This window comes from Mauremys mutica, chromosome 3, assembly GCF_020497125.1.
Source record: "Mauremys mutica isolate MM-2020 ecotype Southern chromosome 3, ASM2049712v1, whole genome shotgun sequence".
In the NCBI taxonomy this organism is placed as follows: domain Eukaryota; kingdom Metazoa; phylum Chordata; order Testudines; family Geoemydidae; genus Mauremys; species Mauremys mutica.
This window is the reverse complement of record NC_059074.1, coordinates 87,782,130-87,854,218: the sequence shown is the minus strand read 5'-3', so window position 1 is coordinate 87,854,218 and position 72,089 is coordinate 87,782,130. Positions and strand designations below refer to the sequence as shown.

Below are 72,089 nucleotides of genomic sequence, written 5' to 3'. Positions count from 1 at the left end.
ACCAAATCAGGAAGAGCAGGTGGCTGAAGCATTTCTAGAACAAAGTGGATGGGAACCTGGGAGGCAGTGACCATGAGATGGTTGAGTTCAGGATCCTGACAGAAGGAAGAAAGGAGAGCAGCAGAATACGGACCCTGAACTTCAGAAAAGCAGAAAAATCACCAGGGAGGAGTATAAAAATATTGCTCAGGCATGCAGGAGTGAAATCAGGAAGGCCAAATGACACTTGGAGTTGCAGCTACCAAGGGATGTTAAGAGTAACAAGGGTTTCTACAGGTGTTAGCAACAAGAAGAAAGTCAAGGAAAGTGTGGGCCCCTTACTGAATAAGGGAGTAACCTAGTGACAGAGGATGTGGAAAAAGCTAATGTACCCAATGCTTTTTTTGCCTCTGTCTTCACAAACAAGGTCAGCTCCCAGACTACTGCACTGGACAGCACAGCATGGGGAGGAGGTGACCAGCCCTCTGTGGTGAAAGAAATGGTTCAGGACTATTTAGAAAAGCTGGATGAGCACAAATCCATGGGGCCGAATGTGCTGCATCTGAGGGTGCTAAAAGAGTTGGCGGATGTGATTGCAGAGCCATTGGCCATTTTTTTTTAAAACTCATGGCTATCAGGGAGGTCCCAGATGACTGGAAAAAGACTAATGAAGTGCCCATCTTTAAAAAAGGGGAAAAGGAGGATCCGGGGAACTACAGGCCAGTCAGCCTCCCCTCAGTCCCTGGAAAAATCATGGAGCAGGTCCTCAAGGAATCAATTCTGAAGCACTTAGAGGACAGGAAAGTGATCAGGAACAGTCAGCATGGATTCACCAAGGGCAAGTCATGCCTGACTAACCTAATTGCCTTCTATGACTAGATAACTGGGTTTGTGTATGAGGGGAAAGCAGTGGATGTGTGATTCCTTGACTTTAGTAAAGCTTTTGATACCGTCTCCCACAGTATTCTTGCCGGCAAGTTAAAGAAGTATGGGCTGGATGAATGGACTATAAGATGGATAGAAAGCTAGCTAGATCGTCGGGCTCAATGGGTAGTGATTAATGGCTCCATGTCTAGTTGGCAGCCAGTATCAAGCAGAGTGCCCCAAGGGTCGGTCCTGGGGCTAGTTTTGTTCACTATTTTCATTAATGATCTGGAGGATGGCGTGGACTGCACCTTCAGCAAGTTTGCAGATGACACTAAACTGGGAGGAGTGGTAGATACGCTGGAGGGTAGGGATAGGTTACAGAGTGACCTAGACAAATTGGAGGATTGGGCCAAAATAATTCTGATGAGGTTCAACAAGGACAAGTGCAGAGTCCTGCACTTAGGACGGAAGAATCTCATTCACAGTTACAGACTAGGGACTGAATGGCTAGGCAGCAGTTCTGCAGAAAAGGACCTAGGGGTTACAGTGAACATGAAGCTGGATATGAGACAATAGTGTGCCCTTGTTGCCAACAAGGCTAATGGCATTTTGGGGTGAATCGGCCTAAAGCCGGCCCTGGTACCAGATAACAGAACAAGGAGTAATGGTCTCCAGTTGCAGTGGGGAGGTTTAAGTTGGCTATTAGGAAAAACTTTTTCACTAGGAGGATGGTGAAGCACTGGAATGGGTTACCTAGGGAGGTGGTGGAATTTCCTTCCTTCCTTCCAAAGCCCTGGCTGAAATGATTTAGTTGGGGATTGGTCCTGCTTTGAGCAGCGAGTTGGACTAAATGACCTCCTGAGTCCCTTCCAACCCTGATATTCTATGAATTGTTAAGGAGGAGTACAAAAGAATAGCACAAGCAGGTAAGGACAAAATCAAAATGGTTAAGGCACAAAATGAGTTGCACCTAGAAAGGGACATAAAGAATCTCTCTTTGCCTTTTAAGTACATAAAGAGCAAGAAAAAGATGAAGGAAGGTGTAGGACGCTACTTAGTAGGGAAGGAGAGCTAATAACTAATGACATCAAGAAGTCTAAGGTGTTTAATGCCTATTTGCTTCAGTTTTCACTAACAGAGTTAATGGTAATCAGACACTCAACACAATTAATATTAACAACAAGGGGGAAGGAATGCAAGCCAAAATAGGGAAAGAACAGGTTAAAGAAATATTAAGATAATTTTGATGTATTCAGATTGAAATTCATCCTAGGGTATTTAAGGAACTAATTGAAGCAATCTCAGAACAGTTAGCACAAACACCTGTCAGGGATGGTCTAGGTTTACTTGGTCCTGCCTCAGTGCAGGGAGCTCAATTTGATGACTTCTCATCCTTTCCAGCCCTACATTTTTATGATTCTGTGTTATGGGGAGAAAAACTCCTTCCTCACCTTTCTAGGTGAACAGTTTGTGTCCTAAAGTACAAAGTTTTATTTCGTTCATTATTGTTTAAGATTGATGAAACTGTCAGTGTTGTTAATGTGCATACAGATAACCAGTATTATTGTTAAACTAAGGGCCAGATTTTCAAAGTATCCTCAGTCATGTTGAGCCTCTTGATGTCTTGGAAGTAGTCCAACTTTGAAAATAAGTGCTTTGCATCAATAGATCCAGGGGATATACTCAAAGATCATTGTGTCACTTTGCTGAAGTTGGGAAGTGTGTCTTGATGACTGTTCCAAAAAGCAAGCATATCCAGTTTCACATTGTCAGGGTAGGCATATTCATATAAGTAGTAAATTCCCCTTTCAGATTTGAAATTTCATCTTTAGTGGCAAATGGTTGAAACACTCTGGCATAATGGTTGTAGTCTGCTGCAAAAATTCACCTTTAGGACAGGAGAGGGATAGCTCAGTGGTTTGAGCCTGCTAAACCCAGGGTTGAGAGTTCAGTCCTTGAGGGGGCCACTTAGGGATCTGGGGCAAAATCAGTACTTGGTCCTGATAGTGAAGGCAGGGGGCTGGACTTGATAACCTTTCTGGGTCCCTTCCAGTTCTATGAGATCAGTATATCTCCATATATTTGATTTTATTTGAGGAACAGGTGCAATACCTGGATGATATTCCAAAAAGAATCTTTGGCACCAAACACTTCAGGGTTTAGATTACGGACTACGGTCATCTCCCATTTTTCACTGAGCATTGTGTTGAAGGTTTTGGAATGCTTTTTTGGTTCTCTTGATTTCTGGGGTTCAAAGAATTTCCAGAAACAGCTGGGCTTTCTTGTCATGTTTCTCCTGCAGCTTTTGTGCTCAATTCATCTGAGATTTTGGCTTTCAGGAAACATCTGTATTGGGAAATGTGTTGGCAGTAGTTGGAGAAACTCCAGTGTTTTCTGTTTGTCATATAGTGATTCCAAGTTTCCAACAATGAACATTACTTTGATGTGCAGAATCTGGTGGTCATTTTGGTTATTTGCCATTCTCTTCAGAGTTTCTGTTTTAGAACCAACAAGCTCCGGATGATCTAAAAGACACATTAGCACAGTCCACACGTTATCTACCCCTGTTGTGCCACACCGGTGGATGAGCTTGTACTTCACATGTAAATAGTCAGCAGTCAGCTCTGCACTCTTCATGCACAAAGCCTTCAACTTGTTTGCATGCTTGAAAATGGCCCTGAATCCAATGATGCAAGATTTCACATCATCCATTTCTTCTGCTGGCAACACAATGTTAGTCAGATGACCAGGACAGGTAGTACATAGCAGCCCTGGTTTCTGACTGAGTTTAATCTCCTGTGCAAACTTAGCTATGTAGGCAACAGAATCTGTGTTAGTTGTGGCCACATTTTCCCAAGTTAGTTGATACATCTCAAACATATCAGTCATTACTGTGTTGACAAAACAGCTGTCAGCAGAGGGAATGAATGTCCCATCAGCACAAAACAATGCGAGTTTATTCACTTTGAAATAAAAAAATGAAAACAAAAGGCCAAGAATTGGACGGTCCAAAGCATCAGGAGACTTGTCAGACTAGACACCACATTTCCATCAATTCATTCTATCGGTTTAGATACTAAAGCATTGCCATTTTCTTCCAGATGCTTACGAGTGAGGTGGTCTGCATTAGGAAGGGTTTTTACTGCTGGATAGTATTGTCGCACAAAGTCACCAATACACCCCTCCGCAATTAACAGTGGTTGTCTGGCAAAACAAAGAGCACCCACAAATTCATTGACACAATCGTGCTGTGTCCTCTCTTTTGCTAAAGCCTTGGTGCAAGTTCCTAACTGTTTATCCCAAAGCTCACTTTGCTCTTTCAGATTCTTGTGTTGCTTGCTTTCGACATGCTCTTTGATTCTGTCAGTGCGAGCCCTGACCTCAATGCTGCAGTACTTGCAGGGCAATGCATCCTCTTCATTCCCATCTTTATTTTTCTTGAAAATTTCTAAGCGCTGATTATTTTTGTTGGCATTCAGACATAGATTTCTTTTTACCTTTTTACCTTATCTTTATCTGTGGAGGATTGATTGTTTAAATTCAGTGACGCACTAAATAGACTCAAAGAAATAGGCAGGCAGCATCTCCTTGTGAGCCAATCATAGCGTGATATTAATGTTGTTTCATTTTCCAATCTCCACCATGTGTGCATTCTTTGTTTTACAATGCAGAACTGCTTCAGTCTCAGAGCTGCCGGACACAACAATAGCATAAAGCATTAATGTTTAACAAAAATAAGTACCCGAAAAAAAATTGAGTGGACTGATAAACAAGTGTTAATCGGTTTTTAAAAAAAAACTTCTTTAATTAAAAAAAAACTGGTAATTTATCAGTGAAAATATGTAAAAACTGGAATGCTATAAATACTATAATACTTTAATGACCACATAATAGAATTAATACACACCAAAACTAACTTAGACCAGGTAGAATTTACAGGCACAAACCCCAGTGCTTTTTTGCACAGGTTTTAAAATCTGTGTTCACAATTGTTAGTGCTTGAAAAGAGTGATAGGTTATTTGAATCTGCACCAAAGGGCCATATCTAGTTTAGTTTTTTGGAGTCACACTTTATATTAACTTTATATTTATAAATGGTTGTAAAGGGTTAATAAATGGTTAAGAGCTGTTACAAGCATGTTACAAACGTGTTACAGATGGCTATAAGCACATCAATAAAAGGTGGTGGTGATGGTTATAAGCCATAATTATAAGTAACCTGTTGAACTGTATAACAAATTATTACAACTGATTAACCATTTATTTAAAAAAAATCAGCCATTCATTCATCCTTTATAAACAGAACCAATATAAATTGTGACTATTTTTGGTCATATCATAATTCAAGTGTTTGCCTTGACTTGACTTGAATTAACACAATTGTAAATGCAAATGTAGACATTCCACTAACGTTTCTTTCAAGACACACACATTTGTTACTGGTTCTGGCTTAAACACAATCAGAAACAAACATCTGTAGACAGTCTACGTTTGCATTTACAAGTGTGTTAGTTCGAGTTAACTGGCAATCACATTGAGTTACAATACAGCCAAAAACTCTTGTCTAGTTAGGGCTAGGGATGTCACTACTGATGACCTCTGGGGTACAATCCAGACCTGTGAGTGGCTGTGTCACCACCTGCCTTTCAACTTGGAGTGTCTCATAATGCTTTGCTACTGTAGGTGCCAACCTGGGCCCCTCACAAAAAGCACGGCTGTCACACCCTGAGTGTCTGTATCTAGCTGCAGCCTGCCAACACACTCCGGTCACATTCTAGTTTCTACCAGCCTGGGTTACCACTTACAGGGTGACCCTAACACACTCCCTGTCCCAAATTTTCCACAAAAACATGTGTTCTGTACTTGTCAACCACTCTCCTGGACAGTTCAGAGATTTTAGGTCCATTGCCCCTCTAAGGGGATCAATATGCAAGAGTTTACTACTTTAAATGGAGTTACTCATGTTGGAGCGCACTTCTAAGCCTTTCCCTGTCAAGGCAATAGTGCCCCTTTGCAAGTTCCTCCTGCTACCCACCTGGTTTGATATCAAAATTCTCGAGTCCTCAGTGAGTATTTTAAATAATAAATGAAAGTAAAACCATAAGCCCTTGAGCTCTGTTGGTCAGGCAGAGTCACTGAGAGACAAACACACACACACATCCTTAGCTAGATTGCCTGCCTGCTTCCCAAAGAACTGGTAACAATGTACAATATATACAGATTATCAATTGACCAAGCAATACAGAGAAACAGGTTATCAAATCAGAAACTGTTACTGGGTAAGATAAGAAACTGGTGCTAGGCAGAGTAGTACTAGTAACCTTTCCCTGAATCACAATCACAACAGGACCTGGGGAGCCATGCTCCTCCAGCCAGGAGTCCCTTCTACATATGTGCAGATAGGCAAAGGTAACCCGATGGACACCTTGATTGACAGCGCCTAGGCTGCACTTGCTATACTGGCCCTATGCTGTTAGCACAGCCTACAACCCACACAATTCAGTTTAAACACAGCTCTGGATTAGTTTTGATTAGAGAATAAAACAAGTGTATTTAACCTCAGAGAGAGAGAGCTTTTAAGTGAGTACCAATATAAGCCATTAAAGTCAGAAATGGTTACAGGAGAAATAAAGATAAAATGTTTCTTTGTACTAAAACTTAACAAACTAGCTTTGGTTCAAGGTGAAAGCCCTTATCACATTCCCAGTAACATTACTGACAAATTTTCATGTTAGGGTCTGCTCCCAAAGTCCAGAGGCTCTTTCTTTTGTTTTCTGAGTTGAAGGCGAGAGGGAGGTGGATAGGGAGAGAGAACTTGGGATGTGTTTGCCCCTCACTTTTATAGTTCAGTCACCCTTTGAAATGCATTTTCCTGAGGATTACCCCTAGATAAAGTTCATTCTTGCTGTGAGGACAGAGTTGTTTGCTAAGATGTTTGCTGATTGTTCCTGCCACCCTTCCTTGCCAAAGAATGGCCACTTGACAAGTGATTGCCTATCAGTTTTGCTGACACCTGGCTAGAGATGTCAGCTTGTCCTTTGCCTTTGACAAACAGGTTTACCCACTCCCCAGACTTACCTGGTAAACACACCTCAGTCATGATTTCTGTTCATGTTCATAACTTTATGTATAGTGTTGTTACACACATTTCACCATGATATTATTAACCAATGAGTTATTAGTTTTCAAATGATATTTCACAAGGCATATTTTGTACTAAATAATAAATGAAAGTAAAACCATAAGTCCCCTTGAGCTCTGTTGGTCAGGCAGAGTCACTGAGAGCCTGACAGTGGCAAGTCAACCACTGCCGCTCCCCCGTCAACTCCGCTTCTGCCTCTTGTGAGCTGGAGTTCCGGAGTCGACGGGGAGTGCGTTCAGGGATCGATTTATCCATGTCTAGATGAGACGCGATAAATCAATCCCTGATAGATCGATCTCTACCTGCCGATCTGGTGGGTAGTGAAGACCTGCCCTAAGTGCTGCATGTTAAGCAGTGCTCGAGTCTAAAGGGTAACTAGTAAACTGTGGTGTAGTGTTGCTTTGGGGACAGCGTCTCTGGTGATTCTGTGAGTGTCCAGTGGATAAAGGGCTGAACACCACAGGATGCTCTGAGCCTATGTACACTGAGAGAGGAGTATCGAGCTTGTGGGGTGTTAGGGAGCTGACCAGGGCTTGCACACACAAGGCTTCTTCCCAATAAGGACAGGTGGTAGCAAGGCACCTCACAACCCTGGGTACACCTGGAAAGCATCACAATGAAGTTACAGGTATGGGTATCTAAAATTGGAGAACCCAAAAATCATTTAGTGAGAGAGAGAGAGAGAGAGAGAATGAAAATCTTCCCCTGTATTTTAAAAAGAAGCCCTTCTCCTTCCCCCATCACACCAACACTGCTCTTTGGATGATAGGGGGAGGGCTAGCTCAGTGGTTTGAGCATTGGCCTACTAAACCCAGGGTTGTAAATTCAATCCTTGAGGAGGCCATCTGGGGATTAGTCCCGCTTTGAGCAGGGGGTTGGACTACATGACCTCCTGAGGTCCCTTCCAACCCTGATAGTCTATGATGCAGTACTCCAAGAAGGCCACTATGCCAAGGCAACCCTAGCAGAACAAATCAGATAATACAGGAGCAGAGAAAGGGATAAATTAAAGCTGGCTGCTAATGTGACTAATGGGGAGATCTCTCTTTAAGAGGTCTATTGAGAAGTTGGGATGGGGTAGGAATGAGTTGTCTGGGTCATTGTTGCTAGACAGATGCACAATTAGTGCTCCATATCCAGAAGTTTTTATAATTGGGTGTGGTAGTTTTGGGCAAATAGGTTTCCTGTAACTGGACTCAGACTCTACTGAGGGCAAGTAGTCAGAGCAGCTGCTTTACAAAAGGACATGTGGGTTGGGAGAAGCTGAGGTACAGGAACAGAAACCAGGTGGTTTCCCCCTAACTCTGAAGCATTTTGCAGCAGGTTAGTAATATTATTATTCTTTCAACAGGGGTGCCCTAGCAGTGTTAATTATAGAAAGGGAAAATTGGGAGGGAAAATTATTTTATTTAATTTTAATCATATACTTTGAATATTGTTTGATTTTAGCCAAACTGTTTTAGTTAAATTGTTTCAACCAGTATGGTTCACCAACTCTTTTCTTATTTAAATCTGATGATGGGGAAAAAGTCATTTATATTTTGCTGTTAGGGAAATACTACCTAGATGGAGTTACTATAAGGTGGGTGCATAACTGGTTGGAAAACTGTTCCCAGAGAGTAATCAGTGGTTCACAGTCAAGCTGGAAGGGCACATTGAATGGGGTCCCGCAGGGATCAGTTCTGGGTCCAGTTCTGTTCAAAATCTTCATTAATAATTTACATAATAGCATAGAAAGTACACTTATGAAGTTTGCAGATGATACCAAGCTGGGAGGGGTTGCAAGTGTTTTGGAGGATAGGATTAAAATTCAAAATGATCTGGACAAACTGGAGAAATGGTCTGAAGTAAAAAGGATGAAATTCAATAGGGACAAATGCAAAGTACTCCACTTAGGAAGGAACAATCCATTGCACATATACAAAATGGGAAACAACTGCGTAGGACCACAAGCAATGTGGGATCTAGGGGTCATAGTGACCATGAGTCAACAGTGTAATGCTGTTGTATTAGCAGGAGTGTTGTAAGCAAGACATGAGAAGTAATTCTTCTGCTCTACTCCGCATTGATTAGGCCTCAACTGGAGTATTGTGTCCAGTTCAGGGCGACACATTTCAGGAAGGATGTGGACAAATTGGAAAGAGTCCAGAGAAGAGCGACAAAAATGATTAAAGGTCTAGAAAACATGACCTATGAGGGAAGATTGAAAAAATTGGGTTTTTGTAACAACCTTTTATGTATTTGAAAACTGCTATCATGTCCCCTCTCAGTCTTCTCTTTTCCAGATTAAAATGTTTAATCTGGTAAAGAGAAGACTGAGAGGGGACATGATAGCAGTTTTCAAATACATAAAAGGTTGTTACAAGGAGGAGGGAGAAATTTTTTTTTCTTAACCTCTGAGAATAGGACAAGAAGCAATGGGCTTAAATTGCAGCAAGGGGGGGTTAGGTTGGACAATAGGAAAAGCTTCCTAACTGTCAGGGTGGTTAAGCACTGGGATAAATTGCCTAGGGAGGTTGTGGATTCTCTATCACTGGAGATTTTTAAGAGCAGGTTAGACAAACACCTGTCAGGAATGGTCTAGCTAATATTTAGTCCTGCCATGAGTGCAGGGGACTGGACTAGATCACCTTTCAAGGTCCCTTCCAGTCTTACGATTCTATCATTTTCAGACTTGTATTTTTCTTGTAATGGGTTTTTTTATTTATATACTTAATCTGAGTGGTTTAATTAGTTGACTAGCTAACTGAGTGATTTCAGCAGAGGAGGAAAAAAAGTCTGTAAGGAATCCAGTTGGAGATTTCTGCAAGCAAGGGGAGGGAAGATATTGTTGCAGCCTTGCTATTGTAGACATTAGGTTATGATGTTTCTTCATCAATATAAGGTTTTATAAAGTTGGTACTTAAGAATTAAGTTAATTCTTTTTGTTTTGGACTTGATTGTGGGGAGACTAACCCTGTGCAATCCTTGTTGAAAATGCTCAGTGCTTGTATGCTGGGTCTCCATGTGCTTTTCTATGGGAGTAGTTTTTAGGCACTAGCAGAAGGGCAATGAAGTAAACTCGAGCCCACTGAAAGGTTACACAACTGTTCACGTAAGTATGTTACTTAACAACACCTTTGATTTCCTACTGTGACATTCACCTTGTCTGTGATACTATTGTCAAGATCATTTCCACCACTAATTGTGTTGTGGAGACTGAAATAGTTACAGAAATTGAAGAACGTGCCCATGTAGTTTCAAATTCAATTATTGCATAAAACAGTACTTAAAGTATGTTCAACTGTTAAGTTAGGGATGGAGGGAGTCTAAAATAACTAGGCTTGGCAGTATTAAAAAATTTTTATTGTTAAATGTTGGTAAATATCAATTTCACTGTATACACACAAACCCATACAAAAAATATTTTCACCAATAATAATTAGGCATGAAAATATTAGATATTTATTGATAAATGGGTAAATGTTGACTTCACTATTGACACACAAACCAACTAAAAATGTTTCCATAAATAATAATTGAAATTTACAGCTAGGTGACACAAGAAAAATGCTGCCTGAAAGCTTGTTAGAATTTGATGTAAGCATATTTATATATTTTGACATGTGATCTTGACAATTTGTTTAATTGTTGTAATAATTGTTTAACAATTATAAAGCTTTAACTTTTTAAATCTCAGTGCCTATTATCATTAAAAAATTGTCTGATCGCCTCCCATGATTTCCCACAACTGTGGAAATTTAAATCAATCAATAAAAAATGTTTTAAACCCATCATTTTGAGCAACAGTGAAAGTGGAAATTGATAAAAATTAGAAAAATACTTGAAATAAACATTGGTATTTAGAATCATAGAAAATCAAGGTTGGAAGGAACCTCAGGAGGTCATCTAGTCCAACTCCCTGCTCAAAGCAGGACCAATCCCCAGACAAATTTTTATCCCAGTTCCCTAAATGGCCTCTGTCAAGGATTGAACTCACAACCCTGGATTTAGCAGGCCAATGCTCAAGCCACTGAGCTATTCCTCCCTGCCCCCCTGAACTGGAAGGGACCCTGAAAGCTCATTGAGTCCAGCCCCCTGCCTTCACTAGCAGGACCAAGTACTGATTTTGCCCCAGATGCCTAAGTAGCTCCCTTGAGGATTGAACTCACAACCCTGGGTTTAGGGGGCTAATGCTCCTCCCACTGAGCCCAGCTGATAATACATTTGGAGAAATGATACTCTCAGCTCCAGGAGTAGGATATCTGCTAGTGCACAAACCCTATAGTGCACTATGAGACATGCATCTTGCACCAAAAACTTCTTGTCCCCTTCACCAACTGCTCTATGTCATTATCTCCCTCCATTGTGGCAGATGCCACTGCATATGCTGGGCCAGAGGGTACTCCCATGTGGACAGATGCAGGTAGATGCATCAGGTAAAAACCATACTTTTTTTTTAATTGTTAAATCATAGAGGTATCAAAATTAAAAGAGGAAAATTACAAGGCATTTAACAGAACTATGGGGCAAGCCAGTGGTACGGCAGGAGACAACACTATGAACACGTGGGTGGGCAGTGAGAAGGAGGCTGGGGAGGGGCCGGTGACAGGCTCAATCTCAGGTGGGCGCCTTGCTGGGGGGGTTGCGCCAGTGGTTTAGGAGTCATCTTCACTATTGGCACTGTCTCTGTCGTCCTCTCCTTCCTTTGCCTCCTCCTTGTCACCCTTGATTTCCAGTGATACTATAAAAAATTAAAAATCGAATTCTATCAAGCCTAAAAATAACCACAGTTACTGGTGCAGAGTGAGGGTGGGGGCCAGACCTCAAATTTAGAGTATTATAAGAGAGTTACCATGCTGGCTTTGTCTGCATGTGACACATCCACAAACAGCCCCTAAACTTTGGATCTGGCTCCCTAGATGGGAAAGTTTCCCCTCTCAGGAAGTAACTCTGAAAAGAGCTTCAGGGTGTGGATGTGCTTCCTGCCTGGCAGAGAAGGTGGAAATGGGTTTTGAATCAGCAGCAGCAGTGAGGAGCAGGCTCTGTACCCAATTTTAATATATGCTCTGTCACTTACTGCGTTCATGCCAGTGTGGTCATTCCAAGGATTCTGCCTGCTGTGTTAGTCCACCAATATAGAGACCAAAAGGCCATACAACAGTATTTTGTGGCTATGAAAGACCATAGTCCAGGCCTGTCAGCAATTACAGTTTATATTGATAAACAATGGCTAATACAAAAGATTTATAAGACCTCTCTAAAATTAGTCACCAAATAACATCATGCAACTAAAACCAAACACACCATTAAACAGTATTTGAACAGGACAATCCTAATTTGGGAACTAAGGTGGGCACATAGCTAATAAACCCATCGTAGTGTTTACTCGACCAGCTAACACTTGTTTCTGACTGCCTTGTCTAAACTAGGATTTTGATTGAATCACAGCCCCCAGAAGGACGACTGGGAGGCCCTCAAACCAAGGAGAAGAAGTGTGTGAGTCCAAGAAGGGCTCCATGATGCTGGTGGCGTGGTGAAGCCTGTCTGAATCACAGCACAGTCCCATGAAGAACGGTTGTGGAATCCCTTAACCAAAAGGAAGGAGTTGTGAATCCAGGGACCACTGCAGGAGGAGACCTGTGGGAAAGACTCTTCAGAGAGGTTAGGGGCTGCAGTGGGACTGGCAGAGCTCCCTGGCACAGAGGGAATTGGGATCCTGAAGCTGCCTGATGTCCTGGTAAAGCCCCCCACTTCCACCCAAGACTCCTCCACTTTCCTGCACCTTCCCGCTGAATCCCACTGCCCTTCTACACACCACCACAGGCCCCTGCACTCCAGCCAGAACCACTTCCCTCAGGGCTTGTCTTCAGTACCATGCTAATTCGGCGCTGCTGCCAATGTATCATGCCTGGTGATGATGGGAGAGCGCTCTCCTGTTGACATAATACTTCAACATGATTGCTCCACCGCAACAAGAAGCAGAAGCTATTTCAGCGGGAGAGTGTCTCCTGCTGACACAGCGTGGTTTAGACACTGCTTTAAGTCAATGTAAGTTACGCCACTCAGGGGGATGGTTTTTTTCACACCCCTGAGCAACGTAACTTACATAGGCTTAAGCGGAAGTGTAGATAAGTTCCTAGTGTAACCTCACTAGAGATGGGTGGGAGGGGACAGTTTTTCCACCTTGTGAAACTTTCTGTGATTTTTTTTTGAAAATTTTCCCATTCTGAACCAAGATGAAACTGAGACCTTCTGAAGTTTTTCACAAAAAATCAGAAAGAGACCCACTCACCCCACAGTAGCCAATAGCTTGGTAGTTAGGGCACTCACCTGGCATATGGAAAACCATATGGCAGCTTCAAGTACCTGCTTGGAATTGGGCACACCTGTGACACATTCCAAGTGAGCATCTTGACCACCAGGCAGTTTTGGGGTTCATGTCTCTATGATTTAGACCAGAAGTTCCATCCTGGACCTGAGAATCCTCTCCTGACAACGTTTAATCAAAACCATGTGTTCCCACAAAAAGTTGTGGTTTTTAACAAATTGGCATTTGCTGATGAAACATTTTGTTGATAAATTCCTGACCAGCTCTAAACCTCATATCCTCTAACTTTCTTACTCAGACTCCCTCAGTCAAACTCCCTTCTCTTTTAATTTCCCACCCAGGCAGATCTCCAGCAGCCAGATTCAAAACTTATTTTACTATGAATCCATAAATACCTAATCCTATTACATTCTAAAATAAATGTGTGCAAAAAGGAGAAAAAATTGTGTGTGGTACTTCAAACATTATGTTTTGTTATTTTTAAGGAAGTGGTATGCAAACCAATACAGTTTGGGAATCTGCCCTGTTTTATAGAATCCCCAGTTTTGCGGTACCTTCAGTATTGCAGCCATCCTGCTTAGAGCGCTGTCTACAGATTTGATACCAGATGGTGGGGCTGTTGATATGTTGTTGTAGATTCCTTACAGCGTAACTAGGGTATTAGTTTCAGGTTGCTTTTGTTGCAGGCAGAGAAACATTAGTTGCTGTTAGCTGTTGTTGTGATCTAGTTACTATGCGTGGTTCTGCTCATTACCTCTGGTCTCACTTCTGCCTGTACATTTTTTGTGGGAAGAGGGTTGATTCAGTTTTTATTGTTTCTATGTAATTTTCCATCATTGTATATTCTTTGATTTTCTCATGTTGGTGAGGTCTATAGTTGGTTTTCTTCATTCTTTTCCTTTGCCAGAAACGGAGATATTTTCCAAATGTCCTATTGTCTCAGACTTTGCAGTGGTGATTCTGTGGCATGTTTGCTTATTTATGAATTTTCCATCCTCTCTTTTTTCTTTCCCATCATGTAATGTTCTTTCCTGAATCTTTATTGGTTCCCCAATATAACAGAGAAGTGTGCAGTTATTATTATTATTTTATTATACCTGCTTCCTCTTCTCTATAAACACCTTATCTTTAGTTGCATTGCCGATTTACTAGATCTAGTGATAAGACCTAGTACTTGAATCTTCAAACCTCTTTGCAAACAATGAATTTTTACAAAATCTCTGTGAGTTAGGTAAGTTTCCCAATGGGCAAAGTGAGGCATAAAGTTTAAAAGCCTGATCCAATACTCATTAAAGCAAATCTCTTGATTTTTTCTATCAAATTCAGTATTTTAACAGTGACACTCTTTTTCTAACTTGTTCTTCATGGCACCACTGTGACTCTCATTCGCAGTTAAAAGCAGTCCACAGAAAAAGATCCTAAAGAAAATGGTTTTGGCCAAGATATTAAATTCCAGATACTGAAAGACAATGCACAATGTGGGACAAAATATTAACAACTGATACATTTACACTGAGGTTCTTTCTTTACATTTTTGAAAATTATTTTTAACGCCTCAACATGAGGCTCAATAATTTCTGCCAGTCTCACTCCCTGAAAGCAAATAAGTCAGTTACAGCATAGCATGTTGTGATCTTGAAATGGAAGTAAGACACTTCAATGACACAGACCGCTAAAGAGAGAGTCTGAAGACCTAAAAAAAAACCACTTGATTTGAACATCTTAGGAAACAGATCATGATAGGCATTAACCTTTACGGAAAAGTCTTCTGCAAATTAATAGGGATGAAAACAATACAGTTCGATAGAAATTACCCTAACAACCCACAGATTATAATAGAGAATATAATTCTCTCTGTATGTGTTTTTGAACCATATTATAGAATTCTATAGTAGAGATGTAATTCTCTATTAAAATCAAAAGGATGGTTTAAAATCCTATAGAAAGGATATAATTCTCTGCTCAATTCTATAAGTCTTTTCCATACGTGAAATTCTCCCTCCCTATGCACAGCTCAAGTAAATGGGTTTTGGTCAAGTGTTATTTGGAGAAGGGAAGCAGAGTGGTGAGTGGCTGCTTCTGCATTCCATGTTTGGAAATAGCCTCTGTTGCCACTGGGAACTCTTTCAGTCGTATGTGAGTTTTGTCTGGTGGAGCTGCATAATCACAGGTCCATACAGATGAAGCCCTCAAAGAACACAGCTGTGCACAGTGTGCAGGTCTATTTATCTCTCCCCACACACACACACAAAAACACCTCACTCTGCATGGACTTTCCTTTTTGTGTGGGGTCAGGGCTAGATTAGATCAGACTGATCCTGCTGAATTTCAGATTCTGAGTCCACACATAGGTGATCACCTGTCCCTTATTTAAAGGGATGTCCCTTGACCATTTTAAATATTAAATTAAAGCTTATGGTGATTGCATTGTATATCTGAGAGAAAAATACATGATACGCTAAGGGAAATGGTGTTCTCCTAAAATGTCCCTTCAAATAAAGCCTTGTATTATATTTTTCATGTGGATTTCCCTTATTTCCATCCAACAACAGTGGCCACTCTATCCACAGAGAAGTTGGGAAGGGACAGGATTTGGGTATGTGTGAGGATTCTGGAAGGATCCTTAAATCAAGTGTGACGGGGCGGTTGCCCCTCACTGGCAGAAAAGAAGTTAAAAGCAGCCCTAGGGAGGCTGTGCAGGAGGCAGCCAATCAGGGCCAAGCAAGCCCATATAAAAAGGGAGCTGCGGGGCAGAGGAAGTCAGTTCACTGCTGGGAGCCCTGGGAGGAAGAACCATGTCTCTGGAGGGCTGAGTGAACTGCCAGCACCCTGGATGGAGCAGTGCTGCTAGCAGGAACCTGGGGAGTGGGAGATAGCTCTTGGATGGCTGCTGGAGTTCGCAGGCTGAGGCCTTGAGGCACGGGCAAAGAGGATCCTGGGGCCATGAGGAAGTGACCAGACAATTCACTGCAGTAGCCACTAAGGGGAGTGGCTGCACAGCAGACTGCAGCTCCCCAGGAAGGGCTGGAGGGCTCTGTCAGTGAAGAGGATGCTGCAGTCCTTGGAGAGACATGGGTCCTAGAGCAGGAGTGACAGTGGTGAAGCACCACCCAAAGAGGGCGCACTAACACACAGAGCTAATTCCCAAGACAGCCAACAAGAGGTGCCAGAATGGTGAGTGAACCCTCTCACATCAAGATATAAGTCAACAATCTATTAAGTCATGTCTAGACCAGGAAAAAAGGGAATGTTTAAAAATGTGTTAGCTAACACAATCCAACTAATGTGCATCTGACTACTAAGTTGATAGATTTTAAAGATGCTAAATCCTGTTAGTCGGTTGAGGTCAACCCTAGACTCCTCCTAGGGTTAATCATGAGTGGCTAACATATTTTTAAAGGTGTTAAACCCTACCTGCATTGATGTTTTAACTTGATCTATTTTCCTAGTTTAGACAGGGACATAGTTATGCTACATTTAGAAGTTAAATCCACCCATACAGGCTATATACAATTTTCAATATACCTAACTTAACTGATCACTTTTGAAATAGTTTGACTCTGTCTTTTTCTGGACTATTCACTGTGAACAATCAGTTCAAAATAAAACAGAAGAGTAATAAATAAACTACAACAAAGCGGATCTCACTTTGAAGATTGGAACTTTATTAACACGAGGAAGTGCATCAGTTCAGGACATAAGGTTAAATGCACACTGGAAAGAAGTCTGTGAAGAAGATTGTCTGTTTGCGTAAATCAGCAGAGATCCATCGAAGTAAGTGGATCTGCAACAATTTACACCCGTTGAGATTTGGCTCAATATCTGCTGCAGACTTTTGCACTGGAGATGAGGGATAGAGAGAGGTGATGTGGAGAAGAAATGTTTGCACAAAAATTTTCAGTGCAATCTTTACATTTACATGTTGAAGAGAAACATCTTGGAGAAAAATAAGAACTTTATCACTGGTAAAATGTGCATATAATTTGATATGGTATCTATTGGAGAACACTGCACGCTTAGTAAAGAAGGTGTGTATTTTTGAGACACAATACCTGCTCAGACATTTTTCGTTTATCTTTATGGTGATTCATTAGAATAATATGGGATTTCCGAGGGAAGTGAGATTTGCAGTAGAAATAACTTTTTCTTACTGGGTTGCAACCTCTCCAATGGAAGTGACAGAAAAAGCTTCTGTATTTATATTTAGCCTATCTTCCTGCTGCACACTGAAGAACAAGTATCTGGAAAATAGTTGCATGCCAAGCTTAACACAGAAGGAGAAGCACTACTTTGTATGCTATTGTACCCTTCAACTGACGAAGCCACTGCTGGAGGTACAATGGCTGTACAGTGGAGATGCTGGAGGAGTTCAGTGGAGCAAAGCATGCCTAACTAACATAAGGCAGTGGTGACGGAAGTATCAAAAATGGCTTGGGCCCTATGGCTGCAACCAGAACTCCAGCCCTCTCCATAAAACAATTCAATTACCAAAGCTACATTCTAACGAGGACTGATACGGCTTTCTGCTCATGTCATGTTATCAGGAGAGTGCAGGCAGGAGGGCGATATACAATAATTAGAAAAGTAATGATTGATTAATCAATAGATCCTCATGACCTGCCTGTGCATATAACCAAGAATGGGAAAGGGCAATGGAGATGGTGAAGATGAATGATTGTCATTCTGGCCTGGATTATAGTTGACTCTCTGTGAAAGTTACCTAGTGCCACAGTGAACAAGGGAGAGCATCCCTGGGCTTCATGAACATGCTGGATGATGCAACCAAAAGACAGCCATATGGGAAAGTGGAGCCATGTATTAATATTTGTCACTGTATGATTCTTTGTAAAGGCCATAGGCCGCATCCTCACCTGCTGCAAATTGATGTGAACATTGTTTTGTTCCTTGTAACCATATTACAACTATTATAAAACCTCCATAACAATGATGGCCATCAACTGTTTTTTACCTGCAGTGTTGAGAGGGCCTGTAAGAGCCATAACTCGGCAAAAGAGGCAGTGGTGATGCTGATTCAATAGCATCCCAGTGCTGTATATTTCTGATTATGAATATAGGAACCTAAGTAGTATTAGTAACAAAGCGAGGCCTTCTGGTCCAAAATGTCTGCCTAATAGTCTAGACATATTTTAGTCTATTCACTGCTAAAATGAACACTGTTAATGTTGAGCATCACCACACTAATTTTTAGGTGCCTTGGAAATCACTGGGATTCACAAAGCCTGAGTTAGTTGCCTAGGCTCCCTATACAATGAATGGGGAGAGATACACAAATGGCAACATGCAAGGTGGCTCCCTGCCTAAACTAGGCAATGGGATGTGCCCAGGTGAGGGGTTTGTCATAAGCCCTAATCCTCTCAGGGAGTTCAGTGCCTAAGACCCAGCTGTAGGGAGGAACCTTCTCTGCTAGTGATTCACAGCTGCAAACCCTCTCTTGGCATTAGGCGCCTATGACATTTTAGTAAGGAAGTGGTTAGGGGTGGAAGGAGGAGGACAATGACCTCATTTACAACTTTTAGCCCAGTGATTAGGGTACTCACCTGGGATGTGAGACCCCCCCCCAGTTCAAGTCTCCCCTTCACCTAAGGGGGAAATGGGATTTGAACAGGGAGCTGTCACATCTCAAGTACATGCCCTAGCTACTGAGCTTTGGACTATTGTGAGGTTGGGTTCGCTGTGTCTGCTGTTGAAGCTATTCCATTCTGAAAGAATCATTTGGGTGAGAGAGCAAGAGCATGAGCATAAGAATGGTGCTGCAGCCTGGTGGTTGGAGTATTTACCCAGTATGTGGGAGATCCAGTATCCACTCCCCTTGCTCCAATGAGGGGGACTTGAACCAGGGGTCTCCCACATGCCAGGTGAATACCATAACCGTTTGATTAAAAGTTACAAGAGAGCACCTGCTAGCTTGCTTTAAAAGGCCCAATCCAGTAGGCAAACTCTGAGCATGCTTTCCAGATTGGGCTGCCTCCTCCCCAGGCGAGTTAGGTGGAGAAATACCGATCTTTCCCTGGTTTGTGCATTGCTCTTGGAGCTTAGGTGTCCAGATGCCTACCTGAGGCTGCAGTGTGCAGAGGAAGAAACATGGGCACCTAGGGAATTTTTCTGCAAAAATTTAGATGCTGAGTCAGTTTAGGCACCTACAGGTTCACTGGTAGCTGAGCAGGGCTCTTGTGAATCCCAGAGGGGCCTGATGCTGGGATTTAGGTGACTAATACGGCAGTTAAGTGCCTGAGTCCTTTTGGGATTCTAGCCCTATGTTGTTTAGTTGCCTCTTCTCTGAAATAGAGATTGTAATACTTACACCAAGTGCATTGTGAAGATTTAATTACGTAACAGTCTATAAGGAGTTAGTAGTAGTTTGCAGACAATATTAAAGTTTATGAAGGGCTCAGTGACCAAACTGCTCTTTAAGGTCTTCAAACTGTTTAATTAGGGAATATATATGGTACAAAATGAGAGGGAGTTATAGATTATCCAGTAATGCGGATGAGCCACATTCTACTCTCATATTAGTGTAAAAGCAGAGTAACTCCACTAAAAACTATGGATCAAATTCTCGGATGATATAAATAGGCAAACTCTAATGACTTCCATTGAACTGCACCCATTTAGATCAGCTGAGGATCTGGTTCAAAAGAGTTCCTGGATCTGACTCATTACTCCCTTGTCAAAGATATTAGATAGATCACTATACTTCTTTCCTTCAGAGAATGAAATGCCATCCTCCATGAGCCTCCATAAGCACAGAGATTAAAAAAATGAAACCTATGCTTAAGGCTTCAACAACTCCTTAAGATAGTGTACAGCGCTTAAAATTCTAACAGCTAGTCTCAAGAATCCTCCTTATATTTGTGACCAATAATTAAGCATTTAAACTACACATACAGACCATCCATTGTGAGAATAGTACAACAGAGTGTTTTGTGGAAAGATTTCCAGATATAGGTGGCTGGAATCTTCCCCGCTCTCTGCAAAAACAGCAGAGTAAGACTTCAGAGATTTCAGTAACTATTAAGTTTCCCTCGGTGGTGGTCTTTAGAATGTCAGAACTCCCTGACCTGGCTGAAAGCTGAGATCGTTGAGGCTGGACACACAAAGGGATGGTTCTTCCATGCAAGAGACAAAAGACTGGTGTCCTCCCTCTGGCTTTTTCACTCAGAAACTGAAGCAGTTCATATTTCATGAAGTATGTCCTATTGGATTAAAACCATTCCTCTTTGGAGCCACATGAACAACAGACTGAGGTTTACATGCCCAAAGAGTTCTGAGAGGGCTTTTATTTTCTTTAATTCCAGCCGTGCACATATAGAGGTCAGTGAGGCCACCTCTACTTGAAGAAATGGCTTAGTTCCAAAGCGGGCATAGTTCAAGAAGTTACATTATTGCAAGAGGCCCATAAGAAGCCTGCTTGTTGTCAGAAACTGCCACTGCATACATTTCAGCCTGTTTTTATATCTTTCTGTCTGTAATTCCCAGAAAGGGATGGTAATTAGCCATAACAATAACACCCAGCAAATGATGTCTTCCACAGAGGAAAACAATCTGGACAAAGTCCTGATAACATCCATGTCAGGTCATTCTCAAGGCCTCTAGCTCCACTCCAGTACAGTACAGAAATTCCCTAGCATGGATCTTTTATTTAGGCATCCATTTTGTGAAGCAATATTGATTTTTTTTTGAGGTTTCTCTCTAACACAGAGTTCCAGAGCTTAAAATAAAAATCCTCATGGAAGCACATCAAAATACCATGGGTTTTTAAAAAATGTTGTTATTGAAACATAAAATATAAGAATGCCCTGGAAGAGAAGGGATGTTGTCATTTTAAATCACATTTTCTAAAATCACATTTATGCAGGGCTTTCAGCATATTCAGCCATGCTTAAGAATGGCTTAAACTTGGATATGGCTGAACCAGTTTCTAACTCAGTTTAGCTGGGCAGTATGGAGAGAGACAACATATATAACTAGTTAAATAACATGTCTCTTTAATTTGTGTATTCTGCTACAGAATAAAAGTGACAAGGTGGGGAGATAATAGCTTTTACTGAACCAATTTCTGCTGGTGAGGGAGATAAGCTTACACATTTCTTCTTCAGCTCTATGTAAGCTCGAAAATTTGTCTCTCTCATCAGCAGAAGTTGGTCCAGTAAAAGCTATTACATCCCCCACTTTGTCTCTCTAATATCCTGGGACCGACACAGCTACAACAACACTGCATACAGAATAGAAGTGACTCTTGAAATTGCAAGCAGCCTTGCAAGCATCTACCCTGCTTGCTTGTAACATACCTCCACATGCAGTAGTTCCTGCAGTAGCGCACAAGCATTGCCAACTCTGTTGCAGTAACACTTGCTCAGAGCAAGGCTCATCTCCATTGTATCCTCAGATCATTCTGTGCCAATGCACAGAAAGTGAGGTAATTGCAGCAGCCCTGTTGAAAGGGATCTTCCCAGCACACTACCACAAATGCTCCTGCAACCCTTCAACAATTATTCTGTGCAATTTGCAACATCTCGTTTACCGATTATTTTCTGTCTTTGAGTAAGTCCAGCCTGTAATTTCATGGGATAGGTATCCACAATGCAGAGAGAGTGCTATATGTGGACATGCCAAAAAGAATTAAACTAGCCAGCAAGACTAGTGTGGATGCACTTCCCACTACAGGTCACAGTGGTTCAAATAATGATGAAATTCTCTGCTGTAGAGAATGCACTGAAGTCAATGTGAATTATTAGTATTGTGGAGTGGGAGAGTCAGGTCCTTGGGATAACATACATTATTAACCCTGCAACAACAGTTTGGCTCTATCTATGCTGGTAGGCCAAACTTGGTTAGAACCTTGTTTGGACACAACCATGTTTGAAGCATGCTTAAGTATAATTGTTAAATGTAGCTGCCAGCACTATATAGACAGGCCTAAGTTGTAAATGTCAAACTTCAATAGTTAGTGAACATTATGGAGCTTTCTTTTTAATGTGCATTAACGATCACTGGCAGAAATAGTTGCCACAGTCAACAGTCTGTTAATGGATGTGTGCTGACAACTCTGGCAGACTGACAGTTGACAAACAGGAACTTGGAGGCCAAGGTAAAATAGTGAGTGAACACCAGACCTGGAAAAATTATAGAGTTCCAATGATTGGGGAGAAAAAATGAAATTAGTCAAAACCCAACTGTATGTGATGACAGAGTGCTTTTCTCACTGCCCTCTGGTGACATGGAATCTCGTTCTAGGGGAAACCAGAATATTTAATCGTCATAGGCATACTAACCCTAAATTATATTGAACTTTTAATTCTGCCTGTTATGAAGAATAAGTAATTGGTATTTTGGGGACACAATGCTCCCGCTTGGTATTCACTATTGAAGACAAACTGCATTCAGGAATTTTCAGAGGTGAGGTGAGGATTGTGAATGAAAACACTGTACTGCGACCTCTATCATATTTAATGACATGTATTAAAGCTTAAGCTTCTTGTCATTTCCGTCACTAGCCATATAAGAAACCCTGTATTATGGATGAGGTTTTAGGCATCTGCATTTACAAATTAATACTATCCAAACACAGTAGAATTGTAAATGTCAACTTCAAAACATTATATTTTTATGAGAAAACCCTTTAGGTGAGCAAGCTCATGTTTTGGGAGTGGAAAGCACAGGGGGGAGCTGAAATAGAGTATTACATTATCAGATGTCAGTCTGGAACCTTTCTCAAGCACTAAATTAACATGAAAATCTCTTGCTGATTTGATATTTCTAACTGGTATACCTCATAAATTGAACCTTCTCCTACAGGGTTAGTTTGGGTACTCTGTCCACTGTCTAGCAGTGATAGAAATGCTAAAGCTGGAGCTCTGAGAATATAGTATTTTTATTTCCCAGTTTGAGAATACAGTTATAGAGCTGGATCATAGGACTGTACCTTTAAGGGTGATATTTCTTATAGAATCACAGAAGTGTAGGACTGATAGGGGCCTTGAGAGGTCATCTAGTCCAGTCTCCTGCACTCCAGGCAGGACTAAATATTATCTAGACCATCCCTGAGAGGTGTTTGTCTAACCTGCTCTTAAAAATTTCCAATGATAGAGATTTCATAACCTCCCTGGACAATTTATTCCAGTGCTTAACCACCCTGACAGTTAGGAAGTCTTTCCTAATGTCCAACCTAAACCACCCTTGCTGCATTTTAAGCCCAATGCTTTTTGTCCTATCCTCAGAAGTTAAGGAGAACAATTTTTCTCCTCTCCTTGTAACAACCTTTTATGTACTGTACTTGAAAACTGACCTGTCACCCCTCAGTCTTCTCTTCTTCACACTAAACAAACCCAATTTTTTCAATCTTCCCTCAGAGGTCATATTTTTTAGACCTTTAATCATTTTTGTTGCTCTTATCTGGACTTTCTGCTATTTGTCCACATCTTTCCTGAAATGTGGCACTCAGAACTGGACACAACTCCAGTTGAGGCCTAATCAGTACAGAGTACAGAAGAAGAATTATTTCTTATGTCTTGCTTACAACGCTCCTACTAGTACATCCCAGAATGTTCTTTTATATTTTTTTTTTGCAACAGTGTTACACTGTTGACTCATAATTGCTTGTGATCCACTATGACCTCCAGATCCTTTCTGTGGTCCTTCCTAGACAATCATTTATGTGATTAATTTCAACAAGAGTGTTGTGAAACTTAAAATGACAATGGTATTGCCAGTGTTAGGCCTAAAACTTCCGGAAGCTTTAGAGAGCAAGCTTTGCAAAATTAAGCTGCAACTTGTGGTCAAAAGACACTGGCAACCGGACAACATTTTATGCTGACTCCTATATGGTAAAATAGGTCATGCACAGGGGTATGGCTTATTAAGACCACCTTTGAAACTTGTGGTTAAGAGACGCTGCAGCCAAAGAACTGATTTCTATGTGGTTTTGATGGACTAGGCCTTCAGGCATAGGTCATCAAAATAAACTTACCCACAATCAAGACAATAGCCCAGTTAGAGGTAAGTGATGTCCTTGTAACTTTAAAAAAATGAAGAACATTTGGCTATTAGTAAAACCACAGTCGAGATAATGGGCTATATGGACGTAAGTTATCTCCTTGTGCATAACTTATAAAACTAAAACAACAATTGGCTACAAGAAAATAAGTAAGCATAAATTATATAGCTAAAGCGAAGATTTGGCCTAACCTGATTGGCTGACCTGCTTCAAAGCATGGCGGGCAGATGAGATTAAATGTGTAGAGCCCCAGGTGTATGTGTGTGTCTTGGTCTAAGAGGTTATTCTCTTTGATCGGTCTGACCCCCACCCCCTGAACTGAGGAAACCTGAATCACAACGACTATCTGTAGCTAGCCAGTGCAAAGAGCGGTCGACTGAAAGGTAACATATTCTCAGTAGGGTAAGGTTCTAAAGTAAAATAGTCTGGTTGCATGTAAAATAAGGTAACCGAGTAAAGAAGTCTGGGTTGCTCGAGCTGATTTGATTTCAAGTTGTACTGACACTATAGTATTAAGAATGGTAGTGTCGGGATAATTTGATCTCAGATTATATTAATGCTGCAGTATTAAAAATAGTAGTAAAAGTTTAATACTAGTATTAAGTTGTTTAGAAATAGTAGAAAGTTGTTAATCAATTTATAGTATCTTTGTACATGTGGTTATTAAGGGCAGGAATAGAACTTGTAAGGTTAATAGTTAATGAGTAATGTACTCGTGCCTGTCATCAGTAAAAACTGCCAATGTTCAGGACATACTTTTATAGTAATAAGTAGCTAATGCATAACATTACCTGTACTTGTGCTTGTTTGCAATATAATTTGTCATTTATATTGATTCTTATTCAATGCTGGTCTTTAATTTTTCTTTTCCTATTCTGTCTGTGTTGCATTTATAGTCATAAGTCATTAAAAGCCTGTCTTGAGGAACAATCAGTAGTTTTAATTTCTTTATACAGACACCACTTAACCTCATTACATCTGTGTTGGGTGGTGGGAAGTAGTGATCATCCAGAGCCCCATCTGGGCCCTGATGTGTGTCCCCTTCTTCCTATATCGCTGCAATTTCCTATTTTGTATGTGTGCAACTGATTGTTCTTTCCTAAGTGGAGTACTTTGCATTTGTCTTTATTGACTTTCATCCTACTTACTTCAGACCATTTCTCCAGTTTGTCCAGATCATTTTGAATTTTAATCCTATCCTCCAAAGCACTTGCAACCCCTCCCAGCTTATTATCATTCATAAACTTTATAAGGGTATTCTTTATGCATTATCTAAAACATTGATGAAAATTTTGAACAGAACTGATCCCTGTGAGACCCCACTCGTTATGCCTTTCCAGCTTGACTGTGAACTGCTGATAAGTACTCCCTGGTAACGGTTTTCCAACCAGTTTTGCACCCACCTTATAGTTGCTCCATCTAGGTTGTATTTCCCTAGTTTGTTTATGAGAAGGTCATGCGAGACTGTATCAAAAGCCTTACTAAAGTCAAGATATACCACATCTACCGCTCCCCCCCCCCATCCACAAGGCTTTACCCTGTCAAAGAAAGCTATTAGGTTGGTTTGACATGGTTTGTTCTTGACAAATCCATGCTGACACTTATCACATTATCTTCTAGGTGTTTGCAAATCGATTGCTATTTATGTGCTCCATTATCTTTCCGGGTACTGAAGTTAAGCTGACTGGTCTATAATTCCCCGGGTTGTCCTTATTTCCCTTTTTATGGATTGGGACTATATCTTTCCTTTTCCAGTTCTCTGGAATCTCTCCTGTCGTCCATGACTTTTTGATGATAATCACTAATGAGTCAAATATCTCCTCAGTCAGCTACTTGATATGCCTATTAAAATAGGTATGTGAATTTAGTGCTTGTGAAAGGAAGCTGCTATGCTCTGTCTATCTACAGAATATATATAAAAGAGATAGGGCAGCATGGCGCAATTGCTGAACTCTAATTTGAAGAGACTGGGCCCAATTCTTAGGTGTTTTTTGCTGCTCCAGCATTGGAAAAAAATGGGATCACCAGCTTCTAAAGGATTTCCCCATCTAGTTGTGCAAGGGGACCCCTAGGCAGTATAGATCCCACATAGCAGCACTGCACCTCTCCTCTTGCCCCTAGAGAAGGGAGCATTCTTAGGAGAAAGGGATAATGGCTTGAGTGTCCACACCCCAGTGATCTGCAAGCGTTTGTCTCCTGGGGAAAAGTACAAAAGATAAAAAGCCAAAAAAAGGGGGTGGGGAGGTGGAGAGAAATCACAAGCTCCCCATCTCTCCCCAAGAAGCCAGTACAGAGAAATAATCACAGTTATGTTAACCACTTACAATGATATAACAATTTATTTTAAATCAGAAATATTTATTATAACTCAAAGTTAATTTATCTCACAAATTACTAACCATAGAAGTAAAAATTTTTGATGTATGGCAGTTCTCAGCTTAAGGAAGGCTAGAGGAGACCATTAGGCTAAATACACGGTCAATAATTAGAAACTGCATTATATAGCCAGTTCTGTACAAATTTCCCCACAGTTGCCACAACTGGTTCTTCTTCACTGGTGCCAGCAAGAGCCTGTGTTGGTGTACACACGACTGCAGGCAGCCGCCAACATTTTAATTATGCGCCTTATGAAAAACCTATTGAAGACAATGGAAAGACTCCCCCACTGATTTCAGAGGGCTCTGGATCAGGCCCTAAATTGGCTATTTCTTCTCAGGAGGCTTTTTGTACCATGCTGCTTAAAGCCGTGGTAGAACCAGAGCACTGCCTACACTAGTGGGTCCACTATTGCTATTGTAAGTGGAGTGGAGCTGGATGTAGCAATGCTTGGAAATTTCAGCCTAGTGTAAACAAGGTCCAAGAATGAACCCAGAGATTATCAAGGGCTTCTTAGCCCTGGTCTACACTACGAAGTTAGGTCGAATTTACCTGAATTAGGTCGATTTTATAAGCAATGCGTCTACACAACCAACCCCGTTCCGTCGACCTAAAGGGCTCTTAAAATTGACTGCTGTACTCCTTCCTGGTGAGGGAAGTAGCACTAAAATCGACCTTGCTGGGTTGAAATTGGGGTAGTGCAGATGCAATTTGACAGTATTGGCCTCTGGGAGCTATCCCAGAGTGCTCCAGTGTGTCCGCCCTGAACAACACTTTCAACTCCGAGGCACTAGGAAGGTACACAGGAAAAGCCCCAGGAACTTTTGAATTTCATTTCCTGTTTGGTCAGCATGGCCAACTCAGCAGCACAGGTGACCATGTAGTCCCAGAATCGCAAGCGAGCTCCAGCATGGACCAAACGGAAGACATGGGCTCTGATTGCTGTATGAGGAGAAGAATCTCTGCAGGCCAAACTCCAATCAAAAAGAAGAAATGCTATATATATATATAATATATATATATATATGCCAAAATCTCACAGGGCATGATGGACAGAGGCTACAACAGGGACACACAGCAGTGCTGTGTGAAAGTCAAGGAGCTCAGGCAAGTCTACCAAAAGACAAAGGAGGCAAACGGTCACTCTGGGTCAGAGCCCCATACGTGTTGCTTCTATGATCAGCTGCATGGCATTCTAGGGGGGGACCATACCACTACCCCACCACTGTCCGTGGACACCTTCAAGGGGGGAGTCTCACGCAACAGGGAGGAGAATTTTGTGGATAAGAAAGAGAAGGAGGAGGAGAAGCAGGCAAGCGGAGAATCCATTCTCCCTGCCAGCCAGGATCTTTTCATCACCCTGGAGCCAATACCCTCCCAAAGCGGGTTCCCAGATCCTGAAGCCAGAGAAGGCACCTCTGGTGAGTGCACATTCGTAACTACACTACAGGGGTTAAAAGCAATTGTGTTTAATGTTTGATTTGCCCTGAAGACTTGGGATGCATTTGCGGCCAGTACAGCTACTGGAAAAGTCTGTTAACATGTCTGGGGATGGAGTGAGAATCCTCCAGGGACATCTCCATGAAGCTCTCCCCGAGGTACTCTGAAAGCCTTTGCAGAAGGTTTCTGGGGAGAGCTGCCTTATTTCGTCCCCCACGGTAGGACACTTTACCACGTCAAGCCAGTAGCAAGTAGTCTGGAATCATTGCAGCACAAAGCATGGCAGCGAATGGTCCTGGGTTTTGGTTGCATTCAGCCAACATTTGGTCTGTATCTTTCTGTGTTAGCCTCAGGAGAGTGATATCATTCATGGTCACCTAGTTGAAATAGGGGAATTTTTGTAAGGGAACAGTAAAATGACCCTGTTCATGCTGGGCTGTTTGCGCTTGGCTAAAAAGGATCATCCCTGAGAATAGCCACACGGTTGGAGAGGGATGAAGGGATCATCCCAGAGAATAGCCACGTAGTGGGATGGGGGGAGGGGTGTACTGCAGGTCCACCTGAAAACCGCAGCCTGTCCTTTTAAATGGCAAACCCAACCAACATTGCTTGCTATGGAAAAGGTGGGTGCTGCAGTTTGAAACCATTCCCACATGTTATGAAGGCCTTAGAAGCCAACCCCACATACCCTTTGGCTTACCATGGCTGCCTGGAAACTGAATTCTGTTGCCCAGCCATCTGTGATGTGTCACTATACCAGGAGGAGTTCAATATAAAAGGCAAAATGCAACCTTGTACCTAAAGCACATGTGCTGTCTGCTGTGAATTGCTTGATTCACTGTGAAAGAGTCTCCCTTTTGTTCTCAGAAATGTATCTTCTTAAATTCTACTCTCCCTTTTTATCCCCCCACAGGTGCAAATGTTTCCATGCTCCCCCTATCATCTCCATCCCTGAGGTTATCACAGATTAGAAGGCAAAAAAACCACACTCGCGATGACATGTTTTCTGAGCTCATGCAGTCCTCCCGCACTGATAGGGCACAGCTGAATGCATGGAGGCAAACAATGACAGAGAGCAGGAAAGCAGGCAGTGAGTGTGGTGAGAAGAGGCAGGAGGTGATGCTGAGGCTAATGGGGGAGCAAATGGACATGCTTAGGCATCTGGTGGAGCTGCAGGAAAGGCAGCAAGAGCACAGACCGCCACTGCATCCACTGTATAACCACCTGCCCTCCTCCCCAAGTTCCATATCCTCCTCACCCAGATGCCCAAGAACACAGGGAGGGAGGCTCTGGGCACCCAGCCACTCCACTCCAGAGGATGGCCCAAGCAACAGAAGGCTGCCATTCAACAGTTTTGATTTGTAGTGTGGCTACAATAAGCAATGTGGCCTTGTCCTTCCCTCCTCCCGAACCCCACCTGGGCTACCTTGTCAGTTATCTCACTTTTTTTTAATTAATAAAGAAAGAGTGCATACTTTCAAAACAATAATGACTTTATTTCCTTTGCCAGCTGTGATCAAAGAGGGGAGGGTGGTTGACTTACAAGGAATTGAAATCAACAAAGGGGGCGGGTTTGCATCAAGGAGAAACGCACACAACTCCCACACGGTAGCCTGGGCAGTCATGAAACTGGTTTTCAAAGCCTCTCTGATGCGCAGTGCACCTAGCTTTGCTCTTCTAATTGCCCTGGTGCCTGGCTGCTCAAAATCAGCTGCCAGGCAATTTGCCTCAACCTCTCATCCCACCATAAATGTCTCCCCCTTACTCTCACAGATATTATAGAGCAGACAGCAAGCAGCAATAACAATGGGAATGTTGGTTGCACTGAGGTCTAACCTAGTCAGCCATCAGCGCCAGCGAGCTTTTAAATGTCAAAAGGCACATTCTACCACCATTCTGCACTTGCTCAGCCTATAGTTGAACTGTTCCTTACTACTGTCCAGGCTGCCTGTATATGGCTTCATGAGCCATGGGAGAAAGGGGTAGGCTGGGTCTCCAAGGATAATTATTGGCATTTCAACATCCCCAACAGTAGTTTTCTGGTCTGGGAAGTAAGTCCCTTCTTGCAGCTGTTCAAACAGCCCGGAGTTCCTAAAGATGTGAGCGTCATGCACCTTTCTCAGCCATTCCACGTTGATGTCGGTGAAACATCTCTTGTGATCCACCAGTGCTTGCAGCACCATTGAGAAGTACCCCTTGCGGTTTACATATTGGTTGGCAAGGTGGTCCAGTGCCAAGATAGGGATATGTGTTCCATCTATCGCCCCACCACAGTTAGGGAACCCCATTGCAGCAAAGCCATCCACTATGACCTGCACATTTCCCAGAGTCACTACCCTTGATAGCAGAAGGTTAGTGATTGCCTTGGCTATTTGGATCACAGCAGCCCCCACAGTAGATTTGCCCACTCCAAATTGATTCCTGACTGACCAGTAGCAGTCAGGTATTGCAAGCTTCCACAGGGCTATCACCACTCACTTCTCAACTGTCAGGGCAGCTCTCATCTTGTTATTCCTGTGCTTCAGGGTGGGGGAAAGCAAATCACAAAGTTTCAGGAAAGTGGCCTTACTCATGCGAAAGTTTTGCAGCCACTGGGAATCATCCCATAACTGCAACATTATGTGGTCCCACCAGTCTTTGCTTGTTTGCCAGGCCCAGAATCGGCGTTCCACTGTATCAACCTGCCCCACTGCTGCCATGATGTCCCAATTGCCACATCCCAGGGTTTCAGGAACGTCTGTGTCCATGTCCTCCTCACAATCATCCTCGTGCTGGCAACTTCCAGCCAGGTTCTGCACATACTGCAGTATAATGTGAAAGGTGTTTACAATGCTCACAACAGCAGCGGTGAGCTGAGCGGCTCCATGCTTGCTGTGCTATGGTGTCTGCACGGGTAACCCAGGAAAAAAGGTGCAAAATGATTGTCTGCCTTTGCTTTCATGCAGGGAGGGGAGACTGACATGTATCCAAAACCACCTGCAACAATGTTTTTGCCCCATCAGGCTTAACCCAGTAATCCAATGGGCAGCGGAGACTGTGGGATAGCTACCCACAGTGCACCGCTCTGTGAGTCGATGCTAGCCATGATATTGAGGACACGTGCTGCTGACTTAATGCACTTAGTGGGGACATACACTACTGACTGTATAAAATCGCTTTCTAAAGAGCTACGTCTATAAAATCAATCTAATTTTGTACTATAGACATACCCTTAGAAATACGTTTTGGGGCACTATTCAGTATTGAATTTCTATCATCAAATGAGCACGTATCTATTCAGAATCAGGGGCCATATTCTCACCTAGTGTAAAATGGTGTAATTTTATTAATTCCAAGCTGCATTGTTGCCTAGTTATTACCCTCACATGCACACAGCCTAATCTCTGGAGCAACGCTACCAGTGATTCCCCCTGGCTTTACCTTCCCCTGAAAGTCAGTAGTGTGGGGGAAGAGGGGTGGTGGAAAAAGTACAGTGCCAGACTTTTCTTTTTCCTCTTGGGACTCCTCATGTGACTGGAGGGGACAATGGGCAAACCACTTTTGTTCCCAGTTAACTCAGTTTCTGCCGCCACTCCAGCCTGGGACGCTGGGCGTGGGGACAGATAGTATGCAGTCCTCCACTCCTTGAGTGTGGTCTTGAGCATTTGGGCAATACAATGTAGTGCATTGCAAAGTAAATTGCACACAACATCCAGTTGCTTTTGAAAGTCTGTTGTCCTATTGACATTTTTCTAATATAGCTTCTCCCTGTAACTGCCATAAAACTGCACTTCAAGATTCCCCCTGCTTTAAATGTTAACTGTGATTGAACATCCAAGTCAAAAATCCCTGTAGAGAAGTAAGACAGCATAGCTTGACCAATATCAGTCAGAGTATTCTGCATATCTGGTTAGTGAATCCTGTGAGGAGGCAGAATGGTGCATTAAACTTCCTTGGACTGAGCCAGTGTTTGCTGACAAAGAGTATTTCATTCATTGTAAATAAACTGGCATCTTACCATCAGGGGAAAAACATGAAGACGGGCATTTGAGCAGAATGTTCCTCTCCATATGTATGTTGGTTAAGTTTAGTCTATGGCTTGCTTGAAAAAAATAATCTCCTTTGAGAAATCGTCTGTGAAAAGCTAGCTTACATGAGCAATGTTTTAATTCTGAAATATGTATAAATACTCACCCTGCAGAATAACTCAGTCAAAAACAGATTAATCTGTTCAAAATCAAAATACAGATTAGCTATTTATGCATTTAAAACGTGTAAATCATAGTTATGTGGCACATCCTTGCAAATGAGAAGAATATCAGGCTATGACATACGTACCCAACTACATAAGATTAAATACTTTACCTGAGTTTTCTCTTACCAAACATAGTAGTGAAATGGTTAATAATTTTAGCATTTACATTGTCACAACCAGACTTCATTGCTAGCATCCCGCTGAGATGAATGAAGACAGCTTACTTCTAGTGTTATTGTTTCCATATGTTTGGCTCCAGCCTTAACCCAGCATTCCATTATTTACATTCTAAAGGTTATCTTCACAACCAGAAGGGATAGAAACTTTATGTAAATACATCTATAGCTAAAGAGAAGGAGAAAGAAAGAGGGGCAGGTTAACCCAAAATATATAATCCATGAATGCTTGAATTAATGTAAGAACAACTGTATTAAATGGGATTTTGTTTATACAAAACTCTGAATATCTGAATGTCCCAAATGCCCCTCACAGCATCTGACTATTCAGATTTAACTTGTACTGGATATGTAGGAAACAATAATGTAATCATTAGTTGTGGAATGCTCTGTTTTATTAATTTCCAGCATCATAGAATAATGACTGAAGCATCCTGTAACAATAACATTTGTCCGTTGTTTGCAGAGAAGATGTGACCAATTATACCGAATGTAAAAGACAAAGCTGTTAACAGTGTAGGTCTAAAGAGAACACATACAGAGAATGAAAGCACATTGGTCAGTTTCATCTTCACCACATGGGTCTGGCCAGAGTCTGTGTTTAGTTTCCTTTTTTCAATAGTAATGAACTACTGACGTTTCTGGTCAGAGGGCACATGAACTAGAAAGGCCTCCGAGCTTCTTTGGAAACAGGCTGGAGGTGGACATACCTTCTACAATCATTTTTATTTAAACTCACTGAAAATTATCCTCCTTTGCTAAGTTGCAAGGCTCAAAACAGGAATAAATTGTTTCCCTTTACCCTAGAGACTAGAAAGAGTGACAAACAAAGAATCTCTGGCAACAGATTTACTTCCTCCTTTTTTAAAGCGTTTTGCAGAAGCCGATAGCCTCTTCCAACACATGCAGTATCATCACTGATATCCAGACACAACATAGCATGGACTTTTCTACAGTATCCAGAAACAACTCAATATCTTTCCTCTCCGGACTGTGAGATTTTTGGTTTTGAAATTGTTTTATGCAGTTACCATGCTACAGTCTCTCTTTTACCAACATCTTTTTAATTGCCTAGGTCTCTGTCTCCATCTTGTCACTTCCCTCCTCTCAAGTATTGTTGATGGACATTGTTTATGGGGCCCAGAAATTCTACAAGGTTTATCTTGCAAAATATCCTGGAAATTCTCCTCTTGGATGGGAGTGTTAATGGGCTGTTGGGGAGTAGAGGGATGCTTCCTACTAATCATATTGATACCTGGGAATCTCCAGGGAATGGAACCTCCACTTCTTTGGATGGACTGCCCCTCACTCCTGGTAACATGAGCCAATACTGTCAGTGAATAGGCTACCCGCTCCCATGAAAAACTTGTCTCAGTGAAATGCAAGGTTGATTTAGACAATGGATCCAAATCTACAGACACAGCCGGGCCCTATTCTGGTTAAAACATTCCTGCAATGTTTTCTGGTTGTGCTCCAGTGCTATGAGCTATATTGCGGCATGTCACAGGTTCCTTCTCCTGTAAAGAAGAAAGCCTCCATAAACTCTTATCCTAATTCTCTCCACAAATGCATACACCAGTTCTGGAGAAAAATGGAATTTTTTATTTAAAAAAATGTCAAAAAATGTTTTACACCTTTTTTCAAAAAATGTGTTGATGAAAAAATTGTCAAAACTGACCCTGTCCTTCAAAAAGTCCCTATTTTGACAAATGGGCATTTTCCAGAGAAAAAAATGTTTTGTCAAAAAATTCCTGACCAACTCTAGTGGACTGTAGAGCTGGCCAGGCATGCTGGGGAGCAGAGCATCGTCAGTCATTCTCCCACAAACAGGGAATGATCATAGAATCATAGAATCATAGAATTCAAGATCAGAAGGGACCATTATGATCATCTAGTCTGACCTCCTGCAAGATGCAGGCCACATTAGCCGATCTACCCACTCTTTTAGCAAGCGACCCCTGCCCCATGCTTCGGAGGAAGGCGAAAAACCTCCAGGGACACTGCCAATATGCCCTGGAGGAAAATTCCTTCCCGACCCCAAATATGGCGGTCAGCTGAACCCCGAGCATGCGGGCAAGACTCTCCAGCCATACCCTCTGAAAGAGGTTAAGAATATCATATCATTGACCCAATTTGACCCAATTAAGTACCAGTTTGGCACTTAATTGACCTATTGACTAAGCCCGTTATCCTATTATACCATCTCCTCCATAAACTTATCTAGCTTGATCTTAAAGTCATGGAGGTCCTTCGCCCCTACTGTTTCCCTCGGTAGGCTGTTCCAGTATTGCACTCCCCTGATGGTTAGAAACCTTCGTCTAATTTCAAGCCTAAATTTCCTGACTGACAATTTATATCCGTTTGTCCTTGTGTCTACATTAGCACTGAGCTGAAATAATTCCTCTCCTTCCCTGGTATTTATCCCTCTGATATATTTAAAGAGTGCAATCATATCTCCCCTTATCCTTCTTTTGGTTAAGGAAAACAAACCGAGCTCCTCAAGTCTCCTGTCATACGACAGGCCTTCCATTCCTCGGATCATTCTAGTGGCCCTTCTTTGTACCCGTTCCAGTTTTAACTCATCCTTCTTAAACATGGGAGACCAAAACTGCACACAATACTCCAAATGAGGTCTCACCAACGCCTTATATAACGGGACTAGCACTTCCTTATCCCTACTAGAAATACCCCGCCTAATGCAACCCAAGACCGCATTAGCTTTTTTAACGGCCACATCACATTGCCTACTCATAGTCATCCTACGATCAACCAGGACTCCCAGGTCCTTCTCCTCCTCCGTTACTTCCAACTGGTGCGTCCCTAGCTTATAACTAAAATTCTTGTTAGTCATCCCTAAATGCATAACCTTACACTTCTCACTATTGAATTTCATCCTGTTACTAATACTCCAGTTTACAAGGTCATCCAAATCTCCCTGGAGGATATCCCGATCCTTCTCCGAATTGGCAATACCTCCCAACTTGGTGTCGTCCGCAAACTTTATCAGCCCACTCCTACTCTTGGTTCCCAGGTCAGCAATAAATAGATTGAATAAAATAGGACCCAAAACCGAACCTTGAGGAACTCCACTGGTAACCCCCCTCCAACCCGACAGTTCCCCTTTCAGTACTACCCTCTGCAGTCTCCCCTTTAACCAACTCCTTATCCACCTCTGGATTTTCATTTCGATCCCCATCTTTTCCAATTTAACCAATAATTCCTCATGCGGTACCGTATCAAACGCCTTACTGAAATCCAGATATATTAGATCCACCGCATTTCCCTTGTCTAAAAAATCTGTTACTTTCTCAAAGAAGGAGATCAGATTGGTTTGGCACGATCTACCTTTCGTAAATCCATGCTGTAATCTATCCCAGTTGTCATCGGCCTCCTGCTCCTTAACCACTCTCTCTTTCAAAATTTTTTCCATTACTTTGCATACTACAGATGTTAAACTAACAGGCCTGTAGTTACCCGGGTCACTTTTTTTCCCCTTCTTGAATATAGGAACTACATTAGCTAATCTCCAGTCCAACGGTACAATCCCCGAATTTAGAGATTTATTAAAAATCATCGCTAACGGGCTAGCAATATCACTCGCCAATTCCCTTAATATTCTAGGATGAAGATTATCCGGGCCCCCCGATTTACTTCCGTTAAGCTGTTCAAGTTTGGCCTCCACCTCAGATACCGTAATGTCTACCCCCATATCTTCATTCCCATCGGTCCCTCTATCACTATTCCTTAGCCCTTCATTAGCCTCATTAAAGACCGTGGCAAAATATTCATTCAGATATTGTGCCATTCCAAGATTATCCCTAATCTCCACTCCGTTTAAAGTTTTAAGCGGTCCCACTTCTTCCTTCTTGGTTTTCTTCCTATTTATATGGCTAAAAAACCTTTTGCTATTGGTTTTAATCCCCTTCGCTAGGTCCATCTCCACCCGTCGCTTTGCCTTTCTCACTGCATCCCTACACCCTCTGACCTCAATAAGGTAGGTTTCTTTGCTGATCCCTCCCATTTTCCACTCCCGGTACGCTTTCTGTTTTTTCTTAATGACCCCTCTAAGACGCTTGGTCATCCAGCTCGGTCTAAAACCGCTACCTACGAGCCGTTTTCCCTTTCTCGGGATACATGCCTCTGACAACTCCTGCAATTTCATCCTGAAGTAACCCCAGGCGTCATCTACCTTTAGATTCCTAAATATGTTGGTCCAGTCCACTTCCCTAACTAGTCGACTTAATTTAGTAAAGTTAGCCCTTTTGAAATCGTAAACCCTAGTCTCAGATGCAATATTGATTATTCTCTCATTAATTTTGAAACGAATTAGCTCGTGATCACTCGAGCCAAGGTTGTCCCCTACAACTATTTCCTCAACAAGGTCCTCATTACTCACCAAAATCAGATCTAAAATGGCATCCCCCCTCGTCGGTTCAGCAACCACTTGATGGAGGAATTCATCAGCTATCACGTCTAGGAAAAGCTGAGCCCTATTGTTATTACTAGCATTTGTTTCCCAATCTATATCTGGGAAGTTAAAGTCTCCCATGATCAAGCAGTTCCTATTAGTGTTTACCTCCTTAAAAACATTAAAGAGCTCTCTATCCGTCTCCAAGCTAGATCCTGGCGGTCTATAGCACACCCCAATCACTATCCCGGGTGAGGCTCTGGTAGTTTTCTTCCCTAATGTGACCATTGCCCACACAGACTCCGTATTAACCATTGCATTGCTAGTTATTTCATTACATTTCACCTCATTATTGATATACAATGCTACTCCCCCACCTTTACCTTTGCATCGGTCTTTTCTAAACAGCACATACCCTTCCATACCTGTACTCCAGTCATGGCTATCGTTCCACCATGTTTCGGTTATTCCTACGATATCCGGTTTCAATTCTCGGACCAGGAGCTCCAGTTCCTCCATTTTATTACCTAAGCTTCTCGCATTGGTGAACAAACATCCTACCTTTTGCTGTTGGGCTCCTCTCACTCTTCTCACCCCGCTCGGTAGGGACACAGTACTACCAGTATGACCTGTCGATCTAGTATCTGTCCCCCCCCTCTTCCTTACACCTAACCGTCCCCCTCTGGCTATATCTGTTGTTATCTTCTTGTTCCCACTCCCAATGTATAAATTTGGCGTGGAGTGCACCAGGGCCTCTCCCAACCGTCTCCCCCCAGTGTCTAGTTTAAAGCTCTTTTAATCAGATGAGCCAGCCTCCCTCCTAGAAGTCTACTTCCTTCCCTACTTAGGTGGAGCCCATCCCGTGAGAACAGTTGTCTGTCCCCAAAAGCCTCCCAGTGCCCATACATCCCAAAGCCCTCCTTGTAACACCACTCTCTCAGCCAACTATTAATCGTCAGGATTCTCTCACCCCTTTGGCGCCCTTCCCTAGGGACAGGTAGGATCCCACTGAAGATCACCTGAGCCTCAATTTCCTTAAGCGTCTTACCCAACCTGGCATAGTCTCCCTTGATCCTGTCTAGCGAGAATCTAGCAGTATCATTCGTTCCCACATGAAGGATGACCAAAGGGTTCTTACCTGCTCCTCTTAGGATCCTTTTCAACCTCAGGTCCACATCCCGTATTTTAGCGCCCGGTAGACAGCACACCCTTCTGTTCTCTGGATCGGCCCTGGTCACAGGCCTGTCCAACCTTCTCAGTATGGAGTCCCCAATCACGTAGACCTGCCTTTGCCTGGGGACAGTGCGGTCCTCTAACCTATCCCCCGTTCCCCCTGGTTGCAAGCTCCTTCCATTCCTATCTTCCCTTGTGGTTCCCCTTAAGCCATCCTGTAATCTCCCCTGACCCAAACTTGGTGTTGCCTCCATAGACTCCTCCCCTCTATCTATGGGACTGGCCGCTCGTCTCTTTTTCCTTGGCCTCCCACCATCAGCTACCATATTCTTTACCCCTTCCTCATTCTCCAAACCTTCAAACCTGTTCCTTAGCTCTATTTCCCCCTCACTGGCTCTCCTTTTCCTCGGCCTGCTTCTCACAGTCACATGCTTCCACCGCCCATCCTCCTCGTCTGGTGGTCCCCCCTCACTGTCCTTAGCCCCTGCTCCCACCTGTGCCCCTGGGCGTTCCCCTTCAGTTACTGCCTGCCATTGCTCCATCAGCTGCTCGAACCCCCTTCTATTCTCTATCAGGGTTTCTACCTGCAGCTCTAGGCCCTGGATCTTTTCCTCCAGCAGCTCTATTAGGCGACACTTCATACATACATAGTACTGCTCTGGGTCCCCTGCTAGAACCAGGTACATACCGCAGCTGCTGCATGCTCTCATCCTTGGTGTGTCCTCTGCTGCTTGGCTCATGGCTGCTGCTGTCCCGGCCTCGCTCGGTGCTTGTGCCTAGTGAAACACAGGGGACACGGCGCGGCCCCTTCCACCTCCCCCTGCTAACTCCCACGCAAACTCCCCTGTTAGCAGCTCTGTTTGCTGCCTCCTGTGCCGCTGCTCGCTGATGTGAGGGATAATACTTCCCAATGCATAAACCCTCCTGAAGCTTCCAACTGGCTACTCTCAATAGGAAAAAGTGACAAAATCTGGCCAGGGGAACGATTTTGGGGGCGTTTTCTTATATAGGCACCTATTACCCCCCACCCCCTGTCCTGATTGTTCACACTTCCCCTCTGGTCACCCTAGGGAATGAGGAGATATTTCAGGCATATGACCTGCATTATTAAAGCTTGAAACCATGGCAACTTTAAGACATTTGGCTAGGAAGAGGAGAATCATGCAGAGAGAGGCTCCACCCTTCGCTCCATCTCCAAAATCCTGCAGAAAGCCTAGGGGTGTCTTCCATGGAATCTAAAAAACATGGAAAGATCATAAATGATTTGGAATATGTTTTTATCATATAGCATGATCTTAATAAGCTGGAGAAATAAGCTGAAATCAGTCAAATGTAAAACCGTTATAGGCAAATCTAGAGGTATTCACAAAGGAAGGAATAGTCAAATACACAAAGGTCAAAAGAAGGTGAGTACTGTATCATATGGAAGGATCTGGAGTTACAGTGGATAACTGATTAAATGATCCTCAATGGAGTTGTACTGGAAAGAAAAGTTTCATCTGCTACCTTGACTGTAAGTCAGTAGTATAACACTGTTGCATATGAGGCAAACTCTACAGTACATTTTGGCTGCGTGAATAGGAACATCTATTATTCCCTTATGTGGCACTGGTCAGACCTGAAGTAGTGTGCTACATTCAGCTTTGGGCACTGTCTTTTAAAAACGATATTCACTATTTAGACACAAATTCAAAAGAAAGAGGGGAGGGGAAGAAAAATAAATAAATTGGGAACTTTTAGAAGTTTTTTTACCAGTGAAGAAGCTTTAAGAGAACTGGATGGGTTCAGTCTAAAGAAAGGAAGACTGGAGGGAAATATAACTTATGTAAACACATTAGCTGCTGTTACAGAGATAGTGGCTCGATTGTTAGAGTTATGTTGTGATTTCCACTTTTACAATTTGCTGACTGAATTTAGTCCACAGACTTACCCTAATAACTCTTAAAGGGTCAACTGAATTTCCCATGTTTACTAACTTTTTGCAGAAGAAACATTTTTCAGTTGTCCAATTTTGAAAATTTTCTTTTTTCTTGCATAACTTTGGGTTGTTCTAGCTACATAATCAAAGCTCCACACATCCCAACCTTCAAATACACAGACATTCTGATAACATCACGCACACAGGTCACTTTTGAAATTTCAAAATTAAATACATATGGCCAAGTCCCCGTCTAGTGTAAACTGGTATTGAAGCAACACTGATTTACACTAGAATATTCCTTAAAGAGTTATTCCTTTATTTGGGGTAGTTTAAGTGAATTTTTCTGAGGGGAAAAAAACCTGTTCAGATCCATCAACAACTTCCATTTTCCAATGCTATCTGCTAGCACAACGGGCTTAAACAACAACCATCGAGTAAAACTGTACTGCATGCACGAATCATGTACTTCAACACAATACTAATTCAACAGGCCAGACAAATAAAAACATCCACTCCACATTGTTAAAATTATAAGGTGGTGTGGGTTGTTGTTGGTTTTTTTTTGTGGAGATGGAAAGAGGCAGTTTGTGAGCTATAGGTTGTAGAAGAGGATGAGGTAATGTGGAGAAGACAAAATCACAGTTGCAGGTTCCAAGGAGTGGTTGAGCACTTAACTACAGATTTTCTTGCTTTTTATGATTGTTTTGGTGCAATATTTGCTTGAGCAACCTTAACTGGTTTTTAATGAAGGTTCTTCTTTTTTGAACTAGACAGAGAATAGTCCAAGAGCAAATCGTTCTCATTAGTCAATGACAACAAAAGAAGAAATAATGAGCTTAAACTGTAGCAGAGAAAAGTAAGTTAAATGTTAAGGGGAACTTTATAAGAACAGTTACACAATAGAGAAATTTCCATTGGAAATTGTGGAATCACTTTCATTAGGACAAAGAACAGGAGTACTTGTGACACCTTAGAGACTAACAAATTTATTTCAGCATGAGCTTTCGTGGGCTACAGCTCACTTCTTCAGATGCATAGGTGTTCCATTCTATGCATCCGAAGAAGTGAGCTGTAGCCCACGAAAGCTCATGCTGAAATAAATTTGTTAGTCTCTAAGGTGCCACAAGTACTCCTGTTCTTTTTGCGGATACAGACTAACACGGCTGCTACTCTGAAACCTGTCATTAGAACAGTAAGGCTTAGACAAGATACCTGTCTATTGAAGATGGTTCAGAATTAATGAAATCATGATCAATGCAATACAGGATGCACTAACTGACCCATCAGGTATCCCTCCCAATCCACGTTTTTCTATGTATTTCTACTTGACTGTCCTTGATTAAATGGCCTCCCACAAGGATCAGTATTATCTCCAACATTATTCAATTAATATTCAAATGACCTACCATATACCGGGTCTCGCAAGTTTATTTATGCAGATGACATGCCTCAGGACTCAGTCACACTCCCTTGACATACTTGAGAGTGTTCTGAATGTAGATATGGCAGCTATGGCTGATTATTATTATTATCATCAGTGGCGCCTGATACCAAGTGGAAGTAAGACTGTATCAAGTGTCTTCTACTTACATCATGCATAAACAGGCAAAGGGCTGAACATAGTTCTCAATGGTCAGCGAAAAAAGCATAATGCACACCCTGTCTATCTAGGTGTTACATTGAATAGAATTCTCACATATTGTGACCAATTTACAAGGTCAAAATGTGCAGCCACCTGCTTGGAAAACTGGCTGGAATGACATGGGATGCCAACGCCCAATAGTTATGCACTTCAACCTTGGCACTCTGTTATTCAGCAGTGGAATATTCTATAGATCTCTATTATATCATCTCTCAGTCACCTCTTTTCTAAAATGAATAATCCCAGTCTTTTTAATCTTATCGTTTTTGTTTACCTTCTCTGTACTTTTTCCACTTCTATATATGCATATATTTTTTAAATGGGCAATAAGAATTGCACACAGTATTCAAGTTGCGGATGCACCATGGATTTATATAGTGGCATTATGATATTTTCTGTCTTATTAGCAGTCTCTTTCCTAATGGTTCCTAACATTCTGTTAGCTTTTTTGACTGCCATTGCACATTGAGCAAATGTTTTCTGAGAGCTATCCATGATGACTCTGAGATCTCTTTCTTGAGTAGTGACAGCTAATTGAAATCCCATCATTTTGTATGTGTAGTTGGAATTATATTTTCAAATGTACCTTACTTTGCATTTATAAACATTGAATTTCATCTGCCATTTTGTTGCCCAGTCACCCAGTTTAATAAGATCCTTTTGTAACTCTTTGCAGTCAGCTTTAACTTAACTATCTTGAGTAATTTTGTATCATCTGCAAACTGCCACCTCACTGTCCATTTTTCCAGAGCATTTATGAATATGTCAAACAATACTGGCTTCAGTACAGATCTTTGGGAGACAGTGCTATTTACCTCTCTCCAATGTGAAAACTGACCATTTATTCCTACCCTTTATTTCCTATCTTTTAACCAGTTTTCATGAAAGTACCTTCCTTCTTATCCCATGACAGCTTACTTTGCTTGAGAGCCTTTGGTGAGGGATCTTGTCAAAGGATTTTGCAAAGTCCATGACCACTAACTCCACTGGATCACCCTTGTCCATATGTTTGTTGGGCCCCTGTGATTGGATGTTCACCCCCACAGGAGGCAGAGCAGGGTAAATTAGATTAATTAACCGGATAGCCTGCACCTGGAAGAGATCCAGGGACTGAAAGGTTGATTGATGAAGTAGCCCATCTGATAAGAAACAGGTAGGGTCAGGAAGTTGGCAGTAGATAAGGATTGCAATGAGGGAGCCCGTAACTACTCTCTGGCCATTAGAGAGGGAAACCTATGGGATAGGGTGTTGGAAAAGGCTCAGGGAAACAGCAGCAAGGTTTAAAATGGTGCAAGGCCTTGGCTGCTGATTAGAGGATCCCTGAACTGTAATGTGGAATAGAGGGTAGGTCAGGATTCCCATAATAGCTACTAGATGAGTGGCACAGTCTAGGCAGTGAAGGGAAGGCTGCCTTTTTGTATGGAGAGACTTTGATATGCTGGATGGGAAGGACTACAGTGACTGAGCTGGAAGGCCAAGCCATGAAGAAAGAGCACCCTGAGTCACTGAGAGAGAGAGGTGGTAAGGTGCACAAGCAAGTGACAGAATGGGACATTGGACCTGGAAGGAGCTAATCCTAAGAACAGCCACAAGGAGGCACCCTAGCAGTGAGTTGACCCCCTTACATCCCCTCAGAGAATTATAATAGATTGGTGAGGCATGATTTTCCTCTAGCAATGCTGTATTGACTCTTCCCCCAACAGATTGTGTTCATCTTTGTCTGATAAGTCTATTCTTTCCTATAGTTTCAACCAATTTGCCTGGTACTGAAGTTAGGCTTACTGACTTGTAATTGCCAGGATCACCTTTGAAGCCTTTTTTTAAAAAATCAGGGTCTGACAGGCAGCCGCATGGCTCCTGATTGGCTTCCCACCCTATATAAATCCAAGTGGTGTTCCAGGAATTATCCAAGTAACCGTGTGGCTCCTCTGTAACTGCCATGACCATTCCTGCTTTATGCTCTTGAACTCCTGGTTTCAACCTTGCCTTGATTTGTACCTCGTCTTCTGAGCTGGATCGTGAAATCTAGCTTGGACTCAGATCTTTTGTATCAACCTGGCTTAGAACCTGACTATGGACTCCTCTGCTACTCTCAATCTCTGGTTTGACCCTGCTCTGACCGTTGGTCATGACTGCCCTTTTCAGGATCCTGACAAGTTATGAGTGTAATTAAGTAATACTTCTGAAGTTATGTATGAGGGAAATCTTTTTTTATCTCTCCTGCCCTTAGGCCTCAGGTACTCTGTAGCCCTGAGGATTAATCTGTTGGTCTGTATAAAATGTCTTTTTGATAAAAGTGTGTAGGCTGCATAGATTATAGAATTATTTACAATAAGCTGTAATGCAAGATACCTATAGACATCCAGGCCAGACATCCTGGCCAATTTCCTGCATGACGCTGAAAGCAACCTTTAGGACCCTTACTCAGAAAAGTAATAATAGAATATAAACCTACGCAAATGTCTGAAGACCTATCACCTAGATAGGGTGAAAAGTGGGGATTTCTGCCCACAAATTTAACACATACACCACAAATTGCATACATATTTGTCACTAATACGCACATAAAAGGTTAACCTATAAAAATAGGTACCCTAACATTTCCATGGGGGAAAGACAAATTTGGGCATAGGAGGAAGGATTTCTCCCTATAAAAAGGGTGACAATCCACCATTAGGCAGGCGATACATCCATTTTTCTATTCTCCATCGTCTCACCCTGCCTACACCTACGAAAGCTGTCAACTACTGATAAATCGTGGTGTTATTTCTTTTCACAGCTGTAAGTATAAAAGAATCTAATTTCTGCTTTACATTTATAGAGGGCTAAAACTCATAACCATTTTCATCACTTCCTCTATCTATCAGAGGTGTGAAAAACACCCTAGTGCTACTGCACTAGTGAATTTAGAACTGTTTATTATCATAGGTATATTTCTTATAGAACTGTGATATTTGTAACTTTGTAATCTCAAACTGCTTTTAACATTTTACATTTACCTATTGTTTCATTGATTTTAAATAAAAGGTCTTGATTGACTAATTTTGTCTCAGTGTAAGTTCCTGTCATATACCCCAATCTTCTTGTATAAATTCTGCAAAGCCTGATTTAAGACGAACTCTTAACTTCTAATCACACATATTGGCAAACCATATCCACATTATTAATATCTATTAATTATTACTAACATTACTAATTAATTAGAAAATTAATTACTAAATAAAACTAAATTAAGTGGATAAATTCCACTGACCCTACTAACCTACCCCAAATCAGGCTACAACTCCTTTAGACATACATATCAAACAAAAGTATATTCCCAATGAGATTATGAGCACAATAATCTTGACTGAGATATAACCTTGCAATTCTGTTGGCTTCCAAACTTGGAATTAGCTGGCTTGGCAGCGCAGAATCAGCAGAGAAGCAATTGCAGGCTAGATCCTCCTAATGAGCTTAATAGGATATCAGTGAATTTGGACCTTCAGCTCACAAGCTGAGAAGGTCTTTTGCCAAAAAGTATAGGCATAAAAAGGGTGTGCATGTATAGTTATTGGGAGGAAAAAATGAGGTGGGACTGAAATGTGTGTTCATGTACATGCCTGTGTGTACGTGAACCTTGTTAGTAGGGCCTGATTGTGTCTTGGTCTTATATTGGTGTGGCGCAGGGGGTGGCACAAGGAAACTTCCCCCTGCCCCTGTACAACCACCATAAGGGGCAAGCATAATTGCAGCCTCTGAACTGCAAGGACTTCTCTATCACTACATCCCTAGGGACCTATGACCTGACGCCCCAAAGAAGACCATGAAGGACAAAGAGGAGGTAGAGCCATAGTCCCTACCCTCTCCATACTGGCCCTTAGAGTAGGAAGGCTGCACAAATGGGCATAGGAAGCACTCCGTAATGGCAGTAGTGGAAGATCTGCTGGGGAGCTTGGAGAAGGACTTTGCCTGTCTGAGGGTACATCCATGTTAGGAAAAAAGGTACGTTCGTGCTTTGTGTTACTTAACATGGTAGCTGATGAAGTAAAATCCTACTGAAGACAAGGCAATTTGTAGTTATCACCCATGTTAACAGATTGAGGTAAACATTAGAGGAAGCCTAAGGTTTACCTTTGCCAGCCAGTAACATATATTAATGCTACAGCTGTCTTGTCTTCACTCAGATTTTATCTCATATTAGCTAACCTGAGGTAAGAGCACACCTTTTTACCTAATGAAGACAAGGCCTGAGGCTGAATGCCTCTGGTCTTCCCTGAGATGCTACAACTTGCCACTACCTCTGGCCTAGTATAATTTTCAATCACTTTTTGTTTTGGTAAACAGCTGTCATCCTTTCAACACATATGTTGCAGGTGCTTATTTTCTACCAGAGTGGCTAATAGAATTCAAAACTCTGGTGAATAGTATGTTGCTACTCTTCTGTATCCTGACACTTATGGGGAAAAACAGTATATTTTAAAATTGAATTAGTGTGGCTGCTGATGGTGTGGGGACCTTTCAGTCTAGAGGGAAAGGAACTGCCATGGAAGGGGTCAACACTGGGAGCCTTTGCAAACCCCTTCTTCCCTTGTCAGGCCTCGGAAGGAGGGGAAATGATAGCCTCTTCAGTCCTCAGGCCTGGGGGAGCAGGCAGGAATCTGGTCACACAACCTGGCCTGGGTTTTAAGGAATGGAGTGGGAGTTATGCCTGGTCCATTTATTAAGGAAGGAAAAAACCCTCAGCATATGCAGCAGCTCTGATTGGCTTCTTTTTCCCAGGAGGCAGGTAAAGGGAGAAGGCAGCTAATCAAAGGGCATTTCCTCATAAACTGAAGAGTTTTCCTCACTGACTGTATAAAATCTGAAAACCCATTTATTACTGGCCAGTCTCTAGTGTTGACAGCCTTATATGTCCTTGATTCATTTCCCATAGAAATCAATAGTCTTTCCATGAGCTTTAATGACAGTGGGTTGGGCCCATATTCGGTAGTGAGCCATCTCCTGTGGGTGATGGGCAGGCTATGGTGCTGTCATGGGGTGTATAAACCCCACACTAATTAACCATGTGTTAACAGGAGCCTAAATAGACCACTTGGTGACACCTGGAGGGGGTTTTAGGCATAATTGGTGATCCTACCCAGCTGGGTAGGAGATGGGCCTTCATGAGGGAAGGAGCACAGATAATGGAGAAAAGGCCAGAGAGGAGACCCAGCAGAGAGATAACTAGGTGTTTCCTCTCTTGGGCTAAAGGGAGTAGAAGCCTGGAGCCAGAGCCAGAACCAGGAGGTCCTGAGCTAGCAGCAAGCCTGAGAGGCGGGGGCAGTGAAGTCTAGGGTAGGAGGCAGGTTGTTCTGAACCAGAGGTAGTAAAGCCTAAAAAGCAGTGATGGTAACGCCTAAGAGGTGTTTAGAATGAAGTTTGAGGGGCTTCAGGGAGACAGGTAAGTACTGCAGTCTCTCTCTTGGTAGCAGAAACTGGAGAGAATTGTGGGAAAACTGCAGAAAGGCTCCTGCAGGGCAAAGAGGAAACCAATGGGGAGTGGAGCGGGGTGGGGAGGGGCGGTGGAATACCTGGAAGACACAGGATTGGAGAAAGTTCCTGTGGCTGACCCTGATGCAAGGCAGGAACCAGACCTCTTGGGAGAAGCCCTGGGAGGCACTGATTGTTACAAAAGGTCTGGGAAAAAGGTCTGAAGAATGCCTGGCCAGCCACTGGGAAGGTTGCATGAAGCCACCCTGTTGTAGTTGGATAAGGATGACTTAAAACCTGGAGAGAAGGGTGGGAGGATCATGGGGCCAGGAGTTGGTGCTGAAGACCAAATATAAGGATTAGAACTATTATTATTTGTTGGACTTCCTGTTACCCTGGAAGGGGTAGAACTAAAATAAGCTCTGACCAGAGGACTAAGTTGTAAAAAGGCCACCACAGAGCTAGAGCTACTGTCGATAGAGAGTGCTAGAGAGGAAAGATCTGCTATGCCACCCACAGCCACCATGGGGCACACCACTCTTCTATAGGTGCCACTTCCCTCATCTTGGGCCAGCCAGCCATTAGGCCAGATTCTGACAGATTGTGATATTGGCTAACTGTCTCAAGGTGCCATTACAGAAACAGGATTTCACCAGGGTTGATCCAGCTGCTCTATGCCATCTACACTAGTGGAATAAAACCCATATATGAGGCTCCCCCTAGATGGCACCATTGGCTGGCAAGACTAGGCGTAATTGCACAAGGTAATGATACTAATCCAGGGGTAGGCAACCTATGGCACACATGCCAAAGGTGGCACGCGAGCTGATTTTCAGTGGCACTCACACTGCCCAGGTCCTGGCCACCAGTCCGGGGGGCTCTGCATTTTAATTTATTTTTAAATGAAGCTTCTTAAACATTTAAAAAAACTTATTTACTTTACATTCAACAATAGTTTAGTTATATATTATAGACTTATAGAAAGAGACCTAAAAACGTTAAAATGTATTACTGGCACGCAAAACCTTACATCAGAGTGAATAAAGCACACCACTTCTGAAAAGTTGCCAACCCCTGTACTAATCTATCATAGAGCATCCAAACATCTGATCCACTGGTTTTTTTCTGACTTAGATAACACCTTTTATCTGTAGGTTTTTTTTTAAAAACACCCCCCATTTATAATTTATGCTCTAGTTGTTATTTTTTACATGAGAAGAACACCAATATAGCTCCCTTTAGATTTTGTTGCTTATAAATTATAAGTATGCTCTTCAAAATAATGGAGCGAAGTCCTTATTACTTTGTGAGCTGTCCTATATCCTGTATGGAGGGAGACAGTTTGACAACTTTGGATTGTTAAGCTTTACATAATTAGAAATCAGAAAGGTTTGACCATCCCCCTTCTAGAATGGCCAATGGGGGAGACTGATAGAGCTGGAGCCCAGTGAGTATTTGTATCAGTAAATCTGTTAATTTGTTGATTGCTTGTCTCTTATGAACACAGTTTTCAAAGCATCACATAAAATTTATTTTGCTGTGTTGTTCCCTTAATATCTAAAATGTTAATAAAATTCAATACCTCTCTGGGGAAGGGTAATTACTTCAGTAGATTTTCTGTATCACAAGACCTAATAACTCATAAGCACATTATTTACTCATTTTAGCATAATGAAAGAATGACAGTATCTAGGCCAGAGAGAGAGTTGTATTGGATAAATTTATATTCAAATTTGTTAGACACTACATTTTACTATTGTACAATAAAAATATCAGTTATATCATCTTTAGCAACAGATCCCATTTTGATGTTTTTGTTTTCCCTTGTCCTAAGAGCCTGATTCACCCTTGCATTCCTGATTTACAAGGATGTAAACTCCATGCAGAGGACAAGCCAGACCATCTGGCTTACATTGTCAAAGGTAACTAGTGATTTTGAGTGCCTCCATTTTTGGGGTGCTTAGCTTGAGATATGTTAAAGGGGCTTGATTTTCAGAGGACGGTGCTCAGGGCTTCTTGGAAAATCAAGCCCCATAAGATATCTTGCATGCTGTTACATGTGTATAAACCCATTTGCTGAGTGGATGTAACTGACAGCAGAAAATAGTTCAGTGTTTTTAAGTGGGGGCGTAGAAAGTGTGGTTTGGGAAAAAACCCATGTATTTAAAAAAGGAACTAAAATCAGTTTCTGCTGATGCTTCCTAATCTGTACGGAGAGAATGATATGAATTTTCCATACTACAGTTTCACTTCCGCATAGATAATGTTGTGTGATCAGCACAACAAAAGTTAAAAGCCTTAGTAAAGATTTCTGGATGCTTTATAGACAAGACATTCCCTCTAAGCCTTCATTTAGACAACACTAAAAACAAAAGGAGCTAAAGAATTAAACAGCAATAGAAAGGTCTTATGGCTGTTGTTGTTATCACTGAAATATATTCCCAATTTATTTTTTTCCATAAATGACTCATCATAGAATCATAAAAGATTAGGGTTGGAAGGGACCTCAGGAGGTCTCATGCATTTTAGGGGGGGGTTTTTTGTTTTTGTTTTTTTTTAAAAGGTTTGGTTTATTTGAAAGAAATATGAAGCAATTTTTTTGTCAATTTTACTGATAAATCAGGGAGTCTAGACATCCACTGAATCCTTTTGCACTTTGAAAGGTGTTTGTTTTATATCATTAGCTTGTTAATCCATACAATGTCCAGTCCAATTGTTTTCTTTATAGCAGAATGATAGTGCCACTATAATTAAGGCTGCATCAAGACATCTGTTTAAAGGTTAAAATTGACACATGTAGTTGGATTTCTTTTAAATTTGGTGTGCCATGGGAGGGTACATGTAAGGTTTAGTGACCCAGATTTTAAGTCATATGAACTAAGGATTCCAGAGATAATAAGCTGGGAAAAATAGCCATTTAAAAAAGTTTCTGGTGGAGTGTGGGGTTTTTTTGTGTGTGTTTTTGTTGTTGTTTGTTCGTTTTGCTTTCTTTTTTCACAGAGCTAGAGATCAAGCTATTGATGTGATATGGCTCAAAATGGTCTCAAATTGGTCAGCACCCACTAAATCTTTGGAGGACCCAAACTGAGAACTGCATTTAAGAAAATGTACATTTCCTACAGAGCACATGTGCCAATACAGGAAAAAGGCTAGAGGGTTTCCATTCCTGCTATTTTATATGCTTCAAATTTGACTCTTGTAAATGCTCTAAAACTCTAATGGTTAATCAAATTGCTTTGAAATTTGGTGTGCCTTATGGGATGTGGGGGTAATGTTAGTCTAAATTTGGGGTCATTTGACCCAGTGTTTCCTGAGGGCAAGTCTGCACTATAAAACTAAGTCAATCTAAGTTTCGTCGATGAATAACCACTGCAGTAATTGAATCAGTTTTACACATACACACTAACTTCTTGTGTTGTTGGTGCAAATTCTCACCAGGAGTGCTTCCACCAATTTAACTACCAGGGTGGGGCATTATGGGATGGTTTCTGAAAGGCAGCAAAGTCAGGCTATGTCTACACTGCTGCGGTAAGTCGACCTATAATGTAGCTGGAGTCGACATACCTTAGGTCAAGTTACCCCAGGGTCTACACCATGGGGGGTTGATGGGAGAAACTCTCTCATCAACTTACCTTATTCTTCTCGTCGGGCGTAAAGTACAGGGGTCAAGTGGAGAGCGATCTGCTGTTGATTAGGAGGGTCTTCTCTAGAACCGCTAAATCGACTGCCGGTGGATCAATCTCAGAGCGTCGATCCCGGCTGTAGTTGAGACCTGTCCTCAGTGTAAGCAATGCAGTGTCTACACTGACACTGTCTCAACCTAACTACATTGACTTAAGTGCTATGCATCTCATTAAGTTGGTGTAATGGGCAACTTACATTGGTGGGAAGAGTTTGTGTGCTGCATCAGGACAGAGAGCGGAGACATGGAATGGCATTCTATTCCAGCTTCTCTTCTTCATTGTCATAGACTTTGTGATAAGGAAAGGGATGACTACTGCCAAGGACACTGGTATTGTTTGTTTGGGGAAAGAGACAGGCTGCGAGACTTAGGCCTGGTGAACACTTAAAAATTAAATTGACTTAGCTACTTCACTCAGTGCTATGTTTTTGTTTGTTTTTTATTTGTGGTTGTTGTTTTTTTTAAATCATGCCCTGAATGCTGTAGTGCATTGCATGGGATGTGTGTGATGGGTTCCCTGGGGGGTGCCACCTGGAACTGGGGTACTACTGAGCCCTCTGACCCACCAGCCTGGGCTCCCTCTCAGTACTGTGCTGCTGTGACAAGCTACAGACATACTCCTGGTCTTACACTTCTACCTGCATACAAACAGGTGTAGAGATGCACCCAGTTGCAGTTACATGCAGGCTCTCTGACTAACCACTGCACAAACCAACAGTTGAAAGGCTAAAGCCAAGGTAACTCTCAGTTCCCCAGGCATACACCCCTTCTGGAGCATAAACTCAAAATTATATCAACTTGCGTTGCACAGGGAACAGTATAATGTAAGCTCATAGAGTTCATGGGACCCCCCCCCCAGTGTGGAGAGGAATATGCAACAGCCCATCTGAGCTAAGATTCCCACACACTTCACTCCAAACTCACTGGTTTAAATAAAGCAAAAATAAGTTAGATTTTAAGTGATAGCAGATTACCCAGTAAAACAAAAAACACAAACTAATCCTAAAATACTAGAAAGATAGGATATGAATTAGCAAATTCTCACCCTGGCTGATGATACAAGCAGGCTGCAGATTCTTAAAGGACATGCTGCACTTGCTTTACAGCTTGGAATCCCCAGGTTTCATACACAGGCTAGAAATCCCTTTAATCTGGGTCCAGCACTTCCCCTAGTTCAGTCTTTGTTCCTCAGGTGTTTCCAGGAGTCTTCTTATATGAGGAGTAAAGAACAACCAATGATGTCACTTCCTGCCTTATAAACATCATAATTATGCTATAATCATATCGTACTATCACCACCACTGCTCTTAAGGATATAAGTTAGGGGTCGGCAACCTTTCAGAAGTGATGTGCTGAGTTTTCATTTATTCACTCTTATTTAAGGTTTCACGTGCCAGTAATACATTTTAATGTTTTTAGAAGGTCTCTTTCCATAAGTCTATAATATATAACTAAACTATTGTTGTATGTAAAGTAAATAAGGCTTTTAAACTGTTTAAGAAGCTTCCTTTAAAATTAAATTAAAATGCAGAGCCCCCAGACTGGTGGCCAAGAGGTGGGCAGTGTGAGTGCCACTGAAAATTATCTCACGTGCCGCCTTCGGCACCCGTGCCATAGGTTGCCTACCCCTGATATAAGTAGTCATGGAATAGGAGGGAAAGTCCTCTCGTGGATCAGTAACTGGTTAAAAGATGGGAAAGAAAGAGTAGGAATAAATGGACAGTTTTCCGTATGGAGAGCGATAAATAGTGGTGTCCCCCAGGGGTCTGTAGTGGGATCAGTGTTGATCAACATTTCCTGGTCCTCTGCCCCAGATGGCCTAATTTCTGAGGCACAGATTTCCATTCATGAATTGGATGGATGGATGGAATGATATGGAAAAGGGGGTTAATGGTGAGGTGGCAAAGTTTGCAGATGATGGAAAATTACAAGAGACACAAGGTGGGTGAAGTAATAGTGTTTATTGGACCAAATTCTGCTGGAGGAAAGTAATAGCTGTTGAACTACACAGAACTCTTCTTCTGGTCTAGGGAAGGAAGTGGGGAAGCACCCTGAAGCACTTTGTGTAGCTTGAAAGCTTGTACATTCCACCAGCTGAAGTTGGTCCAATAAACATTACCTCGTCTACCTTGCCTCTCTCATATCCTGGGACCAATATGGCTACACTAACTGCAAACAAAAGTTATTCAAGTTCAAAGTTGGCTGTGGAGAGTTACAGGGTGATCTTACAAAACTGGGTGACTGGGAAACAAAATGGCAGATGAAATTCAACACTGATAAGTAATGTACAATGGAAAAAATAATCCCAACTACCCATCCATAATCAAAGAATTGTAGGACAGGAAGGGACCTTGAGAGGTCATCTAATCCAGTCCCCTGCACTTAAGGCAGGACTAAGTATTATCTAGGCCAGAGTTTTTCAAACAGGGTCGCCACTTGTGTAGGGAAAGCCCCTGACCGCTGCTCCTGGCCAATGGGAGCTGCCTCCGCTTCCGGCAGGCCCCACTGGCCCGGAGCAGCGATCCGCGGCCAGTGGGAGCTGCGATCGGCCAGACCTGCAGACGGGGCAGGTAAACACACCGGCCCGGCCTGCCAGGGGCTTTCCCTACACAAGTGGCGACCCCTGTTTGAGAAACCCTGATCTAGACCATCCCTGCACAGGTGTTTGTCTAACCTGCTCTTAAAAATCTCCAATGATGGAGATTCCACGACCTTCCTGGACAATTTATTCCACTGCTTAACTACCCTGACAGTTAGAAAGTTTTTCCTAATGTTCAAACTAAACCGCCCTTACTGCAATTTAAACCCATTGCTTCTTGTCCTATACTCAGAGGTTAAGGAGAATAATTTTTCTCCCTCCTCCTTGTAACAACCTTTTATGTAGTACTTGAAAACTGTTATGTCCTCTCCCAGTCTTCTCTTCTCCAGACTAAACAAACCCAATTTTTTCAATCTTCCCTATAGGTCATGTTTTCTAGACCTTTAATCATTTTTGTTGCTCTTCTCTGGACTTTCTCCAATTTCTTTATGTCTTTCCTGAAATGTGGTATCCAGAACTGGACACAATACTCCAGTTGAGGCCATATGAGTGCAGAGGGAGGAAAAGAATTTCTTCTTATATCTTGCTTACAATGCTCCTGCTAATACATCCTAGAATGATGTTTGCTTTTTTTGCTACAATGTTACACTGTTGACTTATATTTAGCTTGTGATCCACTATGACCCCCAGATCCCTTTCTGCAGTACTCCTTCCTTGGGAGTCATTTCCATTTTGTACATGTGTAACTAATTTTTCCTTCCTGAGTGGAGTAGTTTGCATTTGTCCTTCTTGACTTTCATCCTACTTTCTTCAGACCATTTCTTCAGTTTGTCCAGATCATTTTGAATTTTAATCCTACCCTCCAAAGCACTTGCAACTCCTCCCAGCTTGGTATCATCCACAAACTTTATAAGTGTACTCTCTATGCCATTATCTAAATCATTGATGAAGATTTTGAACAGCACTGGACCCAAAACTGACCCCTGTGGGACCCCACTCAATGTGCCCTTCCAGCTTGACTGTGAACCACTGATAATTACTGGGGTTGGTTTTCTACCCAGTTATGCACCCACCTTCTAGTAGCTCCATCTAGGTCGTATTTCCCTAGTTTGTTTATGAGAAGGTCATGTGAGATAGTAATAAAAGTATTACCAAAGTCCAGATGTACCACATCTACCACTTCCCCTTTATCCACAAGTTGTGTTACCCTGTCAAAGAAGGCTATTAGGTTGGTTTGATATGATTTGTTCTGGACAAATGATGGATTCTAAATTAACTGTTACTGTTACCATCCAAGAAATAAATCTTGGAGTCATCATGTATATTTCTCTGAAAACTTCAGCTCAATGCTCAGCAGCGGTCCAAAATGGCTACCAAAGGTTAGGAACCACTAGGAATGGGACAGAAAATATTAATATGCCACTATATAAATTCATAGTGTGCCCACTCCTTGGATACTGTGTGCAGTTCTGGTCATCCTGTCTCTAAAAGGATATAGTGAAACTGGAAAAGGTTCAGAGAAGGGCAACAAAGATGATCCAGGGTATGGAACAGCTTCCATACAAGGAAGCCAGAGAGCTGTTCAGCTTAGAAAAGAGTTGGTTTGGGTGGGGGAAGGGATGTGATATAGGGCTGTAAAATCATGAATGGTGTGGGAAAAGTAAATAGAGAAGTATTTACCTTTTCAAACAATAGGAAAATTAGGGTCACCTGACAAAATTAAGGCAGCATGTTTAATACAAACAAGAGGAAGTATTTTTTCTCACACAAAGCACAATTCACTGCCATGGGATTTTGTGCTGGCTAAAAAAAAAATTAGATAGGTCCACCTATGGCTACTAGCCAAGATGGTCAGTGGTGCATCTCCATATTTGGGGCAACCCTACTTCTGACTGCCAGAAGCCAGGAAGAGAATACAAGGTGGATCACTCTAACTGCACTGTTCTGTACAGCCCCAAGAAGCTCCAGTACTGGCCACTGTCAGAGACAGTACTGGGTTAGATGGACTATTGGTCTGACCCAGTATGTCTATTCTTATGGTCTCTCTCATTACTTTAAGTGGAAGCTGGTGTTGGTGGATAAATTAAGAATTTTGAGCCACTGAAAAGACAGAATTATTGTTGTGTTCACCCGAATCAGCTAGTTATTCATTTGACACCCCTGAAAATATAAGCAAATGTATTTCTGTGGCTCAAAGGTGTTTCCTGCTGAATAGCTCAGTGGGGGCAAAATAGCTTTATGCAAATTTCCATGAGAAATTTTTGCTGACTAAAGTAAATAATTCAAACATGAAAATAATTATATGAAACTATAAGTAGATGATTTCTGCCCCCCCCCCACCCCATGTGTCTAATATCCGCTCCTGAAGTATGTTTTTAAGAGGTTTTTGTAATAAACAGAACTGATCAAGTAATAGGAAAATATGTTCATTAGCTCGTTTGCTACATCTGACTTCATCTAACTTGTGATTGGATTTGGCAGTATTTGTGCTCCTTTCGGTTGTTTTGTGTTCATTCAGATGACCAATTTCTGTTCATATGAATGTTTGTGGACACACTACTTATTCAGTTATGGGGTTTTATGTGGAAATGCTCATGTTTACACAGAGTCATAGCTGTTCAATCCAAAAGTGTACGCATGCCCACTGATAAGGATGACATAAAACAGAGACCAGTGGATTTTTAATCCATGCACTGAACAGATATAAGTAGTGTGCTACAGTTTGTGGAATGTGCAAATTCACAGCAGTTCCCCCAAACCCAAGGCAAGAGTGCTGACACTCCTGCAATTAATCAAAGGTGATGTACAAAGATAATTGTTCACATCCTTCCCAAATAGGATAGATTTATGCATAGGTGACTACTGAGTTATTAATTAGGGGATGTTGTGGAAAATCGACCACACGATTGATTTTCCACAACAGGGAAAACACCAAACTGAGTACTATACGCCCTCCTAGATATATGGTTATATATGCTGTGGAACACCTAATACAACAGTAAGACAGTGTTCCTCAGAAAGAGAGACCTTCCTCAGTCTAATGTGTATGTTAATACTTTTTCCATATGGAGCTGCACATGTACATCTGATTAAGGATTGTGAGGTGAATGGAACTGCTCTTCAGTGGTTGAGGACCCTCCTGAAAGGGAGGTCTCAAAAGGGGATTGAATACTTGCTTGTTTTTGCCCATGAGTTTCCTAGCTCTGATTTGCCCTCTCTGACGTTCAGCATGTTAGTGAATATGGGCTGTAACAATACTCAGCTATATACCACCTTTACTACTGATAGACTGTAGACTATTCTAGATGGTTGACTTTCTGGCAGACATTTTTGTTTGAATGAGAGACATTTGGTTTGATCTCAACCTGTAAATGACTGAACATAAGAACATCACTGAGGTGATATTCACAGCATTGCATTCTCCAGTACTTTTATCCATCTTGTCTTTTTAGATGAAGGCTCTGTAGAGCAGGGATTGGCTCGTGCTATGCGCATATTCAGTTCCTAGCACAATGGGGCCCCGGTCTTGGTCAGGGATTCTACCTGTGACCATATTAAAATAATATTAACATTTCATAATGCTAAAATCAAATTTCTTATTGCCAAATTCCATCCTTTGATGTATGTTTGGGGTTCCTCATTGTTCCAAGTTAGCTACATGAATGAGCACACCCAAGAACCAAATCTGGCACTATTAACGGTATGTGTATATGGGACAGGTGATAAGGTAAATTATGTACAACTACTATTATATATCCTTTCCTGCACCACAGTTTAACTTTTGCTGAAGAATTTCTGTCCTTTCAGAACTTCTTGGAAAGCATAACAGAGTCAAAACCCTGAAGGGAGGTGTCAGAGAACACTACAAAATTGCTTAGGATACAAACATTGACATCTGATGTACTTAAACACATTGTAAATAGTATTTGAAATATTTCTAACGTAACTTTTAAAACCACAACCATTAGATAGTAAATCTACTAATGTTTCTTCCTATACAGAATTCTACAACTCTGTTGCAATTGTTATACACATTCATGATTGTTTATTTTAACATCTGCATTACAACAGAGTTTTAGCATAACACTAACACTTCTGTATTTTGTTGAACACATTTAAACACATTCTTTCCCCTCTGATCTTCTTTCCGAGATGATTTCTCAGTCTGTAATGTGACCTAAAATGTAGTATGTGTCACCTGAATTTCTTCAGGGCTTGAAAGGAAATGACAGCATCTCAGTCAGAAATCTAAGTGCTACTCTTGTCAGCAAAAGTCTGATGGCTCCTTCATGCTGGCAACATTCAGTTGTTTAGTTAATACGTGACTTACTCTCATCAGCCTGTAGTCAGATGAGAAATCTGTAGCCAAAATGTTACAGGTGCTGAGATCCTGCTGACAGCAAACACCTCCCTTGGTCTTGCATTGATTACCCAATACAGAACTTTCTTCAGCTCCTCTATTTATAGCCTCCTTACCCTTCAGTTGTGATTGGCTCAGCTCTCAAGTTATGATTATGTGAGACATGCAAAACTGCTTACCCATAATACTCGCTTTCTATAAAGTTTCAGGAAAATTTCAATTGGATGTTTCTGGGACCTTCTGCCTCAGTTGCCCTGATCTGCTCTCTGGGTGTGTGTAGACACACAGATGGTTCAAACCACTTTGAATCACCAGACCAATCTATGCCTCTTCTCCACTGCTCTTCTCCCTTTCTTTAGATATAAAAACAATAAAATGTTGAGGTATAAAGCAGATATGGCTTATCTGCATATAATATGTGTGTAGGTGACAGCCATGCAATAAATTGCACAGGCATGTGATAAATGTACCTTTGACTGCCTCACCTGCCTTTTCCCTTCTAATCCATTTCCCTGGCATTTACTCTTAGATTCCAAACCTAGGAGCAGCTTTAAACTGCTGCTGGTTATTTTAAAAATCAACCTGCCAGAGAAAAATTTCTTCCTTCCACCAAATGTAGAATTACCCCTCAGAGAAACAGGCCCTACATGTTGCCCACATTTTTCGTATGTTCTTTTTTTTTTGTTGCAAAGTCTGTATAATTCTTTATATATGTGATTTGTTTTCAAAGCAAATTCTTTCTGTCTTTTTCTGGTGGGGAAAAATGTCTGTCACCTGGAGACTATTAAAAATCCCTGACCTGATATTGTGTCTACATTAGGATTTTCAGCTTTGTTAAACAATGTGTGTCAAACATAGCTCTTCATGCTCCCTCTACAAAAATGTCCCACTGTTGTGGATAGACAACGCCAACACACTTCGCAGCAAAGCGTGCTAAATACCTCAAAGGCTGATAGGCACAGCCAACCTTGACAATTTTAGGAAAATGCTCTGCCATTGCGCTCCAATGATATTAACAATATCGAAAGGATTAATATACATCAGCCACCAGCATTTTTACCACTAGAGCAGGCTTAGATAACATGGTGGTAGAAATGCTATCAGACAGCCTACATTACCACACCTACCATTGCTAGCATCAGAGGAGCTTTATATTAGTGGTGCAAGAGCGGAGTTGGGAGAATTTATTAAAAGTGTTATTATGGATAAGACCATTTTGTCAGAGTCCAGTATAGTTTGCTAGAACCAGTGTCTAACTCAGCTAATTGTCTTAACAGGTGGGACCATCATTTTCAATATCACGTGAAATGGAGCAGCGAGGATAGCTATGTTCCATGCCTGTTTATCAGATATGGCTGAAATGCCTAGTGTGGCAACAGCCTAACAAACTAAAGGCCATGTATGCATAATAAATAACTGAGAAAGCATGTTTATAAAAAAATTCACTTTCATATTTCCAGGAAGCTTTTACAACAGCTATATATACACACATGGCTGAATAGTTTTGGTGCTCATCTACAATCCCAGGGTCGTGGGTTTGCATTTCACTCGATCTCACACAGAAAGGCCACTTAGATGCAAATGGGTACCGATCCATCAGGTTAGGGAGTCAAAGATGGTGCTAGCCACATCATTCCATTGTGTATCATTGGCTATGGAAACTGAGGTGCCTTAAACATTTCAGCCTGATAAGCCAAATGCAGCTCAGGGATGACTTTGATATCTATAACATGAAAAATGCCTTGATAGTATTCTTTTAAAACCCCAAATCATGTTAGATCTTCAGTTCAGTTGTAGAGGAGTTGAGTAGTTGTGTCTGAAGCAAGTCCCCAGCAAATTCTGTTGCTTTTTATAACGTATTGGTTAGAATAGATATTTAAAGCAAGCATGTGTCAGAGGAAAAGTATAACTTGAACTCACCAGACTAGTTATCACTGTTTACAGCTAAGGATGAAAACTTTTCAGGGAACCAATTAGATCCTTAAAACACCTTTTTAATCAGGAAAAAAAGAGAGGAAAAATCTCAACTTCCAACCTGTACCTTTTAATACTACAACTTTCAATCAACTGATTGTATCATCATCAGGTAGCTAAAACATTTTTCTAAAAAGGAAAGGTTATATCTCTACATACAAAAGAACCCCTCTGAACCAAAATAAATAAAAAACACTGATCATATTAATTCCTGATTGATAGTGTGTGAAACAGACAGATTTAAAAGTGAAATTTATTTCAATTGCATTACATCAAAGTGGCCTCATAGTGTCACTAAAGAGCTTTCAATAATGTGTTTTTTTCACCCCCTTCATTTTAAGGGTTTCCCCTCAATGGCCAATTCTAATTTAATCTTATCTGTTTCTATCATGTTAATCACTGTTGAATCTATGAAAACATCCAGGGCTATCCATGCACTGAGTAACTCTGATGATACAGTCTTTTGGATCATGGTTCAACCTTTATGAAGATAAGCAGCATTAGGTATGAAAAGAAAGGTACAAGCCAGTCTCACATATTGCTTAAAAAATGGAAATGGATAGAAGAAACCTCTTTAAATCACAATCAAGCTATAACACAAACAGGAACTGGTGACTTTAACAATAGTAGGAAGTGAAATAGACTGACCTTTCGGCATTCAGATTACAAGCCATCCAGGGCAGGGATTGTCTGTTTTCTGCTTCTGCAGAGGCCAGCAAAATAAGGCCTTACAGCTGAATTGAGACACTCCAATAATATAGGTATTTTCGAATAATCACTTTTAAGAGAGTGGAGGTGACTAGGCTGGTTTCAGAGCCAACCCTTTCAGATGAGCCAGTGTTCAGTTGCCTTCTATTACCACACCCTCAGCATTAATCCGCTTTAAGAAGTGGGGATCTGACCACCATTCACTGATTTATTATCTTCATTTTTAAACTATCCCATCATTACAATGTGAATGTTCCAATGAGTCGATGCAGGATGTAAGAATCTCACTTGCAACTGGTCCACCCATCACCCCTTTGCATCTTTGCTCCATGCCATGGGTAATGTCTATCATTCAAGTCTTCCTCCGGTGATACCCTTATTGTTATGCTTTGCACTAAGCTGTGAACTTTGAACCAGTTGCTTCTTCTTAAACGGAGTAACACCAGCTACCTGTGCTCCTCATCCCAGCCATGCCACAAATATAAACAACTATATTATTGCTCCTGAAATCCCAGGGACCTCTTTGGCATCTCCTGTATTTAGAGCCATAAATGATGCTTCCTGCACTTGGTTGCTCTGGGCTATACATGGTAAGTGAATTATAGAGAATTTTTTTATGGGACAAACTTCTAAAGAATGATTTTCAATAGGATCTACACGCCTACATGCCTAAGCATACACCTACACCGCAAAAAAAAAAAAAAAAATGGCAGTAGTCTCCGAACCTGGGTCAACTGACTTGAACTAGCACTGCAGAACTAAAAATAGCAGTGTAGCCATTCGGGCTTGGGCCCAGGCACTAAGACCCTCCCGCTTCACTGAGTCTCAGAGCCTGGGCCAGAGCCCAAATGTCTACACTGCTATTTTTAGCCTTGCTGCATGAGCCCAAGTCAGTTGGCCCAGGCTCCAAGATTTGCACTGTGGGTTTGTTGGTTTTTGTTGTTTTTTTTTCTGCTGTGTAGACATACCCTTAGTCATTTTGAAAAATGAGACTTAGGGTGTGTCTACACTATAGGTGCAACAACAACATAGCTATGGCACTGTAGCAAGCTTATGGTATAGAGGCAGCATACACTGATGGCAGCGGATTTTCATTGTAGGTGCTACACTTCCCCAAGTGATGTAGCTAGGTTGACAGAAGCATTCTTCTGTTTACCTTGCTGTGTCGATACTGGGTGTTGGGTGCCATAGCCTAGGTGTGTGGATTTTTCACACCCCTCAGCACTGTAGCTATATCAACCTAAATTTTAAGTGTAGACTGAGCCTTAGGTTCTTTAATTAGTTTAGGCATTGCAATGTTGAGTAGAGCAATGCCTAAATCTGGGTGTAAGTGACTATCATAGCTTTGGTATAACATAAGTGTTATGAAGTCAGAAGTCCTTCTTCAAGTTTCTTTAGATTATATTATGTTTACTTTGGCGATTCTGAGCATCAGACTGGATAGACTTGAACTCCTTCATCTTGGACTGGAGGGGGGTATTGACAATCCTGCTCAGTCTTTGGAAAGGTGACTTTCCCTAGCTTTACAATAAAATTGGTGGTTTCACCTATAATCCTGAAATGATATGGTGTCACTTCTCTCTACACCGGTAGCATATAGGCAAGAAAATATATACTTTTGGAGGGATTTTCTAGACATATTATTTTAGAGGGATAGATTCAATTAAATATCAGCGATTTATTAAAATTTAACTTATTCTATGTAAAATATACCTAATTGCTCTGATAGGCACCTTATAACGGGTTGTTTTTTTTTTAAGATACTGTACTTTAGTCTACAGGGTTGTCAAGCACTAAATTCATTTAACACAGGGGAAAAATATAGGAGTATCTGGCAGTGTCTTGTGACCCCAGATGCCGATTCTAACCTTCACCCCTGGTCCTATTGTAGGAATGAGTGTAAATTTTCATTTTCATTACCAAGTGGCCTTGTAATAGCAGCATTGCCCGTTTTTAATGTCACTGGTTTGGTTGTGTGTGTCATGGTTTGTCAATTTACTCACAAAGAATCATTTTCTCACATATTATATGAATGCCAGGATGTACTGGTATATATCTATTAACACATTTAATTTTTATTTTAGCTCTAGAACTATTTAGGGTGGGACTTTTAAAAGCAGAAAAGAATTAGGCCAACGAGTGCTTTGGAAAATCCTACCTGTAAATTATTATATCTTTATTTGACATTCCAATAATACCTTTTCTCTATCCGGCATTCAGTAATCTGGGATATTAAACAGCCAGAATCTCAGATGGTGAGATGTTAAAACAAAATTCTACTAATCTGAAGCAGTATCCATAGAAATAGTTTTAAAGGATTTAGGAAGTGTTATTTTTGCAAGTTTTCCACCTGGACTTCGATTAGGAACTGAACTCGTATATAGAGTGTTGAAAAGACATAAGAATGGGACCCAGTTCCTCTAGTCACTAGTGGGGGGAAAAACACTCTTGTTCATTTATCTTTTCTAATTTCCATCCCATTGTTATATCACTGTGTAAGATTATGGAGAGATACGTAGGTGGACTTTATTTGGTGCTCAATTTACTTGAAAGGGCAGTATTTATCAAAACTGCTCGAACAGGCTCCTGAATTACATAAACTGGTAAAGCAACTGTCTGGTCCAAATATTTTTCTTAATCTTAGCCAATTTTGGATTTTGCTTCCACAATGATTTTCTAATGGGCTTCAAATTAGCATTGTAGAGGAGGCTCTGTGTCTTGTATAAAAATTGTAGTTTTCCTAGAGAAAAAGTGGTGGCTTCACGCCTAACAAACTATGGTTTCTCTTTTCTACTCTGGTTCTAATAGCAGAGGGAAATCTAGTTTTCTTCAAAGGCTTTGTGTACATTGCCCTTCTACCTTTGTGTATCAAAGTGCTCTCTCTTCCAAAGGGAAGCCTACTATTAAGGGTCAGTTACTGGATGGACTTTGTTTCCTGGGCACTCTAAATCACCTTTTCAGAGTATTTTTTCAGTTATCAAATGTAAATGCTTAGGCTGGTCTACACACAATTTGCACTGAGCTAACTAAATTGGTTTATGCTAGCAATAATCAGTTTTTGCAGTTATTGGAACCACTGATCTAGCATGACTTTCCTGACCAATGTATTAACATTCCCCGCCCCGCCTCCAGAGAACTATGTTATAAAAATTAAACTATGAACTTTTTTGTCTATAGCCTCATTTGGCTAGTACAGTTATCAAAACCAAACCTCAGTTCACCCTGGTGTCTACATCCACACTAGCAACAAGTATTAAACGTGTATTGTTATCAAGGTATCTGATGTAGTGTAAAAAAGCCTTTAAGAAGCTGTATTGATGGGCTCCAAAATGGGCTCCACTTTTCTAGCTCTTCTCAGGTGGAGGCTAAGACATGCACAGCCACATGAATGAGTGTAAGGGACTGAGGAAGAAAATAAATAAAAATTGGTGTGGAATGCATTCACAACCCCACTACAGTGCAAGAAAAAAATGATGCCCATGTCACTCAGTAGGTTCAAAGAAGGAAAGGAATTTTCTGTTTCCATGTTAGCTCCACTCATACACAGAGATATGTGATAACTTAAGTGAGGTCTGGGATACTTACCTATACACTAATGATATAATAGCTAACCCTGGTAACTTTAATAGCTCACTTCTGCAAGTTGCAACCCCTCTCTTGCTAAAACTGTTACGCTTTCCTCTAGGAAAATTACACTGAATCTGCATTTCTTAGGCAAAATTGTCATTATCTCCTATATCCATTTTGCCTGAGTAATGATTTGACTTCTTTTAAGTTCTGTTTAAGCTTAGGGAGCTGATCTTCTATGGATCATATGTGTCTTTTCTATTAAACTACCATGTAGTAAAGTTCTGTTCTGGCCAGTCATGTTATCCTTTAACATGAAGATGGAGTAAAAACTGTATAGATAATATTTATAGTGCCTTCTGTAAGAGGATTTCAACACATTCTGAAAAGATTAATTAACCTTCACATCACCCTTGTTCGTTATCATTATCATATTATCACAGGCACTTTGACGTGAAGCCTCTTGCTCATTTTCACACAGCAGACCCAGGAAATGGAAAAAAAACAACAAATCTCCTGACTCCCAGTTCTGTGCTTTAACAGGTTTCAGGCTCTCTTCTGTTCAAACTTTGTGTGCCTTTTTATCCTGCAGCTGTACCACACAGATATCTGTGGCTAACTGCTTTGCCACTTGACCATGAAGAAACAGTTGTCTGGGTACACTGTTCTTGAAGCACAACACAGTGCTAGAGCTGCCTTTTTCAGATCTTCAAATATGAACAGCCACTGGATATCCATAGCACAGCGCAACCTTAATTTCTCCAAAGGCTAGCTAATGCAGATATGACATTAACTGCAGCAATGACCTATGGGTGGGCCAATGGTGCCTTACTAGCCAGTTCCATGCAGCCCCCAAACACATCCACCCTCCCCAGTAGCAGATCTGCTCTATAAAATAGCATCCTCCACAGTGCTCATGTCATCACACTACATGGAGGATGCCATTTTTTGGAACATGTATTTCTGTATGTGGTCCAGAGGTGCCCCACCCCTAGCATCTGGCCCCTGGGACCAAAAAGGTTGGACCACCTGTAGTAGCCTATAGCACCACCTCCTAAATTACTTTTTCAAGGTACACTGGGCTGCATATTCCAACAAGCATGTTCCATTTGGACTACTTATAGCTGCAAGGAGTTCACTCTCATTACTAATTAGGTGAACTCCTTTGAACTGTAGGTGGCCAACATGTCAACCCTTCTGCCTAAAGTTCATTATAAAAACATACTATTTCCACCTGTTGCCTACTTCATGAAACTAAAATATACTCCATTCTACCTTAGTGAATTAATAGTGGTAAAAAATAATTGTCATAACCTACAGCTACGCTGCTTCCAAGGACTGCATATTTGTATATGAAACAGTACTCAACCTCTTAAAAATTGACTTTCAACCAACATTTGAACTGTGGATCTTGAAAGAGGACATTTTGCCACCCTCACTGTGCAGTACATGTTACTATGCACTGAATTTAGTTACTATTGCTGGGAGGTGTTACGGTAAGGGCAGCCATCAAACCTACAGTTGTATTCTCAAGTTAAAAGCAGGGTTGTACAAAATACCTCACTTCAAAAACAAAACCTTTGTTGAACTTAGAATGCTGAATTTTACTTCTGGAACGCCCATTTAGAATGAGCTTGTCATTAAAGTTTTTGCCTTTAAACCATTTGGAAACAAATCCTCCCCCTCACAGAATGAAGGCATACACTTAAGAGAATGTTTACAACCTATAGGAGGAGGGAGTTTTTAGTGAGGGCTTAAGTGCACCAGCAGAAATGTTTATGAGAGCATTACTGATTTCCAGAAAACAATTGTATACACTTACATAGGAAGATGGACCTACTCTAATGGAGGATATAGCTTAAATTACACTTCTTCCCTCCCCCCCCCCCCATCTGTTTTATGTGAAATCAAATGAATTAAGTCATTACACTTTCCCATTCATGAACTGGGGATAAATACTCAACATGGATCACTTCATTAGAAATGTTGCTATTATGGAGACTTTAAAATGCAGCTTAGACATGACATTAGAATTTGAAGGGGGTTTTGGTCATGAGTTTTAACCATGAGTAAGAAAGCCCCCTCATTTTAATCCAATAATAAATTTAAGGGGCTGAATCTTGAAGTCCTTATTCAGGCAAAGCTGATTTTAGTAAGAATTTTGCCTAAGAAAAAAGCATTGTGATTTAGCCTAAGAGAACTGTTTAATCCTGTCAGAAGGTTTCCAACAGCTCTTGCAAGTCACAAAGGTATCTAATTTCAAATGGATTTGAACTGCAATGAAACAGTTACAGTAGCTATTACTGAAGAGCAATATTAGCATTTTTATTGAAACACTGCAATAGTTACATAGTAATAAAATGTTTTCTTGGTAAACAGTTTAAAACACATTCACCAAGTATTGACTATTGTTCTGTGAAGGGAACGCAGTGATTTGGTTCTTCCTGACAACTTGACAAGAGGGAGGGAAAAAAATACCACACCACACAACACAAACTCAGACCTTTCTTAAAACAAAAAACTTGGATTTAAATATAAAGGAATGTATTAAAAAATGACATTGACTATAGGGCCAAGACATCAAATGTCTTGAACAGTTTTTTGTTGTTGTTTTTAAACAACCACATTATAAAAACCTTGAGTAAAATGGTTATAAAATGAACACCTTCAATAGATGTACTCCAAGAATGACACTGGTGTGGAGGATCTCATTTTACATCCATTTATTTCATCCCATGGCCATTACAGCATCATAATCAATACATATCTAAAACTATAGAGAAATACCAGGGTGACTAGTGTACATACAAGCCAAAATTAAAATGGTAGACAGCTGAATAAAAATAAGTATGCGTTCAGCAGGAATCCATTGCAGTTAATTCAGTTCTTTTGGGAACCAGGTGCTAATGTGCCATTTTCTCATAAAATGAATCATAATTACTTCCAAAGAAAGCGTCTGCTGAAAATTTTGATGGAAGCAAGTGTAATACTAAACTCTCCCCTATAAACTTAGGAGAAAGTTTCTTGAATCAATTTCCACCCTCTGAACACCATTACTACTTTTACATAAGCCTACTGTTTTATTAAGGCATAACATGCCCTGAGCAATATGCTGGAAATTAGCCAAACATTCGAACAATTAAAGGCAAGCACCAAGTTAATATTTTTAATAGACAAATTTAGCAATCCCCTTTGTAACTCATTTGTAGTTGGGAGTAACATGTTTGAGAAAAATATTGCTTTTAAACGTGAGCAGACTGCAAGAAAACATGTTTTTATGCTACATATTTCAAACTGGTTGTCTAAAACTAGACAAGTAGAAGTGGCATAACAAAACAAATGGACCATTTATTTCAGTGCCTAACTCTAGGCAATCAGTTTAGAAAAATTTGGCCTAAGACCATATAATAAACACCCTACCCAATAAAATCCAAGTCAAATATTAACTTTAAGAGGTAGGAATAGAGTCTGCTGTATACAACTGGTCTTAAACCAAGATGGAACCTGGGCAATGGCAGTCTTAATATGCCATCGTGTTCTCAGATTGGCTTCCAGTCTTTTGTTCAAAAAAGCAGAGGCCATCTGGAGATATTGCTTATAAATTTCTTCATAATAAAGACTTGGAATCTTACTGAATCCAAAATTCTAAACCATTTCTAAAGATAGCATTAATGGCACACAAGATACTTTTCTATGCAAGTTTAAGCCATACTTAGTAGTCCATTTATAGCTATCAGAGGATCCATAAAAGAAACACAACCAAATTATACATTTTATTCACATTTATTTTTCGCTTTTAGTGTGCTCACAGAAAATTAGAACACCTTAAGCAGGAGTTTAATAGCAATTTTTGTAAGCAAAGTTACATTCCATCTCTAAGTCAAATTGGTCAAAGCTTCTCCAGTATTTACAAAAACATGATAGACAAGATGCTACACAAAAACCATTGCATCTGAAGAGTTTTCCTTTATTTTCAAAGACAACTGGAAAAGAAAGCATTGTCTGCTGTAATCAAAAACATACCACAGTATAAACAGTAACCATTCCACTTATCACAGCTTGATTGAGTTTAAAATTTGTGTTTAAAAGGTCCAAGATGACTGCAGTTTTACAAAAATGGGCAGGGTGGAAAGAGTTGCAAACTTCATGTGCTTCTGGATATCAAGATTTGTTTTTATACAATAGTCACAGTTAAAAACACCCTGCTGGTAATACATAATTACACTTTATTAAGGTCATAAACCAGCAATAAACAATAAAGCCTATACAACTTGTATTTCTACTTAATCACTGACTGGTACAGCTAACATGAGATAAGTGAAAAGTTCCTATGGTTTAAATGAATTCCTAAGACTATGATTTTTTTTCTGGGTATTGATTTTTTTCCTTTCCTTCTTAGTCAAGACTTGTAGTGTTGTAAACCTTATAGAACATCTGCCTCACAAAATACATTGTAATAACTTTCTTTTAAAAAAGACTAACCCCTTACATCATTTCTTGTGGCACATTCTCTTGGCAATTATGTGCATCACTAATTCCTCACTGTGGCCCCTATCACTTCATTTGATATCCCTTATTGACCCCACCCATCTCCTTCATATATGGGCATGTCCATAGATTGACAAAGAAAGTTTACATTTTGAATAAAAGATGCAAAGTATGCAAAAACATTAATACTGATGCAAAAAAAAAAAAGGGAACAAGGCAGAGGGAGGTGTTTAGTCTCCCCTCTACCTGTTGGAATGGTGGTAACAGAATTATTTGAGATGGGATCTGTGGGGAGAGAAAAAAAAGAGAAAGACATCTTTTAAATCAATCCCTGGTTGTAGACAAGTTCTCCAAAACCAGTACCTGGCACCACTCCAACAAACAAACAGGGGGAGAAAAGTTCTTCGATTATCTCAAAATTGCCATGTTTACTCTGCCGATTCAGCTGGTGGGGCTTCTGGACTAGATTCAGATGGGACTTCCTGTGTAGGAAGTGCTGCCTCTTCTACTTTGGGTGCCTCTTGTTCAGTTGAGGTGGCCTCAGTTGTAGCACTAGGGGCAGAGGCAGCTGGTGCCTCTTCTGGTTTATCCTCAGGCTTTTGCTCTTCAACAGGCTTGGCCTCTTCTCCCGCAGGCTTCTCTGGTGCTGTCTCTTCTGATTTTGCTTCCTGAGAGTCACCAGTCTCCTCCTTTGTTTCCTCTGTGCCGCTAGCTGCAGCAGCGCAGGACTCCTCCTGGGCAGATTTACCCTCCTCATTGCTTGTCGCTTCTGGGGCAGTAGCTGCTTCATCTTTCCCTCCCTCTGCAGAGGCAGCTGCACCGTCATTCTCTGCTCCTTCCCCAGCCTCCTTTTTGTTCTTTTTAAAGGAGAAGCCACTTAGCTTAAAGGACTTTTTGAAGGAAAAGCGCTTCTTCTTTTTTTTCGGGGTCTCATTGCTGGAAGAAGGGGTAGCCCCCTCCTCTGCCTTCAAGGAGGGCTCTCCCTCAGCAGGCGAGGCTGGCTCAGTACTCTCTGCTTCTGTTCCCTCCTTCTCGGAGGCAGGCTCAGAAGAGGCTTGCTCTTCCTTCGCTGTCTCTTCAGCAGGTGCACTGCCATTTGCTTGGACCTCCTCCTTGCCTGCCTCAGCAGCTGCTGGAGAGGCATCACCATTCACCTTTACATGGCCATTTTCCTGGAAGAAAACAACTGTGTTATTGGAGAAAGATCTGCTTCTCAGCCATATCCCAAGCTCAACAGGGTCATCTGACAGGTGACAGCTCATTTCCCTTAACCAGAGTCTGCACTTAGACAAGACTGGATGGATCAGACAGTACGGACTGTTTTAAGAATACTTGCCATGTTATGCCAATACTAAGGCATGATTTGAACAATTATACCAGTCTGAGGATTTGATCAGATCAAGTGATTAACTACAGAAACAGTGGGGTCGTAAGCCAGCAGTTGCAATGGGCAGACTCGCCATTGCTCCTCTGGAGAGAAGAAGGCAGCACTGAGCTTTTTCACAATTCACATCCCTGCCTTCTCCCCAGCCCAGGTTTCGGGAGCGCAGCCCATTGGAGCCGCACTGGAAATGCAGCACCAAGCCACGCCCCCGCCTGCTTTCATAGGGCACGCTGGGGACTCCTGTGTGGTTGAAAAAGCCAACGCATCAGCAAGCCCCTGCAGGGCAGCGAGCCCTCCCAGCACTGCAGCGCCGGCGGGACTCGGGCAGGCCGGGCTAGAGCGGCTCTCCGCCGGCAGAGGGCACTGTGACTCCAGCTTGCAGAGCCGGGCGGGAGAAGGCCGGAGGGGAGGGGGCAGGGGGAGCAGCTGGCGGGCTGCGGGGCTCGCGCACGCCTTGTCCAGCAGCAGCGCAGCTGAGGAGAAAGGCGAACAAAGCTCGCCTCGGTCCTCGCGTCCGTTTCACGCCCCCTTCAGCCAGCAATAAAATCAAAATAAAGACGTGGCTTCCCTCCCCCTGCTGGCTGGTTAAAAGACGCGCCCCCGCCTCTCGCTGCATTTGCATTTTTGACGAGTCTAAAGCCTCTCCGGAGGACGACGGAGCCCGGCTGGCTCCAGCAGCAGCAGCTGCTCAAAGGCGTGGCGGGGGTGCCCGGTGTTTAGAGGCAGGCGCCACCCGACTCCAGCGCAGCCCAGGCGGTGCGCCCAGCGCCGCTACCCCTGTTGCACCGGGGGGGGGGAGGTGGCAGAGATGAGGGTCACGTTAGTGCAACGCTAAGAGTGACCCCCATCCCCCAAGTCCGGACTGTGTTGAAACAGGCAGAGTGACGCGAAAAGCCTCCCAGAGCAAGTCAGTCCCCCATGGTTTAAATCGTAGGATGAGCCCGGATCCGTAGAGGAGTAGGGGCGAGGCAGGCAGGCAACAATATGGAGAAGAGCGTGCTTCGCTGCCCCTTCCCTTCTCCAGCCAGCCATCTCCCAGAGGCACGGCGCTCTCCCCAACAGGGTACCCCCGGGCATGCCACTTCCCTCCCCTAACCTCGCCACTGCCAGTTTGCACTGCAGACAGCAAATTTCATACTACTATCTACCAATCCGCCCCCCATCAGGGGCGTTTTTGGCTACTCACAGACAAACGTCTTCAGGAGAATAAAGCTAATGCACGGAAATTGAATGGACAGAAAAGCCAACCCAGTATCACATTCCTCAGTTTACGAGCAGCTTGCACCCCACTCAAATAACGCACCAGTGATTTTTATCTACTCCACTCCATTAAAAAAAATCGGGTCTATAGAACCCTTCCTCTCCCCTCCCCCCCCCCAATAAAACAGTGAAAAAGCCATTCCTTTGCATTAAGTTTTCAAGATAAAGGCTTTGGCCATAGTCTCCATTTAATATGCTCAGGGCACCTCGAAGGGGGAGGAAAAATTAAACAGGATGCAAAGCATGCAAGTTTTGCCGTTTAAAAAAGGGGGTAGGTTTGAGGTTGGGGGGTTACCTGTCCATTCGCCTTGGAAGGAGATGCAGCCACTGCTTCCCCAGGTTTCTCAGCAGCGGCGTCGCCTTTTGCAGCAGTCTTGGAGAACTGGGCACCCATGCTGTCTTATTCAACAAAGAAACTCAAGAGATCCAAAAGGAGGGGAAACAAAGAGCGTTGGATTGGTATAAATACTGGGCGAGCAGCAACACACACACACCAGAGGGGAGGGGGGGGGAAGAGAAGAGAGAACAGAACCGATTTATATGCACTCCTTTTTAAAAAATTAAGTTGAAGAGATCAAAAAGCAGCAGCACAGGAGGAAGGGGGGAAAAGGAGGGAAAAAAGTCGAGCAAAAAAAAAAAAGAGCCCAAGTTTAGTAAAAAGAAGTAATAAAAAAATCCCAGATTTGTAGCCGTACTGTAGACAAGGGGAAAATGGAGAAATCTCCCTGGTTGCTAATAAGATGCGGAGTCCAACGCCCAAGTGCACAGATGAATGGGCTTTCCGAGCGCTGACGGCAACCCCCCGCCCGTCGCCGACCAATCACGGCGCCGCCAGACAAAGGAGGGGGTGGGGCTTCCAATTGGAGCGAACAATGGAGCCGCGATTGCAATAATTTGAAATCAGCCTTTGACTGATAATTAATACCCCGAAAATAAATAAAGTAATGGAAAAATGCATGCACTCTTTTTTCTTCATTTAAAATGATGATGCATG

General features: G+C 41.8%; 1 protein-coding gene across 1 annotated transcript; it reads right to left on the bottom strand.

The window, feature by feature from the left end:
• Positions 1-67,730: 67,730 nt before the first annotated feature.
• On the bottom strand, positions 67,731-71,871 carry MARCKS (myristoylated alanine rich protein kinase C substrate). The gene is made up of 2 exons (XM_045010008.1): positions 71,391-71,871; positions 67,731-69,623 (listed from the first exon to the last, which is right to left on the bottom strand). The coding sequence occupies exons 1-2, from the start codon at positions 71,487-71,489 to the stop codon at positions 68,880-68,882; spliced, it is 843 nt and encodes a 280-aa protein (XP_044865943.1). The 5' UTR covers positions 71,490-71,871; the 3' UTR covers positions 67,731-68,879.
• Between the last annotated feature and the right edge of the window lie 218 nt (positions 71,872-72,089).

Bases quoted from the DNA above. Each gene is read 5' to 3' on its own strand.
- MARCKS (XM_045010008.1), bottom strand. From the start codon at position 71,489: ATGGGTGCCCAGTTCTCCAAGACTGCTGCAAAAGGCGACGCCGCTGCT. The intron at 69,624-71,390 runs GTAACCCCCCAA...GTTTTCTTCCAG, and splicing joins CTTCCAAGGCGAATGGACAG to GAAAATGGCCATGTAAAGGT.